Source organism: Pantherophis guttatus, chromosome 2, assembly GCF_059756535.1.
Source record: "Pantherophis guttatus breed Tessera chromosome 2, ASM5975653v1, whole genome shotgun sequence".
Taxonomy (NCBI): Eukaryota; Metazoa; Chordata; class Lepidosauria; order Squamata; family Colubridae; genus Pantherophis; species Pantherophis guttatus.
The window spans coordinates 123291091-123352535 of NC_142064.1; the positions used below are offsets into that span (position 1 = coordinate 123291091).

General features: G+C 40.1%; 2 protein-coding genes across 3 annotated transcripts; both read right to left on the reverse strand.

Annotated features, from left to right (window-relative positions):
* Positions 1-10287: 10287 nt before the first annotated feature.
* PGLS (6-phosphogluconolactonase) lies at positions 10288-18358 on the reverse strand. The gene is made up of 5 exons (XM_034419378.3): positions 16758-18358; positions 14563-14670; positions 13736-13837; positions 11640-11780; positions 10288-10838 (listed from the first exon to the last, which is right to left on the reverse strand). Exons 1-5 carry the CDS (start codon positions 17058-17060, stop codon positions 10701-10703), a joined length of 792 nt encoding a protein of 263 aa, XP_034275269.1. The 5' UTR covers positions 17061-18358; the 3' UTR covers positions 10288-10700.
* A 1272-nt stretch (positions 18359-19630) lies between these two features.
* SLC27A1 (solute carrier family 27 member 1) lies at positions 19631-57774 on the reverse strand. Of its 2 annotated transcripts, XM_034419377.2 has the most exons (14): positions 57484-57774; positions 54330-54397; positions 45971-46138; positions 40012-40406; positions 37043-37204; positions 36563-36632; positions 34469-34560; positions 34227-34336; positions 31228-31437; positions 29517-29643; positions 27820-27957; positions 26598-26762; positions 23872-24018; positions 19631-21383 (listed from the first exon to the last, which is right to left on the reverse strand). In XM_034419377.2, exons 3-14 carry the CDS (start codon positions 46135-46137, stop codon positions 21226-21228), a joined length of 1941 nt encoding a protein of 646 aa, XP_034275268.2. In that variant the 5' UTR covers position 46138; positions 54330-54397; positions 57484-57774; the 3' UTR covers positions 19631-21225. The 2 variants fall into 2 exon arrangements, with proteins under 2 accessions (XP_034275268.2, XP_087742761.1); XM_087886635.1 differs by lacking the exon at positions 54330-54397 and having other exon boundaries at positions 57484-57612.
* Positions 57775-61445: the final 3671 nt, after the last annotated feature.

Below are 61445 nucleotides of genomic sequence, written 5' to 3' on the forward strand. Positions count from 1 at the left end.
AGCAACCATACATCATTTTTGTTTGTATATTGACTATGAGGGGCTCTTACATATATATCTTTATCTAACTTTGCATGTAAATATGCAGTTTGTATATCATATTGGAATACCTCGAGATTAAGTGCTGATGCTATAACTAGAGCTGTTTTAACACTCTCAGTTCTTACTGTAGGGGAGTATGTGTCTGTATAATCCTCAGGATATTTTTGAGCATAACCTTGTGCCACTAGTCTAGCCTTATACAAAGTATTGCCTCCTTCTAAATTTTTAATTTTATATATCCATCTGGTACCAATAATGGTCTTATCCTTTGGTGCTTGTGTGGGTGTGTATACATTCAATTCTTGTAAGCTATTCATCTCCTTGGTCATTGCTGACTCCCACTTTTCTCTTTCTTTGGAGGGAAGTCTCAGTACTTCCTCATATGTGTTTGGTGTTACTATTTCTCCATCCATACACATCACATAATCTTCGTATTTATTAGGCATCTGATTTCTGTTACTTCTGGTCGTTCTCACAGGTATACTATTATTATCATGTAAATATCTTGCTTCTTTTTTTGTTACTGAATCAGTTTTTATTTTATGTTGACTATTTGTCCATGTTCTAATTTTGCTTTTGTGTGTGCTGTGAATGTTTTCTTCTCCAATGTTTTTATTTTGATGTTTGGTGTCTGAATTGATGTTTGGGAATATCTCATTAAGATGTATTTTGGACCAATTGGCCTGTTCATGAAATACTGCTGTCCTTGAAATTATGAATTTGTTATTGTTATCAATAAATCTGTATCCTTTTGTGCCTGTCTCGTATCCCATGAATTTAAGTCTTCTGGATACGTTTTCGCCTTTACGCCTTAATTGTTTAGGTATATGCACGTCTGCAGTGACTCCAAATATATGCATGTGAGCTATCTTTGGTTTCCTACCATACATCACTTCATATGGAGTTTTGTTCACAATGCTGGACCAAGTCCTATTTTGGGTGTAATTGGAGTATTGTAAAGCTTCTGACCAGAATTGTTTACCTAAACCAGCATCTTCTAGTGTAGATCTAATCATGGTTTGTAGTGTCGAGTTCTTTCTCTCTACCACCCTGTTCTGAAATGCAGAGAAAGGACTAGATGTGTAATGCAACATCCCTTTGTCTTTTAGCCATCGGGAGAATTCCTTTGACATGAACTCACATCCTCTATCTGTCATAATTTGTTTTATTCTAATGTTGTGTTGTGTCTCTATGCGTTTGTAAAATTCTTTGAATTTCTGAAAGGTTTCATCCTTGTGTTTTAATGTATAGACAAACCCATAACGACTATAGTCATCCACAATGGTTAGAAAATAGCGTTTTCTGTATGTGATTGATGGTGTCAATGGACCAACCAGGTCCATATGTACTAATTCAAAAATTTGTTTGGTTGATCTTGTTGATTTTCTTGGCCTGGGGCTAGTTTTGAGTTTTGTGGATTTACACACTGAGCATTCTAAATAGTTTTTACAATTTTTTATTTTAACACCTTCAGCATGTTCAATCATTTTCTGTACTACAGGAAAACTGGCATGTCCTAACTTCCTATGTAAGACATGAGCACACTCATCATGAATAGGTTTACCTATATTAGGTTTTTTATCATTGGATGTGTTTTTGTTGTTATGAATTACCTCGTGTTCCTCATTATCACTGTTGCTATTCTCTTCATTATTTATGTCATTGTTATCTTCTATGTTGGAGTCAATGTTGTGTAAACATCTTTCATTGGTTACTAAGTAAGGCAAGCCTCCTTTTATAATGACAGTACCTACGTTTGTTTCATTTTTCTTTAAAGTTGCATTCCCTTTTGAAAAGACAATATTTATGCCAGAATCTCTGCTTAGTTTTATAGCACTAAGTATGTTATGAGGTATTTCGGGTATTAACAATACCCCCTCTATTTTTCCTAAACCAGGTAAGGTTATATTTCCTCTACCTATGACTTGAACCTTCTCTTGATTAGCTACTTTAATTACAAACTTATCTTCTATAAATGAAGATAGTATATTTTTATTATGTGTAGTGTGATTTGTTGCTCCAGAATCAATGAGCCAATCGTTATCTTCTGATCTATGTATGTTGATGTTATTGTGTTTGTTCAGTCCATTCAGTGAACCAGATTTTCTATCTCTTGAATTATCCCTGCCCCCTCTATGTTCCCTATAGATGGGTGGACTCCTATATCTGTGTTTGTCAATGGATGACTGCCTGTTATGATATCTATCTCTGTGATCTGTCCTTTGCTTATCTCTGAGGAATTTTGGACATTCTCTTCTATTATGTTCCTTGGATCCATAATCGTGACATTTAATTGGTTCGTGATATCTTTCTTGAAATGCTACTTTCTTATATTGCTTATGCTCTATGTGATTGTTATAACGATTTCTTCTTGAATTATCTTCAGCTATCAACCTATTAGATAGACCTTCTATGGATAAATACCCCAAATTGATTGTATCTAAATGAGATATGTAATTATCCCAAGATGGGTCTAATGAATTAATGATAACACTCTTCATTGTTTGGTCTGAAATTATCTCTCCTCTTAATTGTAATTCTGCTCTGACTTTGTTTAAATGTATTAAATGTTCACTTATGGTAACCCCAGATTTTAACCTGGCTGAGAAGAAATCCTTAGACATTCTTGTTATGGTGGCTACACTCTCACTATGAAACAATTTAAACATGCATTGAACAGTTTCTGATACAGTTAAATTTGACTTAATACTATGATACATGGCAGGAGATATACTGGAAATTAATAAGAAGAATGCCCTGTGGTGTAGACAGTCCAATTTAAGAGTCCAGGGTCTTTTGGGGGGGGGTTAGTAATAAAGGATAGTAAGTTCTCTTTTATAAAAGCAATCTGAAGATGCTGATACCATTCTTGTAAATTAGTGCCATCAATTCTAAGTTTTGGAAAATCGTTAGGTAAGTCCCCAATATTGTTATCCCCGCTACTTACAACTGGGGGTAGTCCATGGTCTCGTAAGTGTTGGAAGTCACAGAATGGTGTGGGTATTCTGTGAATTAGCTTGAGTAGACCTTCCTCTTCATAATGTCCTCCGTAGTTCTCTGCGTTCGTCTGCGCATGCACGTTGTTCATTTCTCTGTCGAAGCCGCCAGGAGAAGCTTCCATCGCTGCAGTTCCTTCGCAATGTTCCTCCTCCGACGATTCGGTCTCCGTCTGTACTTTGGTCGCTCTGCCGATAGCTGATGCTCGCCTTCTTTCGCCAGAGTCGCTCCGCTCGAAGCTCTCCACCCCTGAGACCGTCTGCGGTGTGGGAGAAAACCTGCAGGGTCCTCTGGGCTCAGGTGTTGTCATCCTTTCTGTACGAATTGAGTTGGATATGTTCTGGGTTTTCTGTTTGCTTGCTTGTCTTCCTTTTGTTTTTGAATCATCGGCTTCTGTCGATTCTTTTGCTATTTTTAGATTTGAACCAAATGTTTTAAATAGTTGTCTCATGGTTGTTTCGATTTTCAGTTCAATAGATGTTTCTTCTGCGTCCGTATCTGATTCTTCTGAAAAATAAAGATTTTCTTTACTATTTTTTGTATTGTGTGGTGTTTTTCGCGCCAGAGATTTTGAATGGTGTATCATGATTGGCTCTGCTTGGCTTGTCTCAGTGGTCGGTTGAAAACAAGATGGCTGCCATTCAAAATTTTGAGCGGGACCTCTGTTCTTTCTTTTTGTCATTTTTTCTTTTATAGATGGCTCGCTCACCGTTTTTGATTCTTTGAATTCAGCTGTCTTGATGCCATTCTCTCTCGCTGCTCCGCTTTCTTTCAAGATGTTTCGGAGCTCCGCAATGAGATCGTAGTCATCCTTTTGGCTTTTTAAAAGTTTTAGTATTTCTGACCTGAGTTCGTTATTTTCTATTTCGTTTTCTTTTTGGTCTCATCTATTATTTCTTTGTTGTCTGTAGTGCAGTCTTCAGATTCTCTCGATGTTTCAGTTGCGTATTCATCAATTATTTCTTGATCTGCTTCCATTTCTTTGCTATATGCCCTGGTGTTGGGTCTTACTTTTTTGTTTCTTGAATTTTCTCTCTCAGACATTGTTGAATCTTTTATTGAGTCAATTAACCATCCTCTGCTACCAGATTGTTGCAATATTTTCAGGATCAGACTCAATAAATGAAATGAGAATTATATATTCAAGTAAAGCTCTGTTTATTCACAGAAGGCATTCTATATTCACTGAATAATCACAGATAGAAGCACAGGGAAAAGGCATACAGCTCCTTATATATACAAGGGGAGGAGCTAGATATGGGAGTGGTTAAATATATATACATTAGGCAGTGAAAATAAATTAACCCCTGATATACTGTACATATACTATTTACATGATGGAGAATAAGGCATTTATTTGTGACATTTTCATTGAGGATATGCCTGTCCTTTGCTCCATTCAGCTTTCCCTCAACCCTGACCCGTCTCCCAGTTCCTGCTGCCCCCCACAGTATGATGCTGCCACTACCCTGCTTCACTGTTGGGATGATATTGGGCAGGTGATGAGTAGTACCTGGTTTCCTCCAGATATAACGTTTAGAATTGAGGCCAAACATTTCAATCTTGGCTTCATCAGACCAGAGAACCTTGTTCTTCACAGTCTGAGAGTCCTTCAGATGCTTTTTTGCAAACTCCAAGTGGGCTTTCATATGTTTTGCACTGAGGAGAGGCTTCTGTCTAGCCACTCTGCCATAAAGCTTAGATTGGTGGATGGCTACAGTGATGGTTGTCCTTCTGGATCTCTGTCCCATCTCCACAGGATCTTTGGAGCTCAGTCAGAGTGACCATTGGGTTCTTTGGGCCCTTCTCCACCGATTGCTGTTTGATCGGGCGACCAGCTCTTGGTAGAGTCCTGGTTGTGCCAGTCTTCTTCCATTTGAGAATGATGGAGGCCACTGTGCTCTTAGGAACCTTCAGTGCAGCAGAAATTTTATTGCAGCCTTCCCCAGATCAGTGCCTTGCAATAATCCTGTCTCTTGAGCTCTGCAAGCAGTTCCTTTGACCTCATGGCTTATGCTCTGCTACAGTATGCATTGTCAGCTGTGAGGTCTTCTTTGGAGAAGTGTGTGCCTTTCCAAATCATGTCCAATCCATTTAATTTACCACAGGTCAACTCCAGTTAAGATGTAGAAACATGTCAGCAACGATCAAGAGAGATGGGAGGCGCCTGAGCTAAATTTCAAGTGTTGTTGTTGCAAAGGGTCTGAATACTTATGCCAATGTGATATTTCAGTTTTTTTTCTTTTTAATAAATTTACAGACATTTATAAAATTCTGTTTTCACTTTGTCATTATGGGGGTAACTGAGTGTAGATTAATGAGGAAAAAAAATGAATTTCAACAACTGTAGAATCAAGCTGCAGCATAATAACATTGACAAAAGTGAAGGGAGTCTGAATACTTTCCGAATGCACTGTATATATATTTTCCTTTATACATGTGGTGTATGGAATACTTGCTCTATATACAAAAGTAAACACAGCTGTTTTAAATCTGAGACTCGTAAACTATTCTCTACCATAGAAAAAGTGTGACTGTGTATAAACCAAAGAAAAAATTGTACCAATTCTTTACCAATTGTAAAGAAATCCTCATTCTTCTTCATCAGCCAAACTTTTGTTCGGCAAGCTTGTAATGAGCTTTTAAGTACTAGAGTGGGAAATGTCTCCTGAAAATTGGACTGAAAGCACCAATTTGAGTAAACAGCAACAAAAATCTAAGGCAAGCTTGGATTAACAATTTGGAAAGACTGAACAAGATTCGACGTTGTTTCTCCCAGGAAAATATAGGCTTCCTGCTTCAGAGTAGCAAGTAAAAGTTTCAACCAAGCCTGAAGAACACAGAATATAAATTGGGTGCTCCTTTATTTCTGCCTAGTGCAACTTTTTTCTGTATCTTTTCCCTTAACATGCAACATTTCCTGTTATTTTAATGATACAAACTCCTCTTTTACATAGGAAAAACTAGAAGGGACACAATAAGCACAGAGCAAAACTAATAAAAAGCTTAGCAGAATTACTTGCTTACAAAGGAAGTTGTTGCATCTCTGCATGTTAATAGTCTCATTATAATTCTAATAGCATACCCAGATAAAAGTTGTTTGCTTATTTAATTTACTAAAAGCATCTGAATCTCTTTCTTCATCCAAAAACCTCTTGGACAAATTGGTCAGTTAATTAAGACAGTCAAAACATACCTTTGACCACGTCTTCACTTCCAAAAGATGTTTGAAATAATGGAAGTTAGGATTTATTTATTTTTAAAAAAATTTATTATATTTTTATTGTTAACGAATAACAAAAAGGAAAAAAAAATCAATACAAAAAATCAATAGTAAGGAAAGAAAAAAAAATTTCCCCCCAACATGCTATACAAACGGAAAGGAAGTTTTAGGAACTTGAAGTCTTCAATTCTTCCAGAAATCTCTTTGATAAGGTACTGGTGCCGATTCATCCAATCTCCCAAGTGCAAAGTCCACAAATGGTTACCAAGTGTTCCAAAAAACATTTTCTTTATATATACCATTTCTAATTTTAATATCACAAGTCAATTTATCATTTAATGCAAATTTCCATGTTTCATTGTACCATTCTTCTAATTTTAAGTCAACATTTAATTTCCAATATCTAGCAATTATAATTCTCCCCATTATAAGTTAGGATTTAATTGTGCATAAATTATTTGTTTTCTGCAGCAACTTTTACTTTTGTGTGTGTGTTGGGGGGGGGGAATTAGCTCTTGCCAGAATTACAGGTAGTCCTCAACTTACAACTATTCATTTAGTAACTGTTCAAAGATACAGAGGCTCTGAAAAAAGTGACGTAGGACTATTTTTCACACTTAAGATAGTTGCAGCATTCCTCTGATCCTGTGATAAAAATTCAGACTCTTGGCAACTGGTTCACATTTATGACAGCTGCATTGTCCCACGGTCCCATGCAGGGGTGGGTTCTACTTATCTTTACTACTGGTTCACAATGGGAGCACGCGCACATGCTTCTACACATGCGCAGATCATCCATGACGATGTCCGGGTGGGTGGATGGAACCTCCTGCCGCTTTTACTACTGGTTTGCAAGAACCGGACCGAACTGGGAGCAACCCACCACTGGTCCTGTGATCCCCTTTTGCAAAAACCTTTTGAGAAGCAAAGTCAATGGGGAAAGCAGATTCACTTAACAAATGTCTTACTAACTTAACAACTGCAATGATTCATTGAACAACTGTGGGAAGAAAAGTCGTAAAATGGGGCAAAACTCACTTGACAACTAACTTGCTTAGCAACAAAAATTTTGGGCTCAATTATGATCATAAGTCAAGGACTGCTTATATCCATGATGGCAAACTTATGGCACGCGTGCCACAGGGGGCATGCGGAGCCATATGGGTGGGCACATGAGCTCAGCTCTGGCACACATGCGTGCACTGGCCATCTGATTTTCAGACCTTCTGGGCCCACCGGAAGTTGGCAAACGGGCCATTTCTGACCTCCGGAGGGCCTCTGGGGGGTGGGGGAGGTCGTTTTCACCCTCCCCAGGCTCCTAGAAAGTCTCTGGAGCCTTGGGAGGGCAAAAGAACAGGCCTACCAGGCCCACTGTGCCATCAAGTGCCAAAAGTGTGTGTGTGTGTGTGTGTGTGTGTGTACGGGGGGGGCATGCACATAGAATTATGGGTGTGGGCACACACATGCATGACCCCCCTATTTTTGGGGGCGCATAGAATTATGGGTGTGGGCACGCACATGCGTGACACCCCCCCCATGCTCCCCCCATTTTTGGCATGCGATGGCAAAAAGGTTAGCCATCACTGGCCTATATATTACTCTTTATATTAAGGATAGGAAACTAATTCTGCTGAGGTTGTCGAACTGTAAATCCCAGCAGTCTTTTCTAGCATAACCACAGGTGAGAGATACAATAACTGGGAATTTATTCAGTAACATTTGCAGGGCCTCAAATTTTCACCCCTGTATGTTCCCCTGTGAAAAATTCCATCACTTTCATATTCCACCCTTATACAGCTTATGCCCTCATCGTCCTTTCTCCTCACAACAAATGAGGTAGATTTGATTGAGGGATAGGACTACCATAGTTTCATAGTTGATTGTGGTTTTGAACCTAGGTTTCCAGTTATAATGCAACAATAAAACCTTCCTTTTCCAGCAAGCCGGGCTGGCCTAATTTTTTTAAGTGTTTTTTAAGTGTTTTGTCTATGGTTTTTAATTAACGGGGCCAAATTTATATATGTATATTTTAACTGTATTTTAATATTTGTATTCGATGTTTTTACTTGGCTGTTCACCGCCCTGAGTCCTCAGGGAGAAGGGCGGTATACAAATTCAAAATTAAATTAAATCAAAATTAAATTAAATTGCCACAGAATTCTATTTTTAATGTTCAGGTGAGATATATATTACTGACATTTGTTGGGCCTGTGTGACCTTCTATGCTATGAAATATGGTATTCTCTATTACTGTGTCTTATAAACAAGCAACTATTTGAATTTTAGGTTCTAACCTACAAGTCTGGGAAAGATTGACCATGTGTTTCTGTGGCCTTCCAAGGTTTCTAGCACATGCAAGTTTTCCATCACAACCAAAAACATTTCATCAGCAATGAATAGTTGGACTGTGCTTTTTGTCTAAAAGCCTTGCATGTATAAAAAGGCACTGAACTGGATGGTACTTATTAATTTTCCATTACTCAACTGCTAATGAAATATATATGCAGCCTCACAGACCAATTAAAATAATATTCCCAGAAGCTGCCCACCATTTTAATTCATTCTTCCTAGTCTAGTTTAATTAATTCCTTTTGTTAGGAGTCCTTGAAAGCTGCTAAGCAGCTAATGAAAAACACTGATTTCCATGCTCTCTAAAGCCAGCCATTTCCATGTTTCTCAAGAACATTTCAGGAAGCAATACAACTTGGACTTACAATGAACCAAATCTAGGACAGCTTTTAGTAGACCAGCCTTTCCCTATGCAATTACCTTCCGGAGATGCTGGATCTGAAATTTCCTAGTTGAGTCAGGGAATTGTGATATTTGGTCTAACAAATGTAATGCTGCTGGTGTGAGTCTTAGTGGTCTTACTTCACTCCCTTTATCAACTGCCTGCCCATTATTTTTTAAACAAAATTATACTGCCTGTATTATGTTTATAAATAACTCAAGGTGATAAACATACCAAATACTTCTTTCTCCTCTTATTTCCCCCCACAAAACAACCCTGTGAGGTGAGTTATTATTATTATTATTATTTATTGAATTTCTATACCGCCCTACTCCCGAAGGACTCAGGGCGGTGCACAGCCATGAAGTAAAACACATAGATATACAAAATTTAAAATCAAATAAAATGAATTAAATAAATTTGGCTGAATTAATACCCATAATTAAAAACCCATAAGTTGGGCTGAGAATGTGACTGACCAGCTTTCATGGCTAAGGCAGGATTAGAACTCAGTCGCCTGGTTTCTAGCTTTGTGCCTTAACTGCTGGACAAAAGTGGCTTTCAACATTTTCTGGGATCTTTCTGTGTTAGGGGCAGGTCTTAAATATTGGGCCAGCATATATGGGCTTTAAACATCTATTCTACAGTCACCAGATGGTAGCAAAAAAGAGGTAGAAAGTCTTAACTTTTTTCTGCTTTTGAAGTCCAGATAGGATAGCTAGATGGATGTATCCATCAGGACCTGAACTTAGTTTGAGGGAATTTTTATTTTTTGCTTTAAACAGAACTTGGCTGAAGGAAAATGGATATAAAGACGACACAGGAAATTTATGGAAGAATTAGTTGCACTGATAGTGTTCAGAGGAAAGAAACAGGCAAGCTTACAGGTATGCTGAAGCTATGAGACACAAGTCAGTATGACACAGGGCAGTTTCTTCCAAATTCAGTTTTTTTTTAAAGTCAAAATTTGGAATGGAATATAACTGAAAATGCCCAAGCAACCTAGAGAAGCATCTGACAGGATTTCTGGAAGGTAGACGCATCCTCCAGATAGGTTAAAGTACAATTGTCATGATTCCTAATCATCATTCAGATTCAGAAATGGAAGCTGTGGTCTGATCCCTAAGGAGTGCATAGGTGAGGCAATATGCTAATATGCTGAGTATTAAATATCTAGAGATCCAACATAAAAAAATCTAATCTGCCATGGCAGATACATCCAAAGAATAGAGTAGGCCTCATCACTCCCGTTACTTAATAATTAAAGAAAAATCACAGAGAGAAGAGGAACACATTGTGCCAGCACTGAGTGACTTTAATTTACACCTTTAATTGTGCATCCATTTTACACCACATTAGACCATTCACATGATAAAGACTGTAATCAACTCTCTTGATACCTAGTAGCTGGACCCAAGCATTTCCCATGTCACACTTTGCCCTAGTTAAGCAATAATCATATTTGTTACACCGTGCTCCACAAACTTACACTTCTTAAAATGTAAAAAAAAAAAAAAAAAATCAGGGGAGGGGGAAGTAAAGGAAAAAAGAAAAAGAAAAGAAAAGACAGTGTTAGTTTAGTGCTGCTCCTGAGCGCTACGACCAGACGTGGAGACCGTGACCTGGAATGTTAGAGGGTGGGGCTCTACCCACACCCCGTACTTGGTGGACCTCTCCCAACCCGGAAGGCTGCAAGACATGAAGCTCCTACAAGATGGAATGCTTCTCAAAGGGAATGGTCAACTCTTTTGCAGCTGGCTCATCCAGGAACCAGTAAAGCTTCCCAGTATGTGGCTGGACGAGGGCAGCCGGCAGTGGGTTTTCCTCGTTGCCTTCCAAAATACGCTGTGGCAAGAAAGAAAAAAGGTCAGGCACCCATGCTTTCAAAGTCTACACTTTGCATATGGTATTCAAAATGCTAGAAGAGGGGACATATTTTAAGTTGTGAGCTGCCCAGGGTCCCTTTGGAATCAGGCAACGTGTAAGGAAATACATACGTACATAAAGGTTCCCCCGCCCCTTTCTTTGCTAACAGGCACAGGGAACTGTCACAGGTGAACTACTGTCAAGGGAAGAACTTTGCTCTTTCTTAGAAAATTCCACAACAGAAAGAAAGAGATGTGCAGCCATCATTAAAAAGCAAATGTGTGCACTGGACAAAGCCACAATTCAATTCGAAACAAACCAGTTTGATTCCTCAGTGTATTAGCTCAGCATAACCAATTACTCTCTAGCTCGGCAAGCCAAGGAGGAATGAACAAAACCTTTGCAAGAAACTTTTCAGAGCAAAATTGAAAAACAGGAGTGGCAATCCCTGGCCACAAGCTATATTTATATCCTCTCTACAGCGGCCCCTAGAAATTTTGTACCATCAACATTTGGGGACGTAATGTGAGAATTTGATGGCATGTTATTGTTGTTGTTTAAGGAGTGTGGGGGGGATGCCTGAGACAATAAAGTAAAGGCAGACTAAGATTTCAGGGAGGGTTACAAATTTTATTCCCTTATAAAAATAAACAGTTCCAAAAGGCTGAATATTTTGCCCCTTCCCTTATGATGAAAACACTACCATATCGCCAGCAGCAGTCAAAAGCTGGGGGGGGGGGGGACGGGGGGACGGGACACAGCCCTTCCAAAGGAAAGTACCTTTATCACTGCAGCCTTGTTGTCCCCTGTGGCAACGAACACCACACTCCTCGCTGCATTCAGCACAGGTAAAGTCAGTGTGATCCGCTCTGAGGGAGGCTTTGGGGAATCGCTAATGGCAGCCACAATCTTCTCCCGCTCCTGACCCAGGAAAGTAAATATGGACAGTACTGAAGGAAGGCAGAGACAAACCTTGGAAACAGCATGAGCCCCAGAGCTAGGTTTACTCCATCTTTAGCCATTTGATGCTCTCCTGATACCTTGACACTACAACTCAGAATTCCCAGGCCAATGCATGAGGACAGGCATTAGGTAATGACAGCTAAGCCCAAAGTACCAAAAGCAAACTAGTTCACTAGGAACTTGTCAACTCACATATTTGGACAGATACAAAGCACAGTGTTTAATTTACAAAGTCTTACACAGAACACATTATCTTGACTCAGATAATTTGTCAAATTATCTTGACAACGTTGACTCAGCCTTCCATCCTTCCGAGGTCCCAGATTGTTGGGGGCAATATGCTGACTCTGTAAACCACTTAGAGTGGGCTGTAAAGCACTGTGAAGGGGCATATAAGCCTAAGTGCTATTGCTATTTTACAAGTATGCAACGCATTCAAAATTAAGCAGTTCTTGGAGTGTTTCATTTTCAAATGATCCTTGACATAGAACATCTCTGGGTTCCCCATGTCCATAAGTCTTAAAGTTGGCAAACTTGGAGACCCCTGCTCTAAGGGGATTTTCCCTTGGAATATAAGTATAGATTATCAAACACTAAACAAGGTTTAAGGAATTAAAGTTGTTGTTTAACCAATTAATGCTTTAACTATTGGGGGTCAGTCTCGCCTCTAGCCGATGTACTAGTTAACTACACACTCATAATACTGGAAGCCATTTCAATTTTACTGTGTTATAATATGGAACATACATTTTTCCCCCTTCTAAAAAGTAATACAATCACCTTTAATTTGCCCGACCACCATTTCTTCAAAGAAGCTCCAATATCTACATTTTAATCTAATTTATGTAACACTTACAGGATTGAAAATTAAGCAGTCCATCTCTAAATTGGTCAGTACCAAATATTTCCATCTCAGTAGAGTCTAAAGGGTTGCTCAAATCGGATGAAGAAAGGGACCGAAATTATAGGAAGAGATGACGAACGACCAAAAGGAGAGCATGGAAATGGACTTTTTTTTTATTACTACCCACAAGAGAAGCCTATCCATGTCTATTTCACAAATCTTTATGGCTTCTCCAATGGTTGGGTATTCTACTTGCCACTAGATTGGTTTACTTGCACCTTTGAACCATCTGTGAAAGAAGTGCAGGGAATTAATTGTGCTTATTTTCACAAGGTTTTACATTTTGCCATTTATTACTTTCTTGATGGTCCCAGCTAGAAATAGGCATCAGCATGCTAGGATAGGCAACTTTTTGGGTTTGGAGGGCATGATGACTAGAATTTGAACATTAAGTTGTAAGAGCTCCTCAAAATGGTCATGACAGGTGGTCTTGCCTATTCACAAGAGCTGCTCTGGGAAATGTGGCCACTGGCAAAACTCCTGTTTAATAGAATGCAAATTGGGGAAAATGCTCTATTCTACCCTGTCTTTCTCTGGCTATTCTTTGGCTTTCTGTCCCATTGTTCTCTATTATGAGTTAGGAATTTAACTAAGGATAGCAGAGGCAAAGTTGTCTCCCATATCTCTCCCAGACAGATCAATCATACTGACAGATATCTTGATACTTCACCATAGCCACTAGAGAGCAGCTCTGGCTCTAGACATCTTTATAAAGCAAGACTCTCAAAATTAAGGATAGCTCTTGTTCTCTATGTTTATTTGTCCAATTAATTATTTCCTGCCCAAGGAAAATCTATTTCAACAGACGGTTATAACATCACTTTTTAAAAGGATAATCTGTCACAAGTAAATTATAATAGACTTTAATCTGATTACTGTGAGCTTCCTCAGAATAGCCAGCAGGATTTTTGCTCCTTTAATCTGCAACAGCCATGACTCCGTAACAGGATCTTCAACTCAAGTAGCAGCAGACAAAAAAATTCAACTACAGTTCTTCTCTTTGGCTCACCTGTAATAGGGGATGATCTGGGAAAAGAGAGCAGGTATGTCCATCTGGTCCTACTCCTAAGATCAAAAGGTCAAATACAGGCATATCTTCACCCTGGAAGGCCTGTGGAATTTAAAAAAGTACTAAAATATGAATCAGTTGGCATTATTGTGTTAAGAGTTTCCATGATCTAGCTATTATAAATTTTAATCCTTTAAGACAACTTGTTTTCCCACAATCTGTCTTCGCATTGTAATTGTCCTGAACTTGATCTGAGATTGCAAGCATTTGGAGGAATTATCCCTATTTGCACTTGTTAACTAGTCCCAAGTAGTCTGATTGTAAAAGGCAGGGCTTACCTTATTCTACCACAGCATCATATGGAAGATGCTGTAGGATTACAGTTTCTGGAACTCAGAGCTAAAGCGCTAAACACAGCATAGCTGAATTGTTGTAATAACTTTGTTCAACATACTTTAATTTTTATCTATATTGATCAACTTGCCACTAACTGTTCAGTTTGTCCAAGGCCTTTGAAAGGATATCAGCCAGAAATTTACAATGAGCAGGTCTTTTATAAGTCTGGGCTCAAAACTGTGTCATGAATATATATTCAAAATTAGTGGTTCAGCAACTTTTTGTCAAACATCAGGAAAACTTTTATGAGTACTGAATGGCAAAACAGCAGATCAAACCAAGAGGAGCTATTGAAAATAGGGAATTCTTGACAAAAAAAAATCAGTTAGGATTTAATCTCATTTCCAACCACTGTGCTTTGCCTTTAAGTTACTAGCATTCTGCAAGAAAATCTGACCGTCAAATAAAAATACACCAACTCCCAGCCGTACCTTTTTCAGCTTTTCAGCATAATCTGCCGCTGCCTCTTCTACTGGTAGTGAAGGATTGATAACAACTATTTGGTCATCAGGTATAGCAATTTTAGAGAGGAGGTATGTCTGAAACAAAATGCAAATCACTATTACAGAATGACAAGAGTAACTGTGGGACTCTCATAGAAAGGAGGGGCTGCTGTCTCAATTCCATTAGCACAAATGGGTGGAAAAATAGAAGGCATCTACTGCATTCCCTTTATACCCCACCCTCACCAAGAACCACCCCAGTGGCAAGGAGGACTCTTTTAAGAATAGGAAAAGAATGTGGCAGGGGTTGGAATGGGATGAAATAGATAGGAGATAAATCCCCATCCACTTCTGAGAGCATTCTATGGAATCTCACAGTCTGTTTCCTCTGGCAGAATAAAAGCAGGTTCAGATCTATGCAATCATCACCTGACATGCACTTCTTCCTGTTTCACTTCCCATTTTCACTATAATTGTGAGCTCTGTGAAACTTGGGTTTGATATTTTCCTGATATTTCCTCCTGCTTGTAGGTGCCATCGTTCTAACTCATGTAATAAAAATAAGAAACTAAACACCCCTACAAATGAACCTTCCCCCATTACTGTATCTCCATGCTAGCATACGTTTCCCTTGTGCCAGTGTGATCTCCCATGCATCGATTAAAGATATAAGATTCCTAACAAGAAAAAAAAAACCAATGGGTAACTTTGCCATGGTCATCTACAGGTAGTCCTTGACTTATAACAGTCCATTTTGTGATTCTTCAAAGTTGCAAAGGCACTAAAAAAACTGAGTTATGATCATTTTTCACCCTTACGACTGTTACAGCATCCCCATGGTCACATGATAAAAATTCAGACACTTGGCAACTGACTCATATTTATGAAAGTTGCAGTGTCTCTCAGATCATGTTATCTCCTTTTGTGACCTTCTGACAAAGTCAATGGGGAAGCCAGATTCACTTATCTATGTTACTCACTTAACAACTGCAATGATTCACTTAACGGTGGCAAGAAAGATTGTAAAACGGGGCAAAATTCAGTCAACAAACATCTCGTTGAGCAAAAGAAATGTTGGACTCAATTGTGGCCATAAGTCGAGGACTACCTGTACTCCTAAACAGAGCTCCGGGAAGGTCTCTCCCAACTCTGTTATTCTATGTTCTATCTTTTATACATGGGAGTATTGGGTTTATGGAAGAAAAAGGCAAATCTTCCTGAATCTGGGAGTGCCTCCTTCAGCAAATGTTTAACCCAATTGTTAGATTATTAAAGAACAGAAATGATTTCCTACTTTTCCACAAAAGTCGACGGAAAATAAACTAGCAACACCATCTGCCCATCGATCAATATGTTTGACAGTCAATTGAATCCCCAATCTGACAAAAGTCTCTAGGCTATTTAGACTGACCTGAGCATCCGTATGCTAAATTGCTAAATTTAGCATGCTAAATTAAACAGATATCCCTGCTCTTCAGATTGCAATACCTATAAGCAGATACTAAAAAAAAAAAAAGGAGAAGTCACCCAGGGAAGACAAACTGAAGTCAGCCCATCCCAAAAAAATAAATAAATAAGCAACCACCTACAGACACTCCTTTTCCAGTACAAGGCAGATTACGTACAGCTCCATGCATGGCTTGAGTTTGCGGCTTTGTATCGACCCAAACTCATGTGGCATTAATCTGTTCCAGCTTTTTACAGTGAAAAGCAGAAATTCCATTTAAAGATGGTTGCTGGGGAGGGGCGTGGGGGGGGGGAGAGTTTGGGAGCGTCTCACATAGGATGCTGAACAAAGGAGATTTCGGTCCAGCTCCGCAAAGGCGTTTGCAGCACCAAAAATAATCATAATAAATTAGTTATTATTTATGGGTGAAGAAGCAGCGCGGACAGGTATCTGCTTGGTTAAATCGCAAATCCGCGGGGACTGCAGGTGGGGGAACAAAAAAAGAAAAGAAAGATCAAAGCCGAAAGCAGCCAAGCAGCCCATCCCTGCAGGTTTACCGACCCATCGTCACCCGAGGGAGTTCACGCCCAGCCTTCCTGCCGGGAAGAAGAGCCGCGGCCAAGGAAACACGCCTCCCAGCTCCCCACCCACCCTCCCTCCCTCCAGCAACACCCCGGGGATCAGCCCCAGCACCCCCCACCCCCAGCCCGCCTTGAGGCCCCTCCTGGAGAGACACCTTGTAGGCACCGAAGTTGCTCTCGGGGTCGTTCAGCGGGACCCGCCGCTCGTCCACGAAAGCCAGGAGCCACCGGGCAGGGCAGGCAGCGGCCGCGGGCAGCTCCTGAGCCAAGATCCGCACTAGGCTTCCACCTGACAGGCCCAGGGAGAAGCGCCCACCCGGCCCGGATTGAGCTTCCCGCTGCGCTACCAGCTGGGCCAGGGCCGAGCCCAGCTCTTGCGGCGAAGGGAAGACCGAGATTTGGGGAGGCGGAGAAGCTGCAGCGGCCGGACCGCGCCGTGGCACCGAAGAGCCGGGCATGGCGAGTGAGGTGAGGCGGCAGCTGAAAGGTGGAACGAAAAAACCCGGCAGCGAAGCCGAGAGGGACCCATGGTGAGATGGCGAGCAAGGCCGGGCGGAAGGGGCCGCGGTCGTCGATGGCACGCGGGCGGAAACGCTCCGTAGGAGGAGGAGTTAAAGGCGGAAACATATGCAAGAAGCCACCGGAAACCGGTGAAGCCAGCACTCCCTCCCCCTTTATTTATTGGCAAGCGGAATTCTGACGTACTGCAGAGAATATGAAGATGGAACTTATTCCGTCCGGACCAAAATATTTTCTTATGGTTGCATTGCGAAATGAAATAGTGGACTGCAGGTGGGGCCATGTTGGAGGTCCTTTGAGTTTTTTTTCATTAGAGGTTTAACATGGGGCGGGAAATCAAGGATGACAGGCAAAGATGGTAAGAAAGGGGGATTTCTTAAGGTTTATAATAAGACTCTCTCTTTCTCTTAGCTTTCCTGACAGCTTTGTAAGGTTGAATAGGGTTGAGAGATGGCCCCAAAGTGGGTCTGAACCTAGGTGAGCCCACCTTTACTGACCAAAACCTTAATCACTTCACCAGAGTGAATGTCCTGGAATTGCTCCAAGGGTTTTCTTATTTTAAGTGGATAATTTTCTTTGATTAAATAGATCTAATGGAAACCCCACCAAAATTTTAGCAGGGTTGTGCTGTGAAGTAGCCAGCTGATCATATTTTTTTTGAGGTTGTCTTGTGATAGGTAGCTTTTAACTCAGAGACTGACTGAATTAGTTATTAAAGCCCTTTCATCACTAGGAATAATTTATCATGACAAGAAACATCAGGCTATGATTTTGAAGGCTCTAGTAGAACTTTCTATGTCTTCTGATATTTATATTTAAGCCTATTGTGTTGTTAAATCTTAGCTTCTGTCATCAGTTTGATTCTGGATATTGGTGAAATCCAGAAACTGGATTGAGTAAACTATGGTTTACTTATGGTGATCATTGGTAAATGGGCAGTATATATAGCCTGTGTTTGAAACAGCAGTTCTGTAATAACAGCCACATCAGGCAGCACAGAAAATTCAGGGTGACTTTGATGCAAAGTAGTCATGTTAAGTAGAAGAAAGCATTTCTTAAGCAAGTAAAGTCAGTATACTGCAAAATCATACTGAGGTGAAATGCAGATTACCTATGGCATTTTGTTTAGTTATAGTTTGCATCCAGTTAACAAACTTCAGCGATTAGATATTGCTATATTATCAGATTGAATAGGGAACATATCTGTAAATGCCTTGGAAATAAAAAGAGAAAATAAAATAAACTGTCCCTAAGCAAAACAGGTACATTTTGGAGAAACACTATGTTGAGAAGGATTGGGAAAGAAGACTTTTAAAAGTATAGTTCAAAGGTTTTCTAAGTTTCAAGTTGCACAGAATCCTATAAATATATACCCTGGAGTGGACAACTAGTAATTCTCTGTTCTTATGGCTCTCAGAACCTCTTTTGGCTAGAACTGAAAATTTTTAAGTGTGATTGTATCTACTGAAATGCTGTTTTCCTTGATGTACTAAACAAGCTTATTCAATTTCTTCACCCAGAGTCATCTTGTTACCAATTTCAAACAGTTCCCCCAAACTAGGTTTATATGGATATGACTTTGATCTTAAGATAAATACAGGGAGGAAGAGTTTATGTCTCTTAAGTGTGGTAAATTAATTGTGCTCCATTAAAGCAATGTTGGAACCAGATTAACGAAGTAATTGAGATCAATGGGACTTGAGCAGCTCAGAAAAATGCAGCATCATTTCAATAAAATCAGTTTCTTGAGGAAAGTCTAGAATAGACATGAATCCTTACTGGGCAAAAAGACTATAGAAAATCCAGTTTGACGGAAGAGTGACATGTTTTGCTTACATTACAGTTATGTCTATTTTTATTTGGAAGTAAGGCTTGTTGATTCCAAGAAAGTTTACTCCCAAGAACTGGGGGCTATTTAGTTGCCAACCAAAAACTTCTGAAATAGATGTGAAGTCAGATGCCAAAGCTGTAATATTTACTTTGTGTCAATCCATTGTGCAAGTTATATTTCTTGGAACAAAAGATTAACTTGGAGATGGACATCTTGCCCTTGGAATTGCAACATGGATTGGGCTGGCAAGAATATAAATTATTGCCCATCCCTGTATTAATGACCTATTGTATAGCTTGAGGTAAATCCTTTAGTAAAGTTATATTTTTATGCAAATTAGGGAGATATAAGAGCTATACTGAGTGGTGAACTTTTTGCTTGGCCAGGTTAATAAAACTGAGAGAACAAACAGCAGACACTGGAAAATGAAACAACAAACACACTGAACATTTTCATTAACAGAGTAGGTATGCACATAACTCAGATATGTTTTTTTTAAGGTTCTTTATTCTTATAAAGTTTTTCTCAAATCAATGTTATATTTTGGCAATAGTGACTCCAATAACAAAATGTAACATTGCTTCAAAAAATTCAGTTAGACAATGCATGATTCTTAAAACCAGGAGCAAAATTAGTTTTTGTTTGCTTTTTTAAACAAACCTTTTTCTCCAGATCAAATTCAGTTAGCTGTAGGTATGTTTATTTATGCAAGAACTAATACATCTTATGTTCATAACAGAATTGTTAACTTGTTTTAACTCGTTCTGAAGAGAAGTTGGAAAAGGCACATTCTGGGTCTTATAATTAAAAAAGGGAAACAGATGAGTCCCATGGCTTCTGAACAGTTATCAATTGCCTGGCTAGTACAATACTTGGTGTTCTCAGAAATACAAAATAACATTGTTCTGTACATGTGTTTGTAAAATACTCTTACATGAAATTCCATTTCTGCCAAAGAGAAAAATATCCTCAAGGAAAATTAATTTGATCTTAAGTGATTCAGGGTACCTGAAACATTCCATTCACAATCATATTGCAGGCCAGTAGTATGTACATTGGTAACAGAATATTTCCATATTACTGTATCCCAAGAATTACAGCTTCTTTGAACAGGCAGGTAGTCAATCAAAATTCAAGCAATCCATTTGTATCGTCTTTGTGTAAATTCTTAATGCCATCTACCCAAATGGCACTAATGAAAAGAAGCGCAAAGTTAGGAATGTCCAAATCAGATATTGCTGGAAGATCAGTGTGAGAAATGTGTTGCAAATGGTCTCTGATGAGCTGACAGGCTTCCTATGTTGATCACAAGAAAGTAGCAAGACCAAAGACTGAAAAGCATCAGATATCCACTTGTTTCAGGGATTAATGGAACTGTCTTTTCAAGATTCTGGAGCAGTCAAATAATTATTTGAAATATCCCATTCCTCCAAACAAACATTTGTTTTAAATAAGATGATTTAAAGTAGATTAACAGAACATACATCAATTATTTTCCCACATGGGTGTAGTATATAACAGCCAATTGATTTGCTGTAGGTAAATGGACTTTGAAGTACCACAATACCTTTCTGCTCAAAAAGCATTAAAAGAACCTTTCAAGCAGAGTTTCCGAACCAACTTATTTTCAATATACTGTACGTATATATCTTTTTAAAATAATACTGTTATTTCATCTTATTAGTCCTGTTTCTGGTTTTTCTATTCAAGTTTCTCTACACATAAACTCTTGCATTTTGACAGTCAGTTCCTTAAAGCTACAAATAAAGCTACAAAGAAACAATTGGAGGAACTCTAAATCTGTATGTTTGGAACCTGGAAAGTCTAAAGCAACTGAAGGCCTTAGCCTAAGCAATTATTCTCTGCTTTAACGCAGTGAAATATAGCTAAGTAACACACAAGAAAATAATTTGATCAGTTTTGCTACAACAGGTTTAGTCATCCCTGGTATACTGAGGACATTGAATATATAATAATGCAGATCAGAAACCATTTCCGTTTTCATATGGAATTCCCTAGCACAATAGTTATAAGGAAGAAAAGGCCTTTCTAAAAACTGAACAATACAAAAAGAGCTATTCTCTTTGCTCTGGAAATGGTTAATGTGCTTTTTTTTAAAAAAAGGGAGGAAAACCATCTTGCTCTCACACTATAGTGTAGTTTTTCCCTGTTGCATATTAAAACCTTGCTTTGCTTATTTATTCAAGTCTATTTCTCTACCAAAACAAGGCCTTTCGACATCAGGCCCTTTAGGAGTCGTCTCACCAATTAAATCAAAGAGAAATTTTTCCAGTTTGGATCCTCTCAAAAATGCACTCATCTATTGGTAGGTACTTGCCAAGTTTCACATCCAAAAAGTATAACCGATCTGACATCTGGTGTGGATTGTAGCCTTCTCTTTGTAAACGGGTCTTCAGAATCTTGAAAGTGCCTATTGGGGAAAAAGAAAGAAGATAGAAACAAATTGTTGGTAATTACATGCAAAAGGCAAGGCGCCACAGTCAACTCGCCATGAGACAATTCCACGCTATATTAATTGTTTCACCTTCCTGCCTTTTGCGAACCTTTGGCTGCACGCAACAAAAGCAGCAGAAGTCTTTGTCTCCCCCAAACTCCACTAGAAATGAGTCTCTGTGAGACTTGTTGCGCCGCCGCCGCAGCCTCTTGGAGCAGGACTTGGCAAAGCTGCTTGTGCCATCATTGCGTGCGTGAACAGCAGCACCGCCGCGAGCTTCATCATACCGGTGCAGCTGGTGTCCTGCTGCTCGTGGCTGCGCCGGTATGTCAAACTTTGTAGTGGTGCCACCGCTCGCGGGCGCAACGGCACAAGCCTTGCAGCAGCTTGCTCCAAAAGGCTGCAGCAATGCGACGAGTCTCACAAATACTCATTTCGGGTGGAGTTTGGGAGAGAGAAAGAAAGAAAGAAAGAGAAAGAAAGCTGCTTTTGTTGCGTGCAGCCACAGATTCGCAAAAGGCAGAAAGGTGAAATGACAAACTCAACCCGTACTCACACCTTGTGTATGGGCCGCCCCCGAGTGGGGTGGGGGATGGGGAGTCCACTGGAGGAGCCCTGCACGGACTCTGCCTGCTTCAGCTTCACCTTTGCCAGGGCAGTGGGTGCTAGAAGAGCGCTGTCCCAAAGCCTTCCTGCTCCTTGATTTGGGGCGGATGGTGCCTGGCAGGCCCAGGTGCGGTGGGCAGGCAGGTGGATGAAGTGGAGAAGAGAAATGGTGGAGAGGAAACCCTTTCAAACAGCATTGCCTGCAATTCTTGTTACTCCCCTCCGTTGTTTCTCTTCTCTCTCATTCTCTCGCACACACAGACATTTGATCGCTTGAAAGGGACAGGCTGGGCTTTGCTTCTATTGTAAGCACGCACTTCCCACAATTGCCTGTCCTATTCTCAAGCAGCAGCAGGGTAGAGGCGGAGGGAGCTGATTCCAATGGGCCGCATGGCTTTCTGCCTCATCGTAGCAGCAACCTAAGCAACACCCGAGCTCCAGGCCTGACGGAGCACAAACCGTGCTCGCCGCCTGCTCCATAACCACAAGGTGAGCTGCGGAACAGAGGGGCCCTCGGCTGCAAGGTTGCCATGGGCAGGGCTGGGGCTAGCAAGAGTGCATTGGAAATATCTCCTGGCAGCCGGAGAGACAAAACTCCCAGCCCTCGCTGGATCAGCTGATCTGCGGCCCGCGGTTAACGGCCTCAGCAGCCATGAGGTGATTGTGCTCGCCGCCTCCTGCACCTTAAAAAAATAATACCTCCCCGAAAATAAGCCCAAGTGCTTATTGACAAGCTTAAAAGAAAATAAGACCCGGTCTTATGTTCGGGAAAACACGGTAGTTACTTTAGATCAGTTACAGTACTTTAGCGAAGAAAGAAAGGGGATGTTTGTTTAGTCTGCACAAAGTATTTGTTAGAAACTGGAGGATAATGTAAATCTCACTGGTGGACTTCCTCTTCCAAGGGATTCCCAATAAAATAATTATGATATGCTGCCATCAGACAGTGAACTTCTTCTCATACTCTTGTCTAGCTGAGGAGTCTTTTGCCCTCCTCCCTTCATCCCAGCTCTCCAAAAATAGAAAGTGCTTTCAAACTTCTCGTCCAAAGCCCAGAACAACAAATCTAATGCCAATTCACAAGAGGTGAGTATGTAATTGCATGATCTTTCATGCAGACACTCCCTTACAATTCCTTTCAAAAAAACAAACTAAATGTCTGAGTTTATTAAGAAAAGGGGGGAATACAGGAAAGTGACATTCACATACAGACAGAATAGCTAAACCTGCTCTTGAATATCAGCACATACTTCATATTCACTGCAGATCAGATAATCTGGACATTCTATCTTAATGATGTTAGGTGGACCCTCCTTTTTTTCCCTTCACATGTCTAGAATACCATCTTCAGTTGAAAAGAATATGAAAGATAATTAAAAGACAACCTCTTTGTGGAGTCTAGTGCTTTGTCCAATCAAGGAAAATACTCCATATCTGATATCACCAGACTATCTAGTAAAGTAGGAAATTATCTACTTCTGAACAGTTTCTGACTTCCTTCAAGGTTTATTTCAAAGACCCATACACAGCAAAACAATTAGCAATGTTTAGAAGTAAAAAAAGGTTGGACATAAAACACATGCTAAAAGATAGCTAGTAGTAATAATAGACTAATAATAGATCCCCCTCTCCCATTTTGCTCCTCCCCTCCCATCTTTTAATTATAATTTTGTATTCTTATTGTAATAATTTCATCACTTCTAATATTGTAAACCGTCCAGAATCACCTTGTGGTGACATGGACAACAAATAAATTTAATAAAAATAAATAATTACTCTGTATTATCTTTTTAGTCTATTATATATTCCATCTTGGTCCTTTAGTTTAAACTTAGGCACCTTTTTCAGTTTGTGTTACCTGTGGTGTCAACCTCTGGCAGAAATCGGAGGAAGATAGGCCGTGCATATGGAGGTAGTGCTTTCTGTATCTCCAAAAACAGAACGTTAGGATTCAGTTTTGCTTCTGGGTCAGCAATAGCTGCCATTCCAGCCTTGCCTTCTACTCCTAAAATTTAAAAAGGAAATAAGCAAAATGTTATTATGGTCATAGACCAGCATAAAGCAAAATGATAAAGACTGCCCATTCTAATATGTACATTTTCACAAAGAAGGCATTGGCAGCTGCAGATCCAATCCAGCTGAGGAATGGGACTTTTCGGCTCGAACTCTTGGTGCTGCCTCTTTCTCCTTCAGGGTTTCGCCTCTGCGTTATTACGCCCTGGCCCCTCCATCCCAGTCCCTTCGCCGCGGCCCATTCGTCAAAGTACAGTTCCCACTGGCGTTTTAGGTGCCCAGGACAGTTTGCAGCCGTGGGGGCTGCAGTTCAGAGGAAGGCTCTGTCAGTTTGGAGCCTCCCATGGCGCCGAGAGCAGCATGGGGGAGCGATCCAGCCACAAAAGACGGGGGGAGGGGGGCTGTAGAGGATGAGGGATCCATCAGGTGGGGTTCCCAGGGCCTCTCCCTGTGGAAGAGGGGGCTGGGAGGGGGCAAAGTTATTTCAAGAGCAGCATGGCATCCCGGCGGCTTCCCTTGGGCAGCAGCACCAGGAGGAACCCTCATTTTCCTCTCTGACTTCAAACACTGTCCCTCATTGCATATAGCTCAAAATCTTCTGTTACAACCTCAATTTGCATATCTTGCCATCAAGATATACAGAGGAAATGGTATAAGAGCGCCCGGTCTTCCCCTGGACTTCAGTGGGAAGCCTGGCTGGCATGCCTCTAGCCCTCCCAGGGATGTTTGGGGAAAGGAATGTGAGCAGAGAAAGAGAAAAGGATAAACAATTGGAATTAGTGTTGCTCCTCACTCCCCTTCATTTCCAACTGTAAGGACCAATAATAATACGTTTAAGATCATAAATGCCAAACAAGAAACTTAAACAGAGGCTACACTTCAGAGAAGGTGTAACTTCTTTTGATACAGTCAGAAACGTCATAAAATAACATCCTGACTTCCTAATTAGATTTGTGTATTCCTGCAAAAAGGATAGAATACTCATTAGCCTTATCAGTCTTATCTCTTTCCTTTGGCCATTTGGCCCCCTGGTGGTTGCAAAAGCCCAATCTGATAGATCCCTCACCCTCTACAGACCCCCCCCTCCCCCTGCGCTGCTCCCGGCAACCTCGGGAGACTCCAACCTGACAGACGAGGGGCTCGTGGCCAGGGCATGTGTGTGTGTGTTTCAGAGCCCCAAGCGTTACTAACTAGGGCAGCCCCAGTCAGGGTAGAAATACCTTTGCCTCCTCCCAGCCCCCTCTTCCACAGGGAGAGGCCCTGGGAACCCCACCTGATGGATCCCTCGTCCTCTACAGCCCCCCTCCCCCCATCTTTTGTGGCTGGATCCCTCCCCCATGCTGCTCTCGGCCGCCTCGGGAGGCTCCGAACTGACAGAGCCTCCCTCTGAACTGCAGCCCCCATGGCTGCAAACTGTCCTGGGCGCCCAAAACCCCAACATGAACCATACTTCCACGAATGGGCCGCAGCAAAGGGACTGGGACGGAGGAGCCGTGGCCCAAAGTGCCGAGGCGTAAAAACGTGGAGGCAAAACCCTGGAGGAGAAAGAGGCAGCGTCAAAAGTTCGAGCTGAAAAGTCCTAGACCCATCCAGCTGTGCACTTCATCTCCCCAGCAAACGAGCCTAACTGCAGAGAATAAGCACTGGGGGGAACCTTGCTTTTCTCCTTTTCTAAATAACTCTCTTCCATTTGTCAGTGGACCTGTGACTGCAACAGGAAGACTTATTTGGCTAACACCAGCCAGCTATTGCAGCAAACATACGTGAAATGATTTCAACAGGCTGCAAATATTTATCGCAACTTGTTTCTCTCTCTCCCCCCCCCCCCCACCCCTTTCCTACCTGGCTTCCCTTTTGTATTCTCTTACTTAAGTTCTTAGTTGGTAAATCACCAGAGAAGATCCTGGGTCTTCCACTTGTGCATGGTACCTGTTCGCCATTAGCACAATGTACTAATATCTAATTTATTATGAGTGAGTCTTTGTGGCTAGAAAGTGGGATAAATATTATACCTCAGCCAAATAACATCAAATAACTCATCTAAGCTGTTCCCTGTCATACATTCTCCTTGTGGAAGGTTGAAGCAGCTTTGCAAAACGAAACAAAGAAATCTCCTATGTTGCTGTTTGCTCTAAGACCAAAACTAGTAACTATTCGTTCAAACAAGTGAGCTAACACAAAAAAGGTTTCTGAAGGAGCAATAGATGTTGGTGACACAGCAAAGTAAAACACCTTTGCTATTAAACAGAAAAAGAGGTTCAACTTCTCATTCTACTAATGGTCATTTTTGCTGCTTCTGCTCAGGTCTCAGAATGAATACCAAATAACTGGAGTTCCTGTAATATATCTGTTGTCATAAAAGTTTGCACCCTTGTCTCTCTATCACTATGGTTATTGCTCAAGATATTTTTTTTCAGCCTTAACATCAATATAAATGAATGGTTTTCAGGTGTTACTATAGGTGTATGTTTCGAGCTGCCTTTCTTGTTTCTTTTTATTATATCTTTGAACAGTATCAACTGATTCTGAACTTGACAGACCTGCTTGCTAAGCTTTTAAATTCTAGATTACCTGGTACCTCTACTCCATAAACTGCCACGTCTGTCTTGCTGAGAATATGGCTGAGAATTCCTTCCACTTCGGTGGTGGAAACGTTCTCCCCACGCCAACGGAATGTATCCCCACTGCGGTCTTTGAAGTACATATAGCCAAGATCATCCATCACTAGGACATCTCCTGCAGAAGAATAGGATTTCAGTATGTATCAAGAAGACTGTGCTTCTACCAAACTGTTATCTTCCAGCTGGGAGTTCAACAAATGAGGATAAAGATAAAGGTTTCTCTGTCCAGTTGTGTCCAAGTCTAGGGCACGGTGCTGATCTTTTTTATCTTTTTGCCTGAGGGAGCCAACGTTGTCCAAGACATATTCTGTGGTCATGTGGCCAGTCTGGCTACACGCCAAAGGCACAAGGAACACTGTTACCTTCCCACCAAAGTGATATTAATTTCCATTCTTTTGAACAGCTAGGTAGGCAGGAGCTGGGCCAAGAATGGGAGGTCATCCCATTTTGCGGCACTTGGGTCTTGAACCCGGGCTGTCAGTTTTCCATTTAAAAAGCTCAACGTCTTTAACCACTGAGCCATCACACACACCCCTCCAACAAATGAGGACTAGAATACAATAAACATATTGTTTCCTAATTATTGATACAACAGATGGATCAAGAACAAACATGTAAAAATGATTTGGTAAATGGGAGAGAAAGATCATCCACGTTATACATAAACTATCTCCCAGGAATGATGGCCAGAACCAAATCAAGAGACTCCTTGTAGAAGAACAACCCACATCCATACTGGAAAGTAATTCTGTTCATCCCCAAACAGAGCAAAAACAATAATGTTGATAATTAAGCTTAGGCAATAAAAGTGTTTTATTTGCACTGCATTGTGCTTTTAAGCCATTGTCAACAGTTTTAAGTAAAGAAATAATATTGGGAGCACGTCTATGTTTATAAAATACTGCTTCCCTGAATCATGCATGTATAAGAAGCAACAACTTTGAATTCATCATGGCATTAAGTGATTTTATTCAAAATATTATTTGTTGCTAAATACTACTACAGGTCTATGCTTAAGAAAGAATTTCAAATATTTGAATATGTCTTTAGTTTCTGAGGAACTTATATTACTATATAATTTTATAATTTTGACTGTAATATATGAATAATTCAAAATTACAAAATTATCCTTCCAGGACACAAAGGGACCAAGACATCAGCATAAAGAATACCTGTAAGATAGGCTTGATCTCCTTTCTTGAAGACATTATAAGCTATTTTCTTGTTAGTTGCATTCTGATTGACATAGCCATCAAATCTCCGCAAGGGATCTTCTTGGTTTATCCTGCCCACAAGAAGTCCAGGTTCTCCTAAATAAAGGAAGAATTCCAGAAAAAAAAATAATTAACATATTCTGTTGTTATAGCAGTTGTGGATATCTGCATGGATTTTTTATGTGTGCTATTACCTTTGGCACAACTTCGCAGCAAAAATTGAGACACAAATATATTTACTACTTTTCATCTAGCAGTTCTATAACTGATCTGATTCTTATTGAATATTCATTTGATTTAAATTTTGTCTCTTACTATCCTAACACATCTTTTAGGTCTTCTGCAGCAACACTTTAGCTGAAAATTGGAGGACTGAAATAAATGCTGAATTTTTAAAAAGTGCATATTCAATATAAAGTGTTATTTGATTCCATTATAAAGTAGGAATTTTTAAAAGGATTGTGTATTTGTATTTTCAAGCCTAAATATATATATTTCTAAATGTGTCTTGTCCTAAAAATACATTCTCTTGTAATGGTTGCCTTTTGAACTGCCCCCTCCTCAAAAAAAGAATTTAAAAGAAAGTTATATTCTGAACCTCAATTGGTGATGGACATTCAGATCAAGATTCTCTTCTTCAAATGCAACCCAAACAAAATTCATGAGTATCTGTAACCTGTAAACCAAGGTACAGGTTACATAATCTGCAATTAACTAATCTGCTAAACTGAATAGCTGGTTATGTATGGTAACCTTTTCTTTAGTACTTTTCTTAGTTTAATTGCTTTTATCACTTTTCTATATGATACAGTATTTTCTATGCCTACTCAGCCTGTTTTCTTTAGGCCACTCCTAAATGTTCTTTTTTGTTCTTGACTTTCAAATATCAGTGATTAACTTTGTTGTTTTATAGAGGTTCCGTTTGTCATTTGCTTGTCTTCGTTTACAGATTTGTTTACCTAATTACATGCCACCTTCCAACTATTCAGGTTGTGTAGGTAGTTTTAAATTATGATTAAATATTGTTCATGGTGAATGGGCAAGGCTTGTACTCTTGAACAATGCTCTATCATTTCCTCTCTTTAAAATGACATCCACAGATAGTCCTTAACAACCACTCATTTAGTGACCAAAATTACATCTGTTATGTGATCACGAACTGGGAGTTCGGTGACTGGCTTGCAATAACAATATTGCAGTGTCTGTGGTCACATACACTGATTGCCATTCTCAACCTTCACTGCTGACCTCTACCAAGCAAAGCCAGTGGGGAAGCCAGCAGGAGGTTGCAAACAGTGATCATGTGATGGCATGCTTAACAAAACTATGTGGGACTTGCTTAACGATAGCAACCAGACATGCAGGAACTGCCATTGTAAGTGGTGTGGTAATGTGCCATCATACTTTACAACCACATCACTTGATGAGAGAAATTCCAGTGCCAATTACTATAGTTAAGCAAGGACTATTGTATTTGCCTATGAAGCAGGTCAAAAAGGAGCCTGTAAATTCTCCTTGCCCTTGATTAAATTGGACACAATCATTAATAATTAACAATATCCAGGTCAGCTTAACTCCCGGAGAATTGACATTGTGTAGGAACCTCTATTCTGCAAGTTACAATTAAAGCATAAAGCATTGTCAGACTTATTTACCTGGTTGACAGGAGATACAAAGGCCATTTGTGCCACGTATTAGCTCCATGGTATCCTCATTAACTTTCACCAAGCGGATAGGATATACATTTGGCAAAATCCGGCTATGGAAGCCACAGGCTCCCACCTGTCAAGAGTAAAAAATATTAAAAGCAAAGGAGGCCTCCAAATGCTGCATACATTTTGCTAAGGAGTTTATCATTTGCTAGGAAAATACTCTGAATTTCCAAGCTCTACAGAATGGTGAGATGCCACTTGAGGGGAGCAAGCAAACAAGAACACTGGGACTGGTCTGCCCCACTTGTGCTGGCAGAAGGGGCAGTCTGCAGACCCCATTGGTCAAGGAATTCCGGCTGGCAGAATCCAGGAGAAGGAAATTTTCTGCCGTGGTTCCTGCCTTCTGGAATATCATGCCCCTTGAGGTGAGATCTGTTCCTAGCCTCTTGGCCTTCTGTAAGAACCTCAAAACCTGGCACCGCCAATTGGCCTGGGGCCCTGATTGGGGGTATTCCATGTTGGAGGTGGTTAGTGGAATAGCAAAAAGATTCTAGCTCCAACGAATAGTATTCGGTTTTTTTAACATTTAATCTCTGTTCATTTTAACATTTAATGTTTTACTATTTTGTCTTTGTTTTTATGATGTTTGTAAGCCACCCAGATTTGCTCGATAGTGTGATGGTAGAATATAAATTAAATTTATTTATTACATTTAAATGCTGCCCATTTCACTATTGAGCATCTCTGGGTGGCTTGTAGTATCTTAAATAATACAGACAATTAGAAGGTTAAGCATACTAAAATGGTGGGCATTAAAATTAAAGATAAAAAATAGCAAAGTAGATAAAAAGGGCTAATGCGTAAACAGGGTGGAAGTGGAATCTCTGTCTAATTTACTAGCCACCTCCAGAATGGGATCCCTCCATTGGGGGCCCAAGTTAGCCTGCTCAGGCTCTTGGCAATTTGTATTTAAAATCCAGGAATGGGATGTAAATTTGAGGAGAATAAAACAGCAAAGTTTTCTCCTCCTTGTATTATATAGAGATTTTGAGAAAGGCAAAAAAGAACACTTTGTTTTTCATTTTCTGTGTATTGATAAAACATGCAGGCTAAAGTTTCTAGTGCTACAAGGCACAGCCGAGGAAAGACTTGAGGTCTGGCATGAGGAAAAAAAAGGTCTCCATGGTTCCTAGACTTCTAATCAGGAACATTAAGGGACAGAATACATTGCAACATATTACTGCAACCCCAGTTTTTGCAATCTGTTAATTAAACAAATACTGATAAAAGCCCACAGAGTTAGAGAAAGAATGCTATTAGCTCTGAACTGGCAACAAGCAGTACAGGGTAGTAACTGAACTTGCTGAGAGTCAACAAATTGTTGTCATATCTACAGTAATCGTGACCTTCTCTGTGAAGGGATTTTCCTACTAATCCAATCACTTCTTCAGTGACTTTAAAAGCCCAGCTGTCTTCCTTCATACAGTCACAGCACTGTAGATCTGACATCCAGCCAAGAGGTTTTAAAGGGCACGCTCCTTCATTGCAGATAGGTAGCTATGCAAAATATTGTATGTTCCCAGATGCAAAAATGAAGCTGAAAAAGCCCACATGCTACAGATTTTCCAAACATTTGCCCCATCCTTGCATGAAGAGCTTGGTTTAAAAAAAAAAAAAAGTATCCATAGTACAGAAAGACATCTTCTCAATTTACCTTTCCATCTAGATTAGCAATGCTGCAGTTACACTCAGTAGCGCCATAGAACTCTCCAATCTGTTTGATTCGGAACCGCTGTGTGAAGTCTTCCCAAATGGTGGGCCTCAAGCCATTTCCAATAGCTAACCGCACCTGGTGCTGCATTTCTGCTTCCCGCACTGGTTGGTTCAGCAGGTATCTGCAAATCTCCCCAATATATTGGATGATCTTTGAAAAGCAAGGAAGACATGATTTTAAAGAGTAACCTGGCAAAGCCCCAAGGAAATTGGATAATAATACAATATATTCAAGGTACACTGCATCTTGATCCAATCTACTTAAGTTGTTTTCCTGGCTTAAAATGAAAAAAGTAATTGAGTTTGAAAAATGCCAATAGTTCTGTTTTGTTTTTAAAGCTGATTTGTTTATATAATTAGAATATTTAGAAATATCTTAAATGTGATTAATCAGAAGCAGCAGTTTGTTTAAAAAAGTATTAATGAAATATTTGCAACTCATAAATTGAAACTACTGTCTTAGAAACAGAAAGCTTGCTTTTTCTGAGACAGAATTTGTTGATACAGCTATGTATTCTTTAAACATTTTCTTTTTCTAAATTAAATTTCTGCTCATATTATTTAAAAAAATTCTAGAATGTGCAGAATTAGATAAATTAACTAAAGAAATTAAGGGGAAAGAATAATCAAAGTATTATAAGGTTTGGAGTAGATGGTATGAATGATTGAAACATAAGGAAATAAGTTGAATGAAGAAAGGAGGGGGAAAATGTGTATGATCTTTTGTTAGTAAAGAAGAAATGATATAAAGTAGAAAGTGAACGTCAAATAAGTATATACTTAAATATTTATAAATATTGATGTATAGAAAGAGCAGACCGCTGTGTATAGCTGAAAGAAAAGTGATATTTTTCTTTTTTGTGTTACTTCTTGTTGTATGTATATGTTTGATTTTTAATGTGTTTTTAATGTGTTTAAAATAAAAAACTTTTTAAAATAAAAAAAAATAAATTTCTGTTCATATATCGATAACTAATTAAAGATAACATGGCTGACTGTGGAATCATAAAAAATAGTACTGCTAAGGTTCATATGAATGTATCAATGTTTGCATTCTCCATTTGAAATGCACAAAATAGTTACAAGCTGATGGGAATGCCATTAAAAATGTTTTTTTTATGTTTTTACTCTTTTATTACTATAGTGAACTCTGCCTAGGGTTATGCCATATGAGATGGGCAGCTAAATAAATCTTTTAAATAAATTACACAAGTTAAATGATTTAAAAGTATTAGTAACCCTGTTTTCTACAATCGGCAATAACAGTGTTGGACTCCAACAGGTGGAAGAATCCCAACTTTTCCAAACTGCAAGAAATGTTTCCTGCTTCTTACTTAAAGGCAATCTTTAACACCCCGTTAAACAAAGTAAACTGCTCAAGAATGGCCACTCTTTAATATAAGCTTTTTCTTTCTTTTCTTTTTTTGTTTACTAGGTTATTGTCCAAAAAAGCATGCTAAAATTTGGCAATTGACAGAATAAGTAAAGACCAGGATTAAAGTACTAGAATAGAGGTTACTTCTTGTTTCAAACCTCAAACCTCCTTAAGCTTGTGTTATCCAAAATGGCCAAATCTATGAAAATATAGCCCGAAAATCAAGGGATTTCCTATAGCAGGGGTATCAAACTCAACTTCATTGAGGGATGCATCAGCATTATGTTTAACCTTGGGGGGCCAGGGTGGGTGTGGCCAGCTCAACATCACTTGTGTCAGGGGCGCCTGTGGTGGCCCGAGCGCTATGTCACAAAGGTGGGCTCCCAAGCTCCATTTTCGCCTGTGATGGCCTCCTGCAACTCTCTGCCAGCAAAAACGGAGCTTGGGAGTGCCGCCCACAGCCCTCACAAGCTCCATTTTCAGCTGCGACTGCCTCCTGCACCCTCTGCCAGAGAAAACAGAGCTCGGGATGGCTGCATGCAGCCCCCGCGAGCTCCATTTTTGCTGGCAGAGGCACTGCGGGCCGGTCCTTCGCTGTTTCCAGGACAGCCCCGCAGGACAGATCTAAGCACCCTGCGGGCTGAATCCGGTCCCCGGGCCTCGAGTTTGACACCTCTGTCCTATAGGAATCTTTTTTGCAAAGAAAAAAAGTAAGTTCCTATTAAATCTGCAGATTGAAGTGTGCTACCCAAACTACAACAACAATAACAAAAGCTTAATGACATCTAGGCAAGAAAAGCAGGTAAAACTGTTCATCTCCACTCCAGAAAACGAAGAGGTGATCTCTCAGTGCTGTGAACTTGGCGGCATCTGAGATGACTGTTGATCTGCTCCTGAGCCATAATCTACTGAGTTTCTGGACCTCTCACTCTGCCACTGGTCATTAATTTGTTTCTGCAGCAAGTGTATTTAATGCATAGGTTTAGTAGCATTTACAATAAACGATTTCTGGTTATGCCTCAATTCCACTTCATGCAATTATCTGAGCAAGAAAACTTAACAATAGCTGAGAATCAATGATTTAATAATGATTACCCTTCCATGGTTGCTATTGCTTTTAATCTTTCTAAATCTGGTTGAGACACCAATTGGCAAGAAGCTGGACAAAGAAGTTTTGGGAATAACCTATTAACGTGTTACGTTGAATTGTAAGTAAGATATAAAGCAGTGATGAGCTTTCAAACTGAATGGCCATGGTCTAATTTTCTTTTGCCCTGACCTTTTGCCAGCACCTGTGGCTGATCAGGGCAAAGGAAAACTAGTTTACAGCCATTCAGCCTGAAAGCACATGACTGCTTCATTGATGCCAGCTATGAAAGACTACACCAGTATTTCGTAAGCAAAGCAATATCTCAATTTGCCCTCATCCCATTACTGCTGCCTTTTCTTGGTTCTTTTTTTTTTTTTAAATGTGTAACTATGTTGCCAAGCAGCCTTCCCCAAATTGCATTTGCTCCCACCAACTACTAATTGTGGTGTCTACAAGAGTTCAGAGATCTCCTTACTGTACACTTGTATTTCACGCAGTCATCCCAGAAGCGACTGGCAGAAAATTTCCTCCTAATCACTACCGTCAGACCATGAACCACACACTGGCCAATACCCATGATGTTCCCTAAGAGACAGAAAGAGAAAAACGGTCAGCAGGATATGCTTGCCAGGAACCCCGGGAAACATTAGCAGAGTGCCCCTGGTAATACCCAGGCCAACCTCCATCCTAAAACATTCAGCCATAATGCCAGCCTACCTGCTGAGTGGTACAGTGGTAGGCAGTTATAGATTATGTCATCTGTGGTCACTCTGTAAGCATAGTAACCAAAAGCAGCAATTCGGTAATATCTGCAATAAAAGGAAAAAATAGATATCAATAGAGTTACACTTAATTGGTACTAGATAACACAAAAGATTTGTAAAAATTCTTCTAGGATCAAAGGGCAGTTGCAGAAAACCAGTGATTCAAATACTGGCCTGCAGTATAACAGTACTCAGTGGTCAGTTGGCACCTCGACTGCAGTGCATGAATACATCTCAGGGAGAAACTACAGGTCCTCACTTCACAACAGTAACTGAGTCTGGAATTTACGTTGTTAAGTGATGCAGTCGTAAAGCGTGATATTCTGTGACTGCATCGCTTAAGCAGTGGCAATCTTGGGAGTTGTTTTCTCATCATAAGGATGGTGGACCATTAAGCAAGGACCTCACATGACTTGTGAATTCCTGCCAGTTTCCAACAAGCAGTCAATTAGGGACCACGGCAGGAAACTGTAAACCTTGGTCACAACAAGTCTTCCTTGAAGCGGCTTACAAGCAGGCCAACAGGCAGGTGAATGTTATGGGGTGTTGCAGGATGGAGAAAGTGGTTTTTTCCTGATGGAGCATCTGCCACAAGGCCAGGGAGCAGGTAGCACAGTACAAGAGTGCCTGGGCAAGTGGCTATCTGCCCCCCTCCCCCTTCCAGGGCTCATACACCCTACTACCTGGGGATTCCTCCTGGGAGAAAAAGCAATGGGAGCGCAAATGACTTAGGAGAATGACTTGTGACCTTCCTTGCCAGCTTTCCCATTGATTTTTGCCTGTGGGAAGTTGGCAAGCTAAATGAGTGGTTGTTAACTGAGAACACCTCTACACTCAATGACTCAATTACATGAAGACAATGGGAAGATTATTTAAGCTCTCAAGTCACCCAACCTGATGTTGCAAGATAGAGGGGAAAGGTTGTTTAAAAAAAAAAAACAACCCTCTTTTTCGATGAGTAACTTTTAAATTATTATTTAGTTAAAACTTCTCTTTGTCCTTTTAACTCTTCATCTATTTACTTTGCTATTATTCTTCAATTAGCCCTTTATCTGTTTCTTTCTGGGTAAAGAAATACAGAGCTGAACCAGATCTCGTGAACCAAACAAAATAAGCCTCTCTCCCAAGGAAGTTGCAGTTGTACTTTTATACAGGGCAACTGCAGCTTTTCCCTGTATCCTCCAGTGTCCCCCCACTGTGAGTGAATAATTTTTTTACATACATACATATTTTCTTCAGGAGCTCATGGCTGCATAATGATTAGGAAAATTAGATTTTGTGTGAACATAGCATCTCTACTATTCATTAAAGTTTCCCTCCTTTTTCAGGCTTTTGGAGAAATTTCGAGGCACTGTTCATTATTGTGACTCTCAAAGGAGCCACACTATTTTTTTTTAAAGTTTATGTAGAAGCCCGGGGGGGGGGGGGGGGGGGAGGTAAGGAGGGGGGAGCTGCAGCATTAATGAATAGCAGAGAGGTGATGTGCTCATGCTTATGTGAGGTTTGACATGTTCTTTAAAGTTATTTTTGAATATTGCTGAATTTATGATCTTTGCCACTTATTCTCTCCTGTTAAAAACCTGTGAAAAAACTAGACTAAGAAACAGCTATACTTCCAATGAGTTATATAGTAGGGAGTTAGTAATAGTGGGAGGTTATAATTACAATAACTAAGTGGGGATTTGAATAGGGGTCTCCTAGAAGTAATCCAATGCTCTAATTGCTACGTTGTCTGATCGCATTTGAAGTCACAGTTCTAAGAGTTCTTGATTCATTCCCAAATATTAACTTTTTTAAAGTTCTTTTGCTTACATAATAGTTCTTGCATACTTCCATCAAGGCTATTTTCCTTACTCTCCACAGAAACAAAATGGTAATACCAGGGGCGTTTGGAGGTCTGTATGTCTGTGCATGCACGCATCTTCCTTCAATTGGAGAGGTATCCATACCCCAAGGCCTCCTTCATTTGTCCACATATTAAAAATCTCCAGAAATAAAAATATTGAATATTGACAGATAACAACCAAGGGCAGATACTGTTCCTCACCTACTATGCACCACAATGGCAGCTTTTGGCATTCCAGTTGTTCCAGAGGTGTAAATGTAGAACAGCCGATCTAGGAAGACAGCACAGCAGCAAGGCTGAGTTCAGTTTCTCTTTGTTATTTCTACTTGACAAATTACCCATCTCAGGGAGACAGCTGCTTTAAATGCAGAGCACAGATCCAAAAGCTAGGAGGTTAGGAAATCTCCCCGAAAATAGTTCACAGCCCAGGTTGTCAGAACCTGTGTCAGGTTTCGGTTTTGTCTTAAATAAGTTTTGCTCAGCTGAACCAAGTACACAGGCCTAAAGGTGAATTGTTTTTTTTTTTTTTTTTACCTCCACTTCTCTGTGGAACTAGGCCAGGACAACTAATAACATGAATCCAGAGGAAAGGTCACATAAAACCTCTTCCTGGACCACACCTCAACACCCTAGGCCCTTTTCTCTCCTCACCAGAAGAAGGCTGATTGCAAGGAAACATACCATCTAATCCCTTGGTTGAAACATGAGTTGGAGGAGATTTCGATGCCTGCGCCAGCAGAGGGTCCAAGTGCTTGGTATCTGGAGGGCAGGATTCAGGTCTAAAGTCTCCAGAACAGAACTTGGTCATATTTTTTCCCAGGATGCCATTCACTTCAGAGATTGCTGCAACATAAAATCAGTCCTTTTTATTACAATTTTAAAATCAAGGGTGCCCATTTCTCTAACTGTAAGAAAATAAATAAATAACAGTATTCAAATTATGATGACCCCCTCGCAGATTACATCCTGTCTTGCAATATCTTACCACCATACCAAATACTACCATATCCTGAAAAGTTTTGTCTTTTTAAAATTGGGGTATTCTTGCTACTCTTTTCCAGCGTGGATTCAAACTGTCTGTTTTCGAAAAACAAAATTTGCAATGATTTCTGTTTTTCTACATGCAGATTAACATCACAGTTCTTCATGTGGTTACTATTACAGCTAGTCCTCATCTTACAACAGTTCACTTAGTGGCCACTAAGTTCGAAGTTACTTCGAACCATCGAAGTTACAATGGCACTAATGCCATTTCACACTTATGACCATTGCAGCATCCCCATAGTCACATGATTTATCATTCGGATGCTTGACAACAGATTCACATGACCGTTGCTGTGTCCCAGGGTCATGTGATCCCCTTTTGCAACATTCTGACAAGCAAAGTCAACAGGGAAACCAGATTCACTTAACAAACGTGTTACTAATTTAACAACTATGATTCACTTAACAAATGTGGCAAGAAAAGTCATAACAATGAATAAAACTCACTTAACAAATTTCTCACTTAGCAACATAAATTTTGGGCTCAGTGGTGGTCATAAGTTGAGGACTACCAGTATCTAAGATTGAATAACTACCAGTAAATGTTATAGTTCTGTTTTAGTTATTATTCTTTCAAGCCATGCAGGGACACACATAACTGTCTAAAGTTCCATACTGGTTCATATGGAAAGAGACAGTTTTGAGTGTTTTATATTCTTTCTAAATCCATTTACCACAAAAAGCATGCAGTAATGTTAGGGAAGAAGACATACAGTGCATTTCAACCAAGAGGACAACAGTCCAAATTTAACAGAAAATGAATTTATGTACTGAATGCTTTGTGGGAGATGTCTTTGGAATCAAGATATACTTTACATTTAGGGACAAAGGAAATTGTATTTCTTTCCCTGTTAGTTCCCATTCTTTTGCCATAGTTGAAAGTCAAACATATGGCCCTATTTTATAAGTAGTCTTTGTGTTAATTGGGACTGGAAACAATTATAAGTTGAAGTGCCCACATAACCAAAAATTATTTTCTGGCCTTTTTCATGATGGTCATTAAGCAAAAGCCAGGGTTGTTAAGCAAACCCATTCACTTTAATGGACACTTTTTGCCAGAAACTGAAAAAAAAAAAAATGCTGGAAACTGGCACACCATGACTGGTCCTAAAGCTGACCCATATGACTAACAGGAGGAGCATGAATATTTACAAGAGTTGGGGATGCTTTATATTCCGTAGCCATTAAGACTACTTGTATTTTCTTTTTCCCTAATCACATTTTTTCTCCCAGGGATTAACATGGCAACAATTTCCCCCCCCCCCCCCCATGTTTGCTGTTTTTATTTCTGTGATAAAGACTATGATAAATCTAGTCTTCCCCTATCTTTTGTTATTTTTTAAACAAATAAAATATCTGATACAGCAAATCAAAGAGTCTGAATTTCCCTTCCTAAAATTTTGAAAACCCTCCTTGGGAAAAGAGAAGAGGCCTAACCTTGCTATGGAATCTCAGAGAACCCCCTTATAAGCTAGGTTTTATAACAGTATCTTCAAAGGTTTAGGCTAGCTAGCATACATTTCATTTTTAAAGGCAGATCTTTTACAGCAGGGCTGTCAAACTCACAGCCCGTGGACCAGATGCATCATGCAGTGGCTATGCCATGCTTGGTTTAGCGAAGGGGAAAAAAGTCCCGATATGTCACATGACGCCGTCGTGATGATGTGAGTTTGATACCTCTGTTTTACAGTATGTTTTAAAAAAACAGTGATTTATTTATTTTGCGATAATATATAACATAGGGCACTTGGTAATTTCTCCCTATCTTGAAGGAATAAGAGGTATAGATCCATTTATAACAATGACATCAGATATCTCATATTGAAAATCTTCTAAGCAACTAAATATATTAATAATACAGAATATGTATTTGTGTGGTGTGAGAGGCAGTCTGGTTTATTGGTTAAGGTATTGGTCCATTAAGTTGGAGACGCTGAGTTCTAGTCTTACCTTAAGCACAAAGCCAGCTGAGGGGGCCTTGGGCCAGCCAGCCAATCTCATTCAGCCTTAGAAAGGGCAAACCACTTTTGAAATAATGTAAAGAAAACTTCTGGGACTTGTCCAGGCAATTGCCAGGATTCAAGGCTGAGTTGAAGGGCACACACACACACACACACACCTCCCCTGTGCTGACTGGTCTGTATTCTGGGAAGCAGAGTGGAAAACTGTTGTCTAAGATCTTAGGATGCAACCATCTGGTTTCCACTTGCTTCATGATGAGCAATATTCACACGAATAATGTAGAATTTCTCCCCTTTCTTCTGCTATATCAGTGAGCATATGTCAGCTTTGCTTGAAATTAATATTTCATGATTAATTCCCCAATTCAATCCTAAATGTGCTTTTTTCATGTTTTCTTCTTTGAAAAAAATTCTTATCCAAGAATCTTCTTCAGTTCGAACTTGAGTTAGAACCATGACTTGAATGACTAAGAATCTCCACAGCCATGTTCAATAATGACAAGTACAAAGAGGTAATTCACTTTGGCAACAGGCATTTTGTCTAGAAAAATTAATTCTGTTCTCCTCACCATACTAGAGTTTCTCAAGGCAAGGATGAAAACAGTGGAGGTTAGGAAGTCAAACCCAAATTGACATATATCATACCTGCTGATAGCTCCCCACCAAAGATGATGACTTTTGCCCCTGAAGTTTTCACACAGTAAGTCAATGAATCAAGTCGCAAGTTGAAGTTGATGAGAGCTGCCTCAATACCCACTTTAGCCATCCCTAACCAGAAGCCTACGAATTCTGGTCGGCTCTCCATAAAGATAGCTATTACATCACCCTCACGAAAGCCCTGCTGGTAAAAGAAGTTGGCCACACAGTTGGAAAATTCATCCAGTTGCCGGAATGTCCATTTGTCATCAGTAGCTTCATAAATCAAGGCCACTTTGTCGGGATATTTCCTGACAATCTTCTGGAATACCTTGGGAATATTACTTTTGGCTTTCCTGTGATGATACAGTTCATATTTGACCCGCAAAAGCACCGAGAGACCTCTGAAAAAGGGATAAAGGAGTATTAATTATTATAGTGCTTTTAATTGTTTGAGGCATAGATGTAATGCATGCGACATCTGCTTGGTCAGATCCTCAGCCATCCTGACAAAGAATCTGATTTTATATAATTAATACCTCTTATATTGTATGTGGCCTACAATCATATCCAGGCCAAAGCTAATGGTGTATCCAGGAAGTCTCCCAAAAGAATACATTTTAGATAAATTTGCAGAATTCTTGTTTTACTCTATTTATTCAAATTTTATTTTACTTCACCAGGAGAAAAAAAGCTCAACCACCCATATAAACACTGATTTAGTCATCTATTACTATGCAGTTTCAAACATATTGTGGCAATTCAAAGGACTGAAAACTAAGGAAGAAGGGAAATCAAGATGCTCAGAATATGATGCAAAACTCACATTCCTGAAATTAAATCAAGCTCTTTTCTGAATGGATGGATTTATTGCTGCATTTTGAAAATATCTCCTAATGAAGCCAGGCATTAAAAGAATGCTAATTGCTTGCTATCTGGGAAAATCTTTCCCTGTGATGAAATAGAATAGAAGCATCCAACAAATTGATGTATGGGAGATAGCTACAGCAGGTTGGTTGGTTGGTTTCAATTTATCGTATATAATCATTCATCTCACATTTGTGACTCTGGGCAGCTTCCAATTAAAATATAAACAATACCAAAAAAAGTAATAAAACAAATATGCCATCCATACAAAATGTTAAATCAATAAAAACAATAAAAAGCATAGAATACAATCACTGGGATAGCACGGTAATTCAAGAGCCATACAATGATTTTATGGGCTTCACACCCCTTTCTAGTTTCCAGATCAGTTAGAAAAACCAGAGGCACTTCTTGGTAAGATAGAACAATGTGGGATAGATAGTATCACCACTAGATGGATTCACAAATGGCTGACCAAACACACTTAGCGCAGCCGTAGACCTCAATGGAACTATATCTACATGGAGGGAAGCATGCAGTAGGGTACCTCAAGGTTCTGTCTTAGGCCCAGTATTCTTCAATATCTTCATAAATGATCTAAATGAGGAGATAGAGGGTGAACTCATCAAATTTGCAGATGACACCAAGTTGAAGGGAAATAGCTAACACTTTAGATCATGGGTGTCAAACTTGCCATGTCACATTGCCGTCACATGACATTTTGTGACATTTTTCCCCTTTGTGGAGCTTGGGTGGACATGGCCTCTGTGTGACGCATCTGGCCCGCAGGCCGCCAGTTTGACACCCCTGCTTTTGATGATAGACTCAAAATTCAGAAGGACCTTGACAAATTTGACCACTAGACCCTATCCAACAAAATGCAATTCAGTGGTGAGAAAAGTTTTCTTGCCTACACAAAGGCAAGAAAAACCAAATGCACAAATATAGGTGGTACTTGGCTCAACAGCAGCAACTGGGAGAGAGATCTAGGTGTGCTAGTAGACAACCACTTAAGTAAGAGCTAGCAGTATGCTGCAGCTGCCAGAAAAGCTAATGCAGTCCTAGGCTGCATCAACAGAAGGATAGTTTCAAGATCACCGTTTACACTGCCCTGCTGAGACCATACTTGGAACAGTGCAACCAATTCTGGCCACCACGATATATTAAAAAAAAAAAAGATGCTGAAACCCTAGAAAGAGTGCAGAGAAGACCAACAAAGATAAGGGATCTGGAGGCTAAAACATAACGAACAATTAAAGGAACTAGGTATGTCTAGTCTTAAGAAAGAGAACGACTGGGGGTGATATGATAGCAGTACTTGAGAGACTGTCACAGAAAAGGAGTTAATTTATTCTCCAAAGCACTTGAGGGCAAAACAAGAAGTAATGGTGGAAGATCATCAGAGAGGGATCCAACCTAGAACTAAGGAGAAATTTCTTGATAGTGAGAGCAATTAATCATGCTTGCCTCTGGAAGTTGTGGGTGGTCCACGACCTGAGGTTATTAAGAAGAGACTGGATCACCATTTGTCTGGAATGGTATAGGATATTCTGCCATGGGCAGGGGATTCGACTAGAAGACCTCCTAGGTCCCTTCCAACCATATTATTCTATGTCCTATGTTCCAACTTCAAGCCCTTCCAGGAGGTAATCAAGGTCAGGGCCAATCAGATCTCAAGGAGAATAATGTTCTATAGGGGAAGTGCAGTGGCAGAAAAGGCCCCAGGTCTCATCAGGTGACACTTTCTAGTGTCACCTGAGTTCAGTTGAACTCTCAACAAGCCTGCTGAACATGATAGAATGAGTAGGTGTCGCTGAGGAGAGTAGTCCCTCAAATAACCCAGTCTCATGCCATGTAGGGCTGAGATTTAAAACCACTTTAATTTTTGAATCTGAGAAAGAAAATCTTGGGAGAATCTTGCTGCTTCTAGCAGATGAAAGTGGACTAGCTGAAACAGTTATTATTTGGGGAGGGGGGATGACTAAGCACAGACAGCAGCTATGTTGTGTATTTAGAGAAGCATTTCTGCTTTCACCATGCTCTATTTATATACTTGTAAACAAAACTCATAAGGACAAGACAAAATCTCTGATGTTCTCTCGTCTAAAGGAATTTAAATTCCAAATACTGCCACTGGAACTACTCTCAATATACATGGCATAAATAGACAGTCTAACGTGTACGAGTACTCAGATTTATGTCAGTGTATATAATTCTGCAGGAAACCGATTAAACAATTCTTACATTAAAAGCACACTCCACAGCTTGTCTATCCTTTCCTTCTCGTAACTACAATTCAGAGCTATTGACATATAAAACCAAGCAACGAAAAAACCCAAAAAACTTCAGTCTAAATTCAGTGTTGTAAGCATCACATTCAAGACTATTTTCAACAATGAACAGCTCCAGTGATACAAACTAAAAAAATAGAAGTATTAGGCAGTTTGTGAGAATAAGAAATGTGACAAAAAGTGTGAAATGAGTTACATGAAAGAGGCATCTGGGTTTGTTTACCTTTTTTTTTTTAAACACTCATCTGCAACAATAAACTTAAGACTTTTGGGAAAATATTTGCAACCAATTATTGTGGTTGCCACCTCAACTGTGACCCCTGCTTGCCAATGCTACATGCTACATGTAGAAAAATCACTAACTGGCAGATATTATTGGCCTCACTTTTTCTATTTGTTCCAGCCAAACTCATTTAGCTTTATTCTTTCCATCTGCATCTATATCTCTGTTCACTAATCAAGCAAAAGGTATGAAATACCATGGAGGAAAAGAATTCAGAACACCCTTCATCCCAAATTGAATAAGACCTCAGATTCAATTCCTTATAAAGCATGACTGGTAAAGCCTGTGGTCCAGAAGCTGTAGAGTTTTGATTTGTTAGAGAAGGCAATTCTTTATCAAGTGGACTGTGACTCATTTGGTAAAAGGCCATTTTAGACATTCCCATGGGACTGAAACACACGTCTGGTATAACTGAACAAATGGAAGTAAAGCATATTATAACCAATGCAACATCCACTTCTAAACATCAAGCAATCTGTCTACATTCGATATATTTAGGTATCTATAAATATGGTTTTCCTTAATCACAACTATCACATTGCACAAAAAAACCTTGTGTAATTCCCATTAACCCTTCACAGAAAATCTTATTTGCCTGTCCACATTTTATATTTGTTTTGATTGATGTGTAAGATCAATCAGAATGAAAACGTGGTGCACTTCAAAAGCTGTATTTTCAGTGTCGAGAAAAATATCACAAAAACTGCCACAAGGTCAAGACAATAACTAGCTGTACTGCACTTAGCACATTTATTTTCCTCAAATATGGGGTAATAATAGAAGATGTACTTTTATGATTGGTTAAAGAGCATGGAAGATTCCACAGGGGACCAAGCTGTAGGGGAAATAAATGACCTCTTAAAAACTGATCTATCCCTCCTCATTGTGAATGTCCTAATCAGGAGCTTAGGCAGATGAGGAAAGAGAGGCTGGTTTAGTAACAGGCTCTTGGCATGATGCCCAGCAAAGCTGGCCTATCATAGTGACCCAAGCTGTGCCAGGAAGGAAACAGAGGAGCCTTTTCAAGAATGAATTGCCCTTTCCATATTCTTAAGAGGCGCTTTATTCTCTGCTGTTAGTTCTCACTTGCCATGCAACTGGGAGGAAGTAGAGATCCAGAGGGCACTGACAGTCACTATAACAGCCTTTGTAAGAGCAGCAGCCCTAAATCCTTTTAACAAGAAAAAAGACCCTAAGGGGACATGAAAAAAACTAGATGCCAAATTCAGCTACAGAGCAAGAGGAAAGTGAAGTGTTAGACATAGGAAAGGTATTGGGAAGATTTCACAGAGGACCAAGCATTAATAGACATAAATGACCTCTTAAAAGTTCATCTATCCCTCCCCACTGTGAATGTCCTAATCAGGAGCTTAGGCAGATGAGGAGAGGCCCCAATTAAAAAAAATCATCTGTGTAGAAATAGTAAGAAACCAATTGAGTACATATAGAGTTTAGACACATAGATTTCATTTCCTAGGTAAACATAGTCAATTAGTGAAATCCATTCCCATCTTGACACAGGCATATGTTTTCTACAATATATAAATAATAATTCTCTGCTACTGGCTGAGCATGAATTTTACACTATGAATAGTTACAAAATTCTTCAAATGTACACAAGTCTACAGAAAAATCAAAGAAAAAGCAGCTGGTAAGGTGTTTGTTTAATCTTGTTTTGGTTTTCCCTCCCAGAAAGAAAGCAGATTGAGAATGGTGGATTTAAACAAGACCTAGCTCACATATCATATTAAACTATAATACAGTTTACTTGATTCATATTTAGTATGTTGCATATGCTAGCATATACCCAGCATATCTAACGTATTCAATTATGAATATTCAGTTAGATATGACTAACTGAATAAGCATGACTATGCAAATTGTGGCTTCACATAATGTACAAATTCAGCTCCAAACATGTCTCCTGCCCTTCAACTTTCAGTAAATGCTTTTCTTTAAAAAAAAAAAAAAAAAAAAAAAAGCAAGATAGCTGATCACAATAGGTATGGTATGAGGATTAGCACTTTATTAATATTATTTATACTTTTTAAATATGTGTTTCAACAACCAGCTTCCCTGAATACCCAAAAAGAGCCTTTTTCTTTAAGATGTATATAAACATTATAGTATTTGGCTTCTGGAACAGACTTGTAAATCCTTCACAGGATGTTTTCTTGCTTATTTTAAACCCAAAAGATTTAATAAACAGAAAACTATGACTTGGAGTTCTATCATTCCCAGCCTTCTTCTACTTAACACTGGCAACAAAGTCTATTTACTATAAGCATCCATTTATATTTCTGTGACTTAAAAACTTTCATTTGGGAGGATAGTTGGGAAGAGAAGGCCAAAACTAGTTACAGTAGTATTTTAAAAGAGTAGTTATCAGAGCTCTTGATCAGGGGAGAATTCACATCCTCATCCCATGAAAGGACTGAAGTTTATACAGATTTATTATCTAAGGCAACAAACATTTTGATGAATACAACAATCCTGATATTATATCATAAGAAGAAATTGTACTTACAGTAAATCTCTCAGGGCTGTCTTAAAGATGATGCGGAGGAAGTTCCACCCACCACTGCCAATATAAATGCCCAAAGCAGCTGCAATACTCCATGTCCAGGACATGCCAAAGAATCGCATGAGGCCTAGTGAGCCAAGGGAAGCAGTACAAACCCCAATTGTGTGCATTCTGGAAAAAGAGATAAGCTTCATGTAAGCTACTAGGGTAATTTAATTGTAAAAAACAGTTAAAATAAACAGAAGATGATCACAGGGAGATAGACAAAATGGCCATATAATACAGATGGGACAAAGGTGAAAGGAGCAAATGAAAGGGGCAGGCTAAAGTCTTTATTTATTTATTTGGTTTATATTCTACTTTCCTCTAGTACAGGTGATCCTCGACTTACGACAATTGAGCCCAAAAAAATCTGTTATTAAGTGAAACATTTGTTACGTGAATTATGCCCCATTTTACAACCTTTCTTGCCACAGTTGTTAAGTGAATCACTGTAGTTGTTCCAACTTACTAATATGGTTGTTAAGTGAATCTGGCTTCCCCATTCACTTTGCTTGTCAGAAGGTCGCAAAAGGTGATCACATGACCCTGGGACACAGCAATTGCATTGGCACATGCATTGGGCCTTCAGACCTGCCACAGAGTCATAAATACAAACCATTTGCCCAGAGTCTAAATTGTGATCATGTGACCATGGGGATGCTTCAGTGGTTGTGTGAAAAATGGTCATAAGTCACTTTTTTCGGTGCTATTGTAACTTTGAATGGTCACTAAATGAACTGTTATAAGTCAAGGATTACGTGTATCTCAAAACAGTAGACATAATACTCTTTCCTCCAATTTTACCCTAATGGTGATCCTATCAGAGAAGCTGAGAGATAATACCTGACCCAAAGTCACCCACTGAACTTCCATGCCCGAGTGGAGACTTGAACCTGGCCTTCGTCCAGCATCCTCATTATATACCACATTTCTTTATCAGAGAAAATAATAAGTACAGAACTATCAGAATAAATTCAGAGAGACCTTTCCGGGACAAGTTACACTGTTGTAATGTACTAAAATTGTGGTTCCCATTAAAAATTATCCAGAAAGTTAAACTGACGTTGTCCACTGTACTTTTTTCAAAAATTGAATCGTAGTTATTTTATTTACTGCAGTCTTTTCTGTGTGTCTGCAACAACTTTGGCAAGTATCTTTCCTCTCTACTTTATAATATTGTTATAATGTTAATGTAAGTGGGTAAATAAAGGTATGTGGTAACAAAACATGAGTTTAAATAATACATTTTAAGAAGATATTAATGGAAAGCATAATACAGTAGAGAAGTATGAACAATTTGAGAACAGGACGTAGGTGATAGAATAGATGGTCTTTGCCTGAAACCATATTCTCCTATTCTTTCCAACTTTTCTTAATTGAAGTGAGAGGCCAAAGTCTAATTCAGGGGTGTCAAACTTGCAGCCCATGGACCAGATGAGTCATGTTCTGGCCACGCCCACCCCCGGTTTAGCAAAGGGGGGGAAGTTGTGATATGTCACGTGACGATGTGACGGCGCGTGTTTGACACCTCTGGTCTAATTTATTTTCAAACACTTTTCTGATCGCATAGGGAAGCATTCACCTTTCCTTTGCTGCAGAGTTGGCAAGTGTAAGGCTTGCAAGTTCTATTTTATTTTTTGCCAATTGCAGCTGTACTCAAAATAATGCTCAGTTTGTCATACATATGCTGAAGATGGAGGGAAGATACAATTGAGCACATGTTCAGCACAGAAATAAATGGTCCTCCCACAAATGCTTTTATGGAGAAATCCACTCCTACTTTTTCCAAGTATTACTTTTCAGTAATCTAGAAAAATGTTTTTTAATTGCAACTGTCACTAAGAGTTCACCTTCGCCCAAAAAATATAATTACTATTTTCATCGATAAACAATGCAGAAATACTAGTCACTCAAATTGCAATTTATCCAGAAATTGATCAGTATAATTAGCTTGTCCTTCCTTAAATTTTAATTATTGAATGATTAAAGTCATGCAAACTGATTTTGATCACTTCCCTAATCTCAGTTTCAGTATAATATGCAACAGGGATGCTAGAATAGCAGCAATAGAAGTGCTTCCTCAAAGAAAAAGAGAAACCCAGGTACAGGTAGTCCTCAACTTACAAACAGTATTTATTTATTTATTTATTTATTTATTTATTTATTTATTTATTTATTTATTTATTTATTAAATTTATATACCGCCCTATTCCTAAGGGACTCAGGGCGGTGAACAGCGAACGATAAAAATACATGTAATACAAACGTTAATAAAAAACCAATTAAAATATACTAAACACTCTGGTCCTAGATAATTCAAGACATCCCAGTTTAAAATAAAATCAAAAAGCAATATAAAGGGAAAGTTAGGCCAGGCCGGCCTGCTGAAACAGGAATGTTTTGAGGGCACGGCGGAAAGTGCGCAGATCCGGAATCTTCTGTATCTTGGGGGGAGCTCGTTCCAGATGGTGGGTGCCCTCACAGAAAAGGCTCTCCCCCTGGGGGCCGCCAGTCGACATTGTTTGGCTGACGGCACCCTGAGAAGCCCCTCTCTATGGGAGCGTACTGGGCGGTGAGAGGCTATTGGTGGCAGAAGGCGGTCTCGTAAGTACCCCGGTCCTAAGCCATGGAGTGCTCTAAAGGTGGTAACTAAGACCTTGAAGCGCACCCGGAAGACCACAGGGAGCCAGTGCAGCTCGCGCAGGAGGGGAGCCACATGGGAGCGCCATGCTGCTCCCATAACTACCCGCGCGGCCGCATTCTGGACCAGCTGGAGCCTCCGGGTGCTCCTCAGGGGGAGCCCCATGTAGAGAGCATTACAGTAGTCCAGGCGTGAAGTGACGAGGGCATGAGTGACCATTTTTAACGAGTCCCGATCCAGAAAGGGACGCAACTGGCGAATCAGGCGAACCTGATAAAAAGACCTCCCGGCCACAGCCGTCAAGTGTTCTTCTAAAGACAGCCGTGAGTCCAAGAGGACGCCTAAGTTGCGAACCCTCTCCGTGGGGGGCAATGACTCATCCCCAATAGTCAGTGATGGCACCAATTGACTATATCGGGACGTCGGAAACCACAGCCACTCGGTCTTGGATGGGTTGAGCCTGAGTCTGTTCCTCCCCATCCAGATCCGTACAGCCTCCAGGCACTGGGACATTACTTTAAGGGCATCATTGGGGTGGTCCGGGGTGGAGATGTATAGTTGAGTATCATCAGCATACTGATGATACTTCACCCCAAAACCACGGATGATCTCACCCAGCGGCTTCACATAAATGTTGAACAGAAGGGGTGAGAGAACCGACCCCTGTGGCACCCCACATACAAGGGGCCTCGGGGTCGACCTCTGCCCCCCTGTCAACACAGACTGCGACCGATCAGAGAGAAAGGAGGAGAACCACCGCAACACGGTGCCCCCCACCCCTAACTCTTCCAACCGGTGCAGCATGATACCATGGTCGATGGTATCAAAAGCTGCTGAGAGGTCTAATAGGACCAGGATAGAGGAGCAACCCCTGTCCCGGGCCCTCCAGAGATCATCTACCAATGCAACCAATGCCGTTTCCGTGCTGTATCCAGGCCTGAAGCCCGACTGGAACGGATCTAGATAAGCCGATTCATCCAAGTACTGAGGAAGCTGTCGCGCTACCACACTCTCAACAACCTTCGCAACGAAGCGAAGGTTGGAGACTGGACGGTAATTAGCCAACACTGCTGGGTCCAGGGAAGGCTTCTTAAGGAGAGGCCTCACCACCGCCTCCTTCAAGGCGGCAGGGAAGACACCCTCTCTCAAGGAAGCATTTATAATCCCCTGGAGCCAACCTCGTGTAACCTCCCGAGAGGCCAGCACCAGCCAGGAGGGACACGGGTCCAATAAACATGTGGCCGCGCTTAGTCTGCCCAGTATCTTGTCCACGTTTTCCGGAGTCACAGAATCAAACTCTTCCCAGGTAATATTCTCAAGACTTGCCTCCATCCTCCCTCCCGAATCTACCCAGTCAGAGTCCAAATTTTCCCGAATCTGAGCGATTTTGTCATACAGATATTGTACAAAGTCCTCGGCTCTACCCTCCAGTGATGGTTCAAAGTTACAACAGTACTGAAAAATGTGATTTATGACCGTTTTTCATAGTTACAACCTATGCAGCACCCCATGATCATGTGATCAAAATTCAGATGCTTGGCAACTGATTCATATTTATAACCTATGCTGTGTCCCAGGGTCATGTAACCACCTTTTGCGACCTTCTGATAAGCAAAGTCAATGCGGAAGCCACATTCACTTAACAATCCTGTTAGTAACTTATCAATTGCAGTGGTTCACTTAACAACTGTGGCAAGAAAAGTAAAATGGGGCAAAACTCACTTAACAAATGTTTCACTTAACATCAGAATTTTTTGGGCTCAATTGTGGTCATTAAGTCGAGAACTACCTGTAGTCTAAGCAATGTGATCAAAGTGCTGGTTATAATATTCAAACCCTAAAAGAAACTAGAGACCATTTTATTTTTTAAAAAGGCTCTAAGATCATCAAGGGAGTAATTCCTCTGCTGCACAGACTCACATTTTGGGATCAGAAGATAACTGAATAAACAAGAGTCTTTACAGACAGGACTTTCTGTAAAATCCCAATTGAGACAGGTTTTTGACAAATAATTTATGGTATGTTCTTTGCAAAAGAAAGATCCTCTGGAATAAATATTTGGTCTCAGGTAATTGAGCAGTGAATTGAGGCCAGGCACTACTATTTAGACAAGTAAACTATTGTCTTTACTGCAAAACCCCTTGTTAAACTGCTAGGAAGGAAATGCATTTTTAAAGAAAATACATTCTGTAAACCCAATCAGCAAAACTACAAGTCAGATAATTGCAGTCATATCACATAGTAAATTCTAAGAAATGATATCAAAAGCAGCAAGAGTAAATTATCTGGTGCCTTCCAGTTTCAAATACAATAAAACTGATGCAACATGGCCAAGCAGCATGGATATAAGGATTGGGATGGCACCCATTTGGCCTACTAATGAGAATTAGTATTATTCTGCTGAGATGTTTCCTGCTGCTTCTAAAACACTTAACTAGGAAAAAAGGGACATTGGCAAAATCTGGGCCAACAAACCCAGGTGTGTACAAATCCTTGAATGAATTTTGAGAATGTCTGGTATATTTTGTCACAATAGCCAAAGAATGATCTGAGGAGATCAAGAAAGTTGTTCATTTAGAATTTTAAAAGCAAAAATTAAATATAATTTAATGCAGTTCTTTGATTTTTATTATAAAAATAAACTTTATGAAATTTATAAATATATAAAGTTTATCAATATTTATTTACAATGTTTGTAAAACATCCCAATCTGAAGACCCTAGGAAATATACTGTTAGTCCTTCTTTTGTGACTACAACTGGAACTGGCAAATCAGTCATTAAATAAATGAAACTGTGTGAATATTGGTCAAGGTTACTTTTTCATCACCATCATAACTGCAAACCGTTGCTGTACAAGACAATCACTAAACAAGAGCTACCTGTATAACAAAGCAATTATACAACCAGCAGCACCGTAAAAATAATCAACTCCCCAAGATGAACGTTCAACATGTATTAGGATTAAAAGGAGAATGGAACAAACTTGTTTTATCTATGGAATGCCAAGAAGGAAGATGCTGCAAGAACCTCTTAGGGAAATGAAAGCAAAACAATGGGGGCCACAATGGAAAATTCCTGCTTTCTATTTCCACATGGGTGGAAACTTTTACTTACTTTCTTACTAGGCCTTCTCAAAATATTTGAACCAGCTGTGCAAATTCAATTATGGTAAGATGGCCCATGACTACTGCTAATCAATGCAGGAATTTCAAGGAGGTTGTTGCTCATTGTTGACTTGCCAGTAATTTATGCATCATATTCTGGTCCAGGTGTGGATTTGGGTCATTGCCAAAACTGTTCCATGTGGAGGATACTCTAGAAATTCAACTGTAATTAAGGTCTGTTCTAGTGTTGCTAGAACACTCTGGTTCACATTGGGCTATTAGAGGTGCACCATCAAAGTTGTGCAAAGGCCCTCCTGGACACAGCACTCACCAGCTATTTGTGAGGCTATAAGCATAGAAGTCCAACTATTCACAATCAACTTCTCTAGGAGAGCTCAACCTTATCAAGAGTAATTATTGCTGTTATCAGATTGCACAGATGTTTACTCGCATATAGCAACTCAATTCTTACAGGATTAAATCTGAACTTGTTTCATCTCCTTGAATTTCAATTTGAAACCCCTTGAGTTTCAGCTCTTAAAGGAAGTGGTTGTAAGGCCCCTCCTTAAGAAGCCTTCCCTGGACCCAGCAGAATTAAAAAACTTTCGTCCAGTCTCCAACCTACCCTTTGTGGGAAAGGTTGTAGAGAAGGTGGTGGCACTTCAGCTCCTGCGGTCATTGGATGAAGTGGATTATCTGGACCCTTTTCAGTCCAGTTTCAGATCTGGTATAGCACGGAAACTGCCTTGGTCACGCTGATAGATGATTTCTGGCAAGCCCGAGATAGGGGTCATTCCTCTATCTTGGTGCTACTTGACCTCTCAGCAGCTTTCGATACCATTGACCATGGTATCCTTCTGGGGCGACTAAGGGAGCTAGAAGTGGGAGGCACCATGTTGTGGTGGTTCGCCTCCTATCTCTCTGGTCGATCAGAGTCGGTGCTGGTAGGAGGACAGAGGTCAACCCCTAGGCCCCTCGTTTGTGGGGTGCCTCAGGGCTTGGTCCTCTCTCCCCTCCTATTTAACATCTACATGAAACCACTGGGTGAAATCATCCGACGACACGGGGTGGGATATCAGCAATATGCTGATGATACCCAGCTGTATATCTCTACCCCTTGTCAGTTCAGTGAGGCAGTAGATGTGATGTGCTGATGCCCGGAGGCTGTGAGGATCTGGATGGGAGTCAACAGGCTCAGACTTAACCCAGACAAGACCGAATGGCTCTGGGTATTGCCCCCTAAAGACTATGTCGATTGTCCATCCTTGGTTCTGGGGGGTGAGAAAGTGCCCCCCTCAGAACAGGCTCGCAATTTGGGTGTCCTTCTAGACTCACAGCTGAGACTGGAACAACATCTGACAGCTGTAGCTAGGGGGACCTTTGCACAGGTTCGTCTGGTGCACCAATTGCGACCCTACTTGGATCAGGAGGTTCTCCTCACAGTCACACATGCCCTTGTCACCTCATGGTTGGATTATTGCAACACACTCTACATGGGCCTACCCTTGAAAAGTGTTTGGAGACTACAGTTGGTCCAGAATTCAGCCGCGCGAGTTATAGTGGATGTGGCTAAATACACCCACATTATACCAATTCTCTGTGAGCTGCACTGGCTCCCTATTGGTCTCCGGGTGCAATTCAAGGTGTTGGTCATTATCTTTAAAGCCCTATATGGCTCAGGACCAGGCTATCTTCGAGACCGCCTTCTACCACATAGCTCCCAGTGACCGGTAAGATCCCACAGAGTCGGTCTCCTCTGGGTCCCGTTAGCTAAACAATGTCAGCTGGCGGGCCCGAAGGGGAGGGCTTTCTCTGTGGCTGCCCCGGCTCTTTGGAACCAATTACCTCCTGAGGTCCGGACCACCCCCACCTATTGGCCTTCCACAAAGCAGTAAAGACCTGGCTCTTCCAGCAGGCCTGGGGCCGTTGATCTCGTTATAATGATCTTGCAAGACCCGGCCATGAATTGGAGTGCATGTGTTTTAACGTTTTTAAAGTTTTTAATGTTTTTCTTTTTAACATTTTTATGGGATTGTTTTATTCTTTGTTGTAAGCCGCCCAGAGTCCCTTGGGAGTTGGGTGGCATAGAAATGCGACAAAATAAATAAATAAATAAATAAATAAATCCCATTCAATGTGTGCTGTGATTAAAAAAAGAATATCAGACAATCCTAAGAGAATAAAACATCCAAAACTTCAGCTTCCTTTCTATAATCTAAAGATGAACCTTCAGCTTCTCAGAAGAATCGTACCAGAATAGAACAATATTTCAAACGTTCAGATATAACATCTTGGAAAGGTGTTAAGTAAATTTCCGGAGGAAGAGAAATAGACAAGTGATCCATACAACTCCCCATAATTTACTATTATTCCCCAAAGCTGAATTCTTAAATTCAGCTTCTTTGTTTGCTCTCTTACGATAATAAACATCAAGGCTGAAAGCAAACAAACTACAAATATGTAAACTTTATGGAATTTATTCTTTAAATATCAAGTGCAGATAGTGGAAGTCTAAAAGATGTGTGCAATTTGCATAAAGTTATACAGTATCTGCTCTGAGAAACTTCACCCACCTTAGCTGATCTCAAAAAAGGTGGAGATTTGAAAGAAGCAATATGTTCTTCAATGGCTCCTCGCTAATCTGAAAAAAAGTAACAAATGGAATAACACAGTGTTCTGCTCTAGGCGCAATAGTGAGCTTTATAGATACCGTAATCTGAATAAAGGAGGAAAATGGATGTTCATTAATTCTGCAAAAGAACTCAAAGTGGACAGGGGAGTTCCATATTTAAACAGTCAATTGCATAGATCCCTGATGATTGACATCTTCCATGACAGCAGAAGAGGGTGTGAAAAAAATCTGAGCCATTTAGCACAACACACTAAACATTAGCACCTATAATGTGCAGTGACTAAAATAAAAGGTTCAATTCAATTTACCTGGAGAACTGCATGTATTTGTGAAGACTGTAATTTTAAGCAGAATATCGACAAATTGGAAAATGCCCAGTGCAGAGTAACATAAATCGTCAAGGCTAAGTACTTTGTGGAAAAGTTAAAGAGACTGTTTTGTGTGACAAGTACATTTAATTTGGAAAGACAACTAGGAGACGACATGATATTTATCTCTAAATACTACAAGGCTGGCAAATTTATTTCTTTTCATCCACAGGATAAGATCAGAATTATTAACTTCCAATGACAAAGAAAAGTACTTAGATTTAGTATTAGATTTAGTATTTAGTATTTAGATTTTCTCTCCAAATAAGTTTTTCAAATGGTTGAACAAGCTACATAATGGGAAGTACATTTCTTTGTTGAAAATTTAAAGGACCTTGAGAAACATGTAATTACTTACTTCTACTGCATAAGATGATATATGATATTTGAGGATGGAAACATGGAGCTTCCATATTCAGAGGCAGCATTCCTATAAATAACAGATGACTGAGCCAAAGACAGCTGTTATCTTAGTACACTGCTCATAATATCTCAGAAGAATTTATCCAAACAGAATGCTAGATCAAATTGGACTTTAATTCAATACAGTAAATTTCCTAATATTCGTAAGAAAACATTAAAGTCACTTCTATAATTATCTAGGATTTTGCTATTTTGGCCATAAGAAACAAGGATCAAATTGATGCCTATATTCCCAATTAGATAAGTTTCTGCCAGTAAAGTTTATAGCAAACCATACGGACATTCTACTTTATTATAGGTAATAGGAGATAAACCAAGTTGAAACAGGACAAATTTTCCACTAAATATCTTGGAACAGTACTTGAAAGCAATGTGCTATGATACTCCAGGCAAAATCCAACAAGCACAGACATATATAAAGTTTCAGAAAGAGATATACATCTACCTGAAAAAGACTATCCATGCCAAAGTAGGGAACTGCTCTAAAAACATCAACAGCTAGATTTCTAATCCAAATCAGATAAAAATATCACCTCAGATTTCAACCGTCCACCCCTTTGAAAGAGCACAAAGAGCAAAACATCCTCCATAAGCTTGTTTTATATATATAATTTTAATAAATGAATCTTAACATCTTGTGCTTCCGTATCATTTGCGTTGCAAGCCCCCTGCCCTTATTTTGTTCATTACACATAAAATAAATAAAATCTCAGGACCTTATTTTTCTGCTCCAAGGTGATCAATATCTTTCCCTGAGGCTGTACCCATCTCACATTCAGCACATTGAAAGCAATGTGCTATGATACTCCGGGCAAAATCCAACAAGCACAGACATACATAAAGTTTCAGAAAGAGATATACATCTACCTGAAAAAGACTATCCATGCCAAAGTAGTGAACTGCTCTAAAAACATCAACAGCTAGATTTCTAATCCAAGTCAGATAAAAATTTTCACCTCAGATTTCAACCATCCACCCCTTTGAAAGAGCACAAAGAGCAAAACATCCTCCATAAATGTGTGAGATAGATAGATAGATAGATAGATAGATAGATAGATAGATAGATAGATAGATAGATATGTATATATATTTTCTCAGGTTTTCGCGGGTGTTTGTACACTTCCAATTTTACGTGGGAGAAGACCCGAATAACCAAAGACCTACACACACACACACACACACACACACACACACACACACACACACACACATATATATATATATATATATATATATATATATATATATATATATATAAAGTGTTTTACCGAGACACCTGGTCTACTCCAACATGCGGGAGAGAGCATTCTGCTCTCTTTTGCCTTTCAGCTCCAACCCAGGATCCCTCAAGCAGTTGCATCCACAACAAACCATTTTTATACCAAATATATTTTACTGATAAAATATATTTCTTTATCAGTAATATATATATATATATATATATATATATATATATATATATATATATATCTTCCGTATCATTTGCGTTGCAAGCCTCCTGCCCTTATTTTCCTCATTACACATAAAACAAATAAAATTTCAGGACCTTATTTTTCTGCTCCGAGGTGATCAATATCTTTCCCTGAGGCTGTACCCATCTCACATTCAGTAGCTGCAAGATCACCGTTCTTTGGAAGCCATTTAGTATTTTTATTCAGGATGCATTTAGCTCTAAAGGCAGGGCAAGACCTCCTCTCCCACCACAGCAACCCTGTGAGGTCGACTAGGCTGAAAGCGATCGGCCTCCACCGCCCCTTCCCAGCTTCAGTTTCCATAGCTTAGGGAGGGCTAGAATCTTAGCTCCTAATGAAAACTTCCACCATCACCAGATCCTCAAAGAATCCTCAACGAACACCAACGGATTCTTAAGGCAGCCGATTAATCGGAGAAAAAGCAGCCCTCAGCCTAGGCTGCTTCTATGGCAACGTTACAACCCCAGGGATGATATTTTACGCGCTGGTCCTTTCTTTCTAAGGATGAAGACCGCCAGCTGACTGGACACCACAACCGGGATCCTTCTGGTGTCTTGGCCAGCGGCCCCCACTTTTTTTCTTTCTTTCTTTTTTTTTTTTTGGCGCCAACCTGGGCATGAATTTCCATCACCGCCACATGTTCCCGTTGCCAGAGCAACGCTCCAATTCCCCGCTCCTACGGTGCTGCGACGCTTACAGCTTCTTCTCCATCTCGCGGCCGCCCGCTCCTCCCCCCCCGCCCCTCGTTCTCAAGGTGGCACCACTCACTCCCGTCTTCTCTCCCTCCGCTCTCCGCCGCCAGGCTAGCCTCCCCACCTCCTCGTTCCCGTACCTCGCTCCTTACAGCCTTGACCCTCGGAGACTCCGACACCTCCGTTCCCTTTCGCCACCAGACCGCTTCTCCTCCTCCCGCTGTGGCCGCAAGTGCCCCTCCGAAGCTCACTGGAGGAGGAGGACCTCAGGCAAGGAGAACTCCGCCCCCCCCCGATCATAGAGTTGCAGCGCGGCCGCCGCAAAAAAAAAAAAAAAAAAAAAAAAAAAAAGCCACCCGTTTACAATAGAGAGGGCGAAGGGGAGAAAAACAGAAAGTGCGCCGAGGCCTCCTGGGAAAGCACGCTCTTTTGCGAGGCTCGGTGACCATGGCAACAAGGAGGGAGGCGTTGGCGTTCATTCGCCGCCGCCGCCTTGAGTTTATTGCGAAATTCCGTTTTTTTTTCCCCTGCGGTTTCCAACTACCGTATTCTCAGATCGCCGAGTTCCGATGTGGCTCCTGATCCTGTCGGGGTTGTTTGTTTTCAGTCACAGAAGTGGATTCAAAACGTAGCCAATTTCATTTGCGGCGCTCACTTCATCGGATGCCGTGGGGCGGCTGGACTTGATGTAGGGCTTGAAATTGGGGTGAGGCGGAAGGGCGTGAGAGAAAAGACAAGTTGGTTATGCCGATACACGTTACATAAGTGTATTGGGGTTATTAGGTTAGTTATTAGGTTAACACCTTTGCGGTATTAACCGTTGTCTGATGTACTAAAGCTCCCCCCCCCCCCAAATTGGGTTTGCTGAGTTCTGAGACTGCCTGAAGCCTTTGGATATATGTGACTTCAGCAGCCTCTTGCTCAATAGCAATAGCACTTAGACTTATATATACCGCTTCACAGTCCATTTCAGGCAGGGGTGAAATCAGGCAGGTTCTGACAGGTTTTGGAGAACCGGCAGTGGAAATTTTGAGTAGTTCAGAGAACCAGCAAATACCACCTCTGGCTGGCCCCAGAGTGGGCTGGGAATGGAGATTTTGCAATATCCTTCCCCCTGGAGTGGGGTGGGAATGGAGATTTTGCAGTATCCTTCCCCTGCCACACCCACCAAGCCACACCACGCCCACCAAGCCACACCCACAGAACCGATAGTAAAAAAAAATTGGATTTCACCACTGATTTCAGCCCTTTCTAAGCGGTTTACAGAGTCAGCATATTGCCCCCAACAATCTGGGTCCTTGTTTTACTGACCTTGGAAGGATGGAAGGCTGAGTCAACCTTTAGCCAATCGGGATCGAACTCCTGGCAGTGGGCAGAGTTAGCCTGTAATACGGCATTCTAACCACTGCTCTTATAGCTGCCTATCTCAGACAAGTGACTTTGAGTGGTGAACTATTCTAAAACAGGTTTAAAAGGTTTTTCAGATAACTATTCAAAGTTAGGATGGTAGCTGGGATTTATGACTAGTCCTCAAGGTTGTGCCCCTCACAGTGCCCTTGTAGGCAGAATTACAGAATTACAGAATGGATAAAATGGATATAAAGATTTTGACACTCTAGAAAGAGCGCAGAAAAGAGCAACAAAGATGATTTGGGGACTGGAGATGAAAGCATACGGTTGTGGGAATTGGAAATGTCAAGTCCTAACGAACAGAAGGACTTGGGATGACATGACAGCAATCTTCCAATATTTGAGGGCTCTCACAGAGAGAAGGAGGTCAACCTATTCTCCAAAGCACCTGAGGGCAGCCAGGACAAGACGTAGATCACACCTAAAATTAAGGAGAGCTTTTTGGACATTGACAACAATTAGTGGAACAGCTTTTCTACAGAAGTTGTGAGTGCTCCATCAACTGGAGCTTTTTAAGAAGAAATTAGACAACCACTTGTCCGAAATCGTAGCCTCCTGCTTAAGCAGGGAGATGGGCTAGAAGACCTCCAAGTTCCCTTCCAACACTGTAATTCTGTAATATTTACTGTACAAAAGATACCACATATAATACACATTCATATGAAAAATATGGAAAATGAATTGTCTTTTTAAAGTAAGTTTACATATACTGTTTCGTTTAGATATTTTTATTAGAATATATATTTTTGTATAGATTTTCCTGGTTTTGCTTTGAATTTTCATTTGTAAAGCAAAATTATAAATATAACTTCTTTAAAAAAACTATTTTTATAAATCTTTTTCAGCTTTGTCCTTTATTTTTTCCAAAAAACATATGTCATTGTAACTGTAGCATGCTCCGGGAGATTAAAACACTCTTGATACTAGTTTAACTTTGGTTTGAGTCCTGATGTCAAATTTATGTTCATTAATTATTTTGTGCAACATGATCCTATTTGTCCTATGGAGGATTCAGAAGGACATTGTTGACATAATGGCATATATCCTATTGCAGGGCACCATTATATTCTTGTGCAAGTATTTGTACCTGTAATAGTGCTGATGTTGAGATAGTCAGAAAAGGTGCTACCAGATTCCTGTTTTGTTTTTTGCCACTATAGAGTAACACTTATCTCGTCCTGAAATTGTAGTTTAAAGTAAATTAAATAAAAGGTAAGCTACAGATACTCCTTATATTCAATTACTTAGCAACTTTTTGGAATTATGACGGAGCCCCAAAAGTTGCTTACAACCTGATTCCAAAGTTCCAGCAGCTGCCCATCCTAGTCATGTAAATGCATTTCAGACATTTGGCAATCAGCCCGCATTTACAGCTATTTGCAGCATCCTGTGGTCACGTGACTGTGATATCAGTTTTGCCAAAAACTGGTGTTTACTGCCGTTTTTTGGCAATAATGCTTAATAGAAAATAATAGGTTTGCTTAACAACTACAAAGTTCACTTAATATCCACAGATTCATTTCACAACAATGTTGCAAAAAAGCTACTGTTGCAAAAAAAGATTGTAAAATCAATCGATCATATGATGACCTGCTTTACGAGCATTATGACCTATAACCATAACAGGCAGGCTCTATTAAGGTCGTAAATTGAGGACTACTATATCACTTTTGCTTGTAAACTGCACAAAGTCATTTAGACAGTGACTTAGATAGTGAGATGGGCAGTTGGACCCCTGGTTATAATGCAGTATTGCAGGCTAACTGCCTACAGTCTGGAGTTTGATTCTGACCAGCTCGAGGTCGGCTCAGCCTTCCAACCTTCTGAGGTCAGTAAAATAAGGAGCCAGATTGTTGGGGGCCATATGCTAATATTGCAAACCACCCAGAGAGTGCTGTAAAGCACTATGAAGCGTTATATATCTAAGTGCTATTGCTATGGGCAGTATCTAAATTTGATAAATAAAATTAAGTAGAAATTAAACCTATCACTACTGCTAAAAGTTATAGAACTGCAAATATTCTACCTAAAACTGTAGCTTCCTGCCCAATTTCCTTCATATCTACTGAGTTGGTTAGAGTTGTCCCCATCTTAAATCAAGATCCATAGGATTGCAAGTAATATCTCAATTTTTGTATATTTCTTCATCTGATTTTTGTAGTACTATTTATTTTATGATTAGATGTGCCACATGCCTGATAGAAATTTTTACCATTACTATTTCTCTCTGTCTCTTTGTTTTGTCATTTATTACACTCAAGGGATTGCCCATTTTTATCCTTAAAGCAACATTATCAGATAGATATGGTTGAGTAATGTGGATTTTTAAAATTAATTAATCTTAATCGATTAAGCAAACCTTTGTTTATATAATTATCATCAGTTTGGCTGATGTTTGATTATTTATCAAACATCATGATTATTCATACCTAGGATTCTCAAGTCTGTGCAATAATTTAAAACCAAGACATAAGATAGTTTCTGTTATGACATAGATACACAAACATTTTGGGCCAAGGGTCACATATAGGCCTGGTAGAATTTGTCAAAGTCAGATCAGGGTGAAAAAATAGTAAATACTGCATATATTTCTTAAATTTTAAGCTGCGCAGGTTGTTACAGGAGCTTCTCGTTACTCCCGTGTAACACCTCTCCTGCGCGAGCTGCACTGGCTGCCGGTGGCTCTTCAGAT

What these genes read in the sequence shown, in the direction of transcription:
- PGLS (XM_034419378.3), bottom strand. Translation starts at nt 17,060, where the DNA reads ATGCCCGGCTCTTCGGTGCCACGGCGCGGTCCGGCCGCTGCAGCTTCT. An exon ending in GCAACTTCGGTGCCTACAAG is followed by an intron (nt 14,671 to 16,757) that starts GTGTCTCTCCAG and finishes ATTTTGTTTCAG; the next exon opens with ACATACCTCCTCTCTAAAAT. An exon ending in ACAAGGCTGCAGTGATAAAG is followed by an intron (nt 10,839 to 11,639) that starts GTACTTTCCTTT and finishes TTCTTGCCACAG; the next exon opens with CGTATTTTGGAAGGCAACGA.
- SLC27A1 (XM_034419377.2), bottom strand. Translation starts at nt 46,137, where the DNA reads ATGCACACAATTGGGGTTTGTACTGCTTCCCTTGGCTCACTAGGCCTC. An exon ending in TTCAACCAAGGGATTAGATG is followed by an intron (nt 36,633 to 37,042) that starts GTATGTTTCCTT and finishes CTGTCTTCCTAG; the next exon opens with ATCGGCTGTTCTACATTTAC. An exon ending in ACCACTGTACCACTCAGCAG is followed by an intron (nt 34,337 to 34,468) that starts GTAGGCTGGCAT and finishes TCTGTCTCTTAG; the next exon opens with GGAACATCATGGGTATTGGC.